The sequence below is a fragment of the Scyliorhinus torazame genome, chromosome 5 (genome assembly GCF_047496885.1).
Source record: "Scyliorhinus torazame isolate Kashiwa2021f chromosome 5, sScyTor2.1, whole genome shotgun sequence".
NCBI lineage: Eukaryota > Metazoa > Chordata > Chondrichthyes > Carcharhiniformes > Scyliorhinidae > Scyliorhinus > Scyliorhinus torazame.
The window spans coordinates 109,307,212-109,379,300 of NC_092711.1; the positions used below are offsets into that span (position 1 = coordinate 109,307,212).

At 45.0% G+C, this 72,089-nt stretch overlaps 1 gene segment (V, D, J or C); it reads right to left on the reverse strand.

The window, feature by feature from the left end:
* Positions 1–16,792: 16,792 nt before the first annotated feature.
* LOC140419392 (Ig heavy chain C region-like) lies at positions 16,793–35,861 on the reverse strand. The segment is given in 6 exon segments: positions 16,793–17,229; positions 19,161–19,469; positions 20,372–20,683; positions 20,897–21,196; positions 35,598–35,689; positions 35,800–35,861. Coding segments are annotated over 6 exon segments (1,407 nt in total).
* Between the last annotated feature and the right edge of the window lie 36,228 nt (positions 35,862–72,089).

Genomic DNA, 72,089 nt, shown 5'->3' on the forward strand with positions numbered 1-72,089 from the left:
TTATTGTCAAAGGGGGGCTTCAATGAAGTTACTGTGAAAAGCATCTAGTCGCCACATCCGGCGCCTGTTTGGGGAGGCTGGTACGGGAATTAAACCTGCGCTGTTGGCATTGTTCTGCATTGCAAGCCAGCAATTTAGCCCACTGTGCTAAATCAGCCCCAGTGCTAAACCAGCCCCAGTACTGCCAACATCAGTGATTCATTCATATATACACACAGGTCCCTCTGCCCCTCCATCCCCTTGAGAATTAGAACCTTTATTTTCTGTTGCCACTCTGCATCCGTCCTGCAAAACTAAATCACTTCACACTTTTCTGCTCTAAATTAAATCTACCTATTTTCCGCCCATTCCACCAATCTGTCTTTATCATTTTGAAGTTCCACATTATCCTACTGATGGTTCACAGTGCTTCAAAGGTCTAGGTCATTTAACGTGTCTGAGGAAGAGTAGGTGTTTTAATATCAATCCATGAAAACTTCACTATAAACATTCCTGCATTCTGAAAAACAGTTGATCACACTACTATTGTTTCCTGCCATTCAAACAATTTCGTATCCATATTTGTGAAAATATTTTTATTCAAGTTATTAGCATTTTACAAAGCAAAACCATTCCACCCCCACATACAATAACCCTGCCACAGCCCTCCACCCCCCCCCCCCACACACACACACACTACCTCCTCACAGTTGACGGTAACTAAGTCTTCGAAATGCAAAATAAACAAACCCCATCTCTTGTGAAACACTACATTTATAATCCTTAGGGAAAATTACACCTTCTCAAGATATAAGAACACCATTAGATCCTACTGCCACGCCGAGGCACAGGGTGGTGAAGCTGACCTCCACCCTGACAAAACCCGCCTCTCCGGCAGGTCCGACAACCTGAATATCGCTCCCAAGGGACCGGCTCCAACTCCACATGCAGGATCGCCGACAAGGTGCTGAAAAACGCACCCAAAATGTCTACAACTTGGGGCAGGACCAGAACGTGTGCACACGATTAGCTTGGCCCCTCACACACCGTGCGCAAGTATCCTCTACCCCTTCAAACAGCCATCTCATCCTTGACTTCGTCAGATTCGTCTTGTGCACCACCTTGAACTGTATCAATCCCAGCCTAGCGCACGAGGTTGAGGCATTCACCCTCCGCAGCACCTCACACCACAGTCTCTCCGCCAGCGCCATCCCCAACTCCTTCTCCCACTTGGCCTTAACCCCCTCCATACAGACCTTATCCTCCTCCAAAACCCTCCAACAAATCATCGAGACGGCCGCACCGTCCAACTCCATTACTGGAAGCCCGTCTTCCAGCAACGAGGAGGCGGGCACTATCAGAAAGGTGGGAAAAACCTTTCTAACAAAGTCTTGCACCTGCATATATCGAAAACACTCCTCATGCGAAACACAACCTTCCCCCTCAACTTCGCCAAGCTTGAGAACCGCCCTCCAAAAACAAATCCTTCATCTCCTTCGCCCCTCTCTCTTCCCATCCCCGAAACCTCGCATCCATCCTCCCTGTCTCAAACCCATCATTCCCCCAGATAGGCATCAGATTCGACCCCGCTCCCAACCTAAAGTGCTGCTGAAATTGCCTCCAAATCTTAAACGTCGCAATCACCACAGGACTTCCCGAATACTTCTCTCGGGCAAACAGTAGCGGCGCCATCGCCAGTGCCCGCAACTCCGATCCCCGACTAGAACCCGCCACCATCCTCACCCATAATGCTTCCACCTCCCTACTCCAAACCCGCACTTTCTCCGCGTTCGCTGCTCAGTAACAATACAAGTTTGGAATGCCCAATACCCCAACTGCCGGCCCCTCTGAATTTCTGCCTTCCTTATCCTGGCCACCTCCACTGCCCAAACAAACGGTGAAACCAACCCGTCAACGCCCTTAAAAAACCGACTTCGGCACAAAAGTCCGGCATGCACAGAATTAATAATAAAATTACGGCTGAATGTTCATCTTAACTGCCTGCACCCAACCTTCGTATCCATATTGTTATTGTCCATTTTATTCTGAGCTCCATATTTACTTACAAGGCTGCACTTTATCGAAATACTTTCAGAAGTCCATCAACAGCAATTCCTTCATCACCCAACTCTGCTGCTCAACATAAAATTCAACCATCTTTATCAAACACGAGTTGTCCTTAACAAATTCTTGCGAGCTTTATTTGTCAAGAAATAACTTCTACTAATGGACCAGCTTATCAACATTGTGCAGGACCCATAAACACGATGGCAGCTTAACATGGCGGATTTGTTCACCTTAACGTCAGCAAAGGAGCAAAGTGTCTCAATTGCTGCTAATTTATTTTTTGCTCATTTTCTTTGAAGGGGGAAATGTGTAACCATGGGAACTACATATCTAAACGCGCTGATTCGTGCAAGTGAAGGTACATAACTACCTAACTACCTAAATTTGACATGAAGTTGAAATTTGATTAATTGTTTCCATTGCTTGAAAATGAATGAAATATTTCCTGCTCTCCAGCGTGTTTCGCACTACTTTTGTTTCCACAATATCCCATGTTAACGTGTTACCTTCACCATTTCCTCCCCGATGTCTTCCAATTTCCTTGGTTATGATCTGGTGCAGGAATAATTTAGAACCGGTTTAGCACAATATAAAAGGCGCCAAGGGGCAACTGGACAGGGCCTCATCCATTGTCAAGGGACAGGAAGGCAGAGGAAGGCCACCGACAGTGTAAGTGGAAGTTAAGGTAACTAAGATGCAATTGGACTGTTCTATTCATTGCCAGAGAGACATGATTCCCTGTCGCTCTGCAATTTCCATTTCCTCTCCACATAACTCCTACCAAATCTTCAGCTGCCACTTCTCCGCCAGGCTTGATTTGCATGAAGTTCCCCAAACGACAAGCACCCGACCCTCTGACAATAGTGGTATTCGAACATCCGTCTCCAAAATATGCATCTGTACCCCATTCCCAGAGTGCAAAGCTCAGCTAACACCTTCACTGGAAAGCGCACGACATTAGAATATAATAATCTCGTCCATCTCCTCACGTTACAATATTCAGCAAGAGACCTCAGGCCTGAACTCCAGGATGTGAGATGAAAAACGGCTCCAGACCAGAAGGACGATGTTTGAAGATATTGGGGTCTGAACAGATATATCTGCTGATTCTCAACGAGTCCAGGGGGATAGTATCAGAGAAAATGGAGCTGGGAGAGAGGATCCCTGGGGTGATGTTCAGTGAGTTCAGGGGAATGGTATCAGAGGGAATGGAGCAGGGAGAGAGAGTCACTGGGGTGATGTTCAGTGAGTTCAGGGGGATGGTATCAGAGGGAATGGAGCAGGGAGAGAGGATCCCTGAAGTGATGCTCAGTGAGTTCAAGGGGATGGTATCAGAGGGAATGGAGCTGCGAAGGCAGAAATTCATCAGCGGAACATGAGACAGAGGGACAGAGTTAATGTCTTTAACAGGAAAGGTGGAATCAGACACTCACTGTGTGCAGAACAGAATGTTGAGCGTTTATGAATACAGGACAGGGGAAAAAGTGTATGTCTGTGTATTTAATGGAATAGGTAAAGCTGGGGTCTCTGTGCGAGATAGACCTCATTCCCTGGGAACATTCCCTATTGTTTATGCTCTTTTGTTCCGTCAGACAGTCTGCAGTGCCCGGGGCATTTCCACGATTTGTGCTCTCTGGTGTTCCTGGTTCACCCCAAATGGTGTAATAATTTGCAGGAGTACTGTTCGATGGTACGTCTGGTGGGTTCCATCCCAGCCTCGAAGAATTATCCCATGGGTTGCGTCAACTGTTCTGACGTTGTCACATATGCTTTGTTCCATCGTTCGTTCATGGAATGCAAGCATGTCCGGCTGGGCCATCGTTTATTGTCCATTCCTAATTGCCATCGTGAAGCTGGATAATGATGTCTCAGACTTCGGAGTGTTTAATTGGACAAGATAGAGATAGGCTAGGCTAATACTCTGTGGATACCAGAGTTGGCGTAATTTGAAATCAATTAACAAAATCTGGAATTGAAATCCGGGCTCTGTAATGTTGACCCTGACAACTATCATAGATTGTCGTAGAAACCATCGGCTTCACTCATGTCCTCTAGGGAAGGAAATCTGCCCTCCTTACCCGGCCTCGCTTACATGTAACTCCAGACCTCCAGATTTGGGTCTGGGCGACCCAAATGTGGTTGACAATTAACGCCTCTGAAATGGCCGAGAAAGACAGACAAATCAAAGGAAATTAGGGATGGTCCTTCTAGCCGTACCCGCCTCCAATGAAAGAATAAAGGGATTGTATATCTTTTCTCTGTATTTAACACCATCTGCAACGACTCCTGGAGCATGAGACAGGGAAGTGAAGAGGAAACCTTCGACCTTCATAAACTTCCTGTGGCGGCCAATGATGAAGCAGAATGCCTGCTGTTCCGGGTTACCTGACATGTGACTGTGACAAACCAGAGTATGTGTGAAATCACCGAGCTTTTCCGCGCTGTACACTCTTTCTGTCTCTGGTTTCTCATAAAAAGCCAGAGGTGAAGTTGCCTTTACCCGGATGGGCCGCTTGGTGGCGCAGTGGCTCTTTCACTGAGGGGCCTTGAGTTCAGTTACATACCAGACAGGACTGGTGAGAAATATCTGCTGGGAAAGGGGAGAAAACTGGATAATCGGGGAAATGGACCGCTGCCGATGGAACCCGGAGCAAGGAGTTCAGATAAATCTTATGTTCTTCATTTGTCATTCAATTTTTATTAAAATGTCAGAGAAAATATAACAGAAAAGTTGATTTTGAAGTTAGCAAAAGGGAACATAATGATTGAGGGTCACACTGAGAACAGAACACATGCCCTCTGAGCTGCCAAATGTATGTACAACTGTAACAGACACAAGAAAGAGAGAACGGGAGCTCAACATAAAGGGAAGGCAACTGTTGTAAATAAGGTACGAGATAAGTTACTTATTTAGACATAACATTGAGAGAAATTATTAGCCACAATTACATTAGAGCCAAAATTATTTATCACATTTCCAAAACAGAAATACTGCCCATGATTGTCTCAGTTACAGATGCAGAATAATAAACTGAGTGAATTTTACTGTTAGAATCAACAAGAGGAGATATTGTATTTGTGTCACACACAGATCATAATAAACAGCTGAGGAAAATCTACAGCATCCGAAAGTCAACCGATCACTTGATCTATAAAAGAGAGAGAAAATAATGAAACAGATGTTTATGAACAAAGAACAAACAACAATACAGCACAGGAACAGGCCCTTCGGCCCTCCAAGCCTGTACTCGCCATGACACCAACCTTGGCCAAAACCCTCAGCACTTCGTTGTGCCGTATCCCTTAGACCCATCCTATCCATGTGCTTGTCAAAATGCCTTTTGAACGCCGTTGCTGTATCTGCTTCCACAACCTCCCCTGGCAATGCTTTCCAGGCACTCACCACCATCTGTGTAAAAATACGGCCTCTCACATCTCCTCCAAACTTTGCCCCACAGACCTTAAACCTATTCCCCCTGGTGACTGACCCCTCCACCCTGGGAAAGACTACCTGCCCATCCACTCTATCCATGTCCCTCATCACCTTGTAGACTTCTATCAGATGACCCCTCCACCTCCGTCGTTCGAATGAAAACAGTCCGAATCTATTCAACCTCTCCGCAAAGCTAACACCCTCCAGACTAGGCAACATCCTGGTAAACCCCCTCTGCACCCTCTCCAAAGTCTCCACATCCTTCTGGTAGTGCAGCGACCAGAATTGTGCACAATATTTCAAGTGCGGCCTTACCAAGGTTCTATCCAACTGCAGCATGATTTGTCAGTTTTTATACACGAGGCACGTCAAATGAAGGCAAGCATTCCGTATGCTCTATTGACTACCTTTTCCACTTGCGTTGCCACTTTCAAAGATCTGTGGACCTGCACGCCCAGATCTCTCTGACTTTCTATATTCCTAACAGTTTTCCCATTTACGGTATATTTCCCCTCCCTGTTAGACCTACCAAAATGCATTACCTCACACTTGTCTGTATTTAATTCCATTTGTCATTTCTGTGCCCAAGTCTCCAACCTATCCATGCCCTGCTGTATCCTCTGACAATCTTCAACACAATCTGCCACTCCACAAATCTTGGTGTCATCCGAAAACTTACTAATCAGACCAGCTACATTTTTCTCCAAATCGTTTCTGTAGACTACAAACAACAGAAGCCCCAGCACAGATCCGTGTGGAACACCACTAGTCACAACCTTCCATTCAGAAAAAAACACCCTTCTATTGCAACCCTTTGACTTCTGTGCCCGAAACAGTTCTGTATCCATCTTGCCACCTTACCCCTGATCACGTGTGACTTCATCTTTTGTACCAGTCTGCATGAGGCACCTTGTCAAAGGCTTTACTGAAGTCCATGTAAACAAAATCCACTGCCCCCCCCCCCCTCCCCTCATCAATAATCTTCGTCACCTCTTAAAAAACTCGCTCAAGTTAGTGAGGCACCACCTTCCCTTCACAAAACCACGCTGTCTATCGCTAATGAGTCAATGTGTTTTCAAATGTGTATTAATCCTGTTCCTGAGAATTCTATCCTACTACTTAAGACTGACGTGAGCCTCACTGGCCTATAGGTTCCAGCATTATCCCTGCTACCTTTCTTAAGCAGCGGTACCACATTAGCTATTCTTCAGTCCTCTGGGATCTCCCCTGTCGCCACTGTGGATACAAAGATGTCAGTCAAGGCCCCAGCAATTTCCTCCCTTGCTTCCCTTAGTATTCTGGGGTAAATGCAATCTGGCCCAAGAGACATATCTACCTTAATATATTTTAAAAGACTCAACATCTCCTTATTTTCGATGTCAACATGACCTAGACTGTCCACACACCCTACCCAATAATCATCTTCCACAAAATCCCTTTCTTCAGTGAACACTGATGCAAAGTACTCATTTGAAATGAAAATGAAAATCGCTTATTGTCACAAGTAGGCTTCAAATGAAGTTACAGTGAAAAGCCCCTAGTCGCCACATTCCGGCGCCTGTTCGGGGAGGCTGGTACGGGGTTTAATCTTGCCCATTTCTTCTGGCTCAACACAGAGATCCCCCCCCACCCCCCGCTATCCTTAAGTGGTCCAATCCCTGGCCACCCTCTTGAGTTTTACATGTGAATAAAAAGCTTTGGGATTCACTTTAATCCGACATGCCAATGAATTTCCATGACCCCTTTCAGCCTTCCTAATTTCCCGCTTAAATACCTTCCTACTTTCGTTGTACTCCTCAAGGGTTACGATTGTCCCTACCCTACTGGACCGTACGAAAGCCTAATTTTCCTTTTTGACGAGGTTCACAATATCCCTCGTTATCCAAGGCTCCCTAAACTTCCCATACTTATCCTTATTCTCTCAGGAACATGACTTTCCTGAATCCTAATCAACTGGCGCTTGAAGGACTCCCACATGTCCAATGTTGATTTACCCTCCAGACTGTCCAATTCCTGTCGAAGGTTATCGTAATTTGCCTTCCCCCAATTTAGCACCTTAACGCTAAGGTTACCCTCATCCCTATCCAAAAGTACCCTAAAACATACGGAATTGTGCTCTCTACTCTTCCCCTGCTGAAACCTCAAGCAGAAGTCCAGGCTCATTCCCCAATACGAGGTCCAATACTGCCCCTTCCCCAGTTCGACTATCTACATATCGCATCAAGAAGCCTTCCTGGATACACCTTATAAACTCTGCCTCATCCAAGCCCCCAGCAGTAAGTGATTCCCAGTCAATATAGGGGAAATTAAAATCCCCTACCACAACTATTACTTTGTACCTATCCAAAATCTCTCTACCTATCTGCTCCTACATCAGCAGTCGGGGGCCTGTAACATGAGCCCACCATTGTGATTGCCCCCTTCCTTTTCCTGAGGTCTACCCAGATTGCCTCATTGTGTGAGCCCTCCGAGGTGTGCTACCGCAGTACATCTATAATATTCTCCTTAACCAGTAATGCTACACCCCACCCCTTTTACATCCCCCTATATATCTCCTGAAGTATCTATATCCTTCAACGTTTAGCTGCCAATCCCGCCCTTCCTTTAACCACGTTTCTGTGACAGCCACAATATCATAATTCCAAGTACTAGGTTCATCTCAAGGTTCATCTGCCTCCCTGCTATACTTCTGGCGTTGAAACAAATACAGTTTAAATTAATGCGCTTGACACACAGGGTGATGTTGTTTTTTTCTTTTGTTCTCTATGTCCCCTTCAGTTATTACACGTTCTCAGCTAACACTCTGGTTCCCACCCCCTGCCACACTAGTTTAAATCCTCCCGAATGACTCGAGCAATTCTCCCAGCCAGGGCACCAATACCTCCCCAGGATATTGGTGCTCCCCCGGTTTAGACGCAACCCGTCCTTCTTGTACTGGTCGCACTTGCCCTGGAAGAGATCCCAGTGGTCTAGAAATATGAAACCATCCCTCCTACATCACCAGTTTAGACGTATAATACGTAGTTTTACGTATTTAGACCCACTGTCCTCCTATTTCTAGCATCACTGGCACGTGGCACAGGGAGTATGATCTGGGCCATAGATGTCAGATTTTTTAATCAATCAATTATGTATAGCTATTTTAAACGGCTTCTGTCAGTTTGAAGTGTGAGTGGAATGAACCTTTTTACCTTCACCAGAGTGACTGCAGCGCTGTAGGACATGCTCAGGAAGAACAGGGTGATGAATGTGGAAGCGGTTGTCCAGATGTTCCGATTATCATCCTCATCGTCTTCAGTCCATGAGCGCTCTGTGGTATCTACGGGGATAGAACCAAATAAAATAATTAGATTGTTTATTAATCCGGGATATATTTTCATTCTCATTTCATTTTCTTAAGCTGATAATTCGTTCTATAATAAGTTTTTATTGCATATCTACTGCTGAGTTCGTGACACTCAGCACCCGATCTCTGTAACTATCCCAACAACTGTTCTTCCTTTCCATTCTTCATACAGTCCCGATCCGAAAGGATGGCAACTGTTCTTCAGAATCAGTTGATTTTGGAATAATTTCACACGATCTGTGATTCGAGAATATTGTGATGGATATTGAGGGAGGTTCACTGAGATCCTTATTTGTAAACTGCGAATTTATCTGTTTAAGAGCTCGGATGTGAGTTCCCATCTTGTTTGCTTACATATGGAGGAAACACTTGTGTCTGGGAGTGTGTCATTGTGTAAGTTGACGTCTATGTTTATACATTAATGTCTTTGTTAATATGTGTTCATGCTTTGCTGCCTAGTAACATATGTGTTAATGTGTCTTTTTGTATTCCACGCATGTGTCAGTGTCTTAATGTTTGTGCCTGTTGTGTTTGCGTGTGCGTTTGCAAATGTGTGTATTTATGCATTGATGGGTGTTTTAATAATAATCGTTATTGTCACAGGCAAGCTTGCATTAACACTCCAATGAAGTGAAAAGCTCCTGGTCGCCACATTCCGGCGCCTGATCGGGTATATGGTGGGAGAATTTAGAATGTTCAAATTGCCGAACAGCACGTCTATATCTATCTATTTATGTGTATTGATGTCCCCATCTGTACTAACGTATGTTCGTGTTAGCGTGTGTAGGAGTATGATAATGTTTCATCTAAGAACAAAGAATTGTACAGCATAGGAACAGGCCCTTCGGTCCTCCAAGCCTGCGCCCACCATGCTACCCGTCTAACATGAAACATTCTACACTTCCTCTAATCCCATCCTATTCGTTTTTTGTCAAAACACCCCTTAAACGTCACTAGTGTACCTGCTTCTACCACCTCCTCCAGCAGCGAGTTCCAGTCGCCCACTTCCCTCTGTGTTCCCTCGCACATCTCCTCTATTCTTTGCCCCTCGAACCGTAAACCTATGTCCCTTAGTAATTGACTCTTCCACCCTGGCAAAAAGCTTCTGACTATCCACTCTGTCCATGCCCCTCATAATTTTGTGGACTTCTATCAAGTCACCCCTCAACCTCAGTCGTTCGATTCTGAACAAGCTGAGTTTATCCAACCTCTCCTCATAGCTAGTTCCCTCCATACCAAACAGCATCCTGGTAAACCTCTTCTGTACCCTCTCCAAAGCCTTCACATCCATTGGGTAGTGTGACGACAAAAATTGAATACAATATTCCAAGAGTAGCCTAACTAAGTTTCTATACAGCTGCAGAATGATTTGCTAATTTTTATATTCAATGCCCTGGCCGATGACGGCAAGTATGCCGGTAACCTTATTGACTACCTTCGTCACTTGCATTGCCACTTTCAGTGATCTGATGACCTGTACACCCAGATCCTTTTGCCTGTCAATATTCTTAAGTATACTGCATTTTACTGTATATTTCCCACCTGTATTAGACCTTCCAAAATGCATGTCCTCACATTTGACCGGATTAAACTTCATCTGCCATTTATCCGCCGAAGTATTTAACAGATCTATATCCTGCTGCATCATCTGACAGTCCTCATGACTATCCGCAATTCCACCAACCTTTATGTCGTCCGCAAACTTTCAAATCAGATCTTTTACATTTTCCTCCTAATCATGATATATACTACAAACAGTAAAGGTTCCAGCTATGATCCCTGCGGAACACCACTAGTCACAGCCCTCCATTCAGAAAAGCACTCTTCCACTCCTACCCTCTCTTCTATGACCGACCCAGTTCTGTGTGTGCCTACTGATGTTTCTGCGAATGTGTTACTGTGATTTTATCCACGAGTTTGTGTGCAGTTGCTAATATGTATCTATGTGAATGACGGTGTGTGTCTTAATGCCTAAATTTCAGTCATCGTGAAAATATGCGAATGCCGATGTCATTTGTTCCATTGGTGTTGAATGTCGTGCTCTCAGTCTGCTGTTTGGATTTATCTGTTTGTATTTGAACCTTTGTGTATCTGTGTGTGAACATGTGGGTGTATATGCATGTTTGTGTATACTTGTGTGCTGCTTGTGTGTGCAGTTGTACGTGTCTGTATGTGTGTTTATGAGCGTACTTTCGCGTGTTTTTTTACGTGTTTCTCTGTGGTCATTTTTGAGTGTATTTGTGTGCTTTCTGTGTCATTATTTGTTTTAACGTGCCTGTGTGTTTCTCTATGTGTTCATCTTTGTGTGTGATTGTGTCTGCGTGTGCATGTTTGTGGATGAGTGTATGCGTCTGTTTATCTGTGTGTGTCTGTGCATTTGTATCACCTATCAGTAGCTTTATTGGTTTAGGTCATTTCTTTTACTTTCAATCAAACGTCACCGCGGGATAATGCCAAGTCAGAACCTGACAGTGGACATTATCTAGAATATGTTGTGCTTTCTGTGAGATGTAGGATGACATCAGGTGACCTAATGAAAAATACAACGAGGTGCCTCAGGAGAGAACCGTGAAACCCCAGGGAGAATTCAATCTCCAGTCTGGATTTGGACTGTGGGGAATCAGACTTGGCATGCCATAAAACCACAAGGCCATAAGATATTGGAGCAGAATTAGGCCATTCGGCCCATCGAGTCTGCTCCGCCATTCAATCATGGCTGATATTTTTCTCATCCCCATTCTTCTGCCTTCTCCCCATAACCTCTGATCCCCTTATTAATTAATAACTTATCTATCTCTGTCTTAAACACACTCAGTGATTTATCCCCCACTGCCTTCAGCGGCAGAGAGTTCCACAGATTCACCACCCTCTTGCTGAAGAAGTTCCTCCTCATCTCTGTTTTAAAGGATCGTCCCTTTAGTCTGAGATTGTGTCCTCTGGTTCTAGTTTTTCCTACAAGTGGAAACATCCTCTCCACATCCACTCTATCCAGGCCTCGCAGTATCCTATAAGTTTCAATGAAATCCCCCCTCATCCTTCTGAACAACGTGTACAGACCCAGAGTCCTCAACCATTCCTCATACGAAAAGCTCTTAATTTCAGGGTTCATTCTTGTGAACCTCCTCTGGACCCTTTCCAAGGCCAGCACATCCTTCCTGAGATACGGGGCCCAAAACTGCTCACAATACTCAAAATGGGGTATGAATAGTGCCTTGTATAGCCTCAGACGTACGTCCCTGGTTTTGTATTCTGGCCCACTCGATATGAATGCTAACATTGCATTTGCCTTCTTATCTGCCGACTGAACCTGCACATTAACCTTAAGAGAATCGTGAACAAGGACTCCCAAGTCCCTTTGTGCTTCTGAATTTCTAAGCATCTCCCCAGTTATAAAATAGTCTATGCCCCATTTTTCCTTCCAAAGTGCATAACCTCACACTGTTCCACATTGTATTTCATCTGCCAATTCTTTGCCCACACTCCTAGCCTGTCCAAGTTCTTCTGCAGCCCGCCTGCTTAGTCAATACTACCTGTTCCTCTACAGATCGTTGTATCATCTGCAAACATAGCAACACTTCCTTCTTCCAGATCATTAATGTATATTGTGAAAAGTTGTGCTCCCAGCACAGCCCCCTGAGGCACACCACTTGTCACCGGCTGCCATCCTGAAAAAGACCCGTTTATCCCCACTTACTGCATTCTGCCAGTCAGCCAATCCTCTATCCATGCCAGGATATAACCCTTAACACCATGGGCTCATATGGATAAAAGGTACAAGAGTACGAAAAATTAAATTCTGTCGCATCAATAAATATTTTGGGAAGATCTTTAGCATGATTGTCTTTTACAATTTTCAGTCAGTAAGCTCCAAACCGTCTTGTAATGTCAGTACCTGAGTCCTTACAGTAGAGACGTGCCCATTCCCAAACTCTCTGCTTGGGGAGTGGGAGAAGAGTGAGTTACTAGTCTCCCTCTCTCTTGTCAGCGAAACAAATTCCCTTTGGGTTCCCCCTGCAAAGGAGCTGGAGGTTGAGAAATTTCACTCATCACCTTCCTCTTCTTTTTGTTGTAAAAGTGGAGGTGAAATGGGTTAACACTCACAGTCCCTCTCTTGGTTAGGGAATTTGTCAAAAGCAGGTTTACTAATACCCCTCCCTCTCTATTTATTGGGGACATTGGGGCGCAATGGATTACCTAATACCCCTCCCTCTCTATTTGTTGGGGACATTGGGGCGCAATGGATTACCTAATACCCCTCCCTCTCTATTTGTTGGGGATATTGGGGTGTAATGAATTATCTAATACCCTTCCCCCTCTCTTTGTCGAGGAAGTCGGTGTACAGTGAATTAACTAATGCCTCGTCCTCTCTATTTGTTGGGGTATAGGGGGTTCGGCGGGTTTACTAATATCCCTCCACCTCTTCTTTGAGTAAATTGGGGTACAGTGGATCCCCCCCCCTCTTTGTTGGAGGAATGGGACACAGTGGGCGAACTAATCCCCCTCCCCTCTCTTTGTTGGAGAAGTGTGAGTACAGTGGATTAAATAAGTCCGATTGATGCCTGTCCCTCTCCCTTTGTTGGGGAAGTGAGGGTAGAGCGGGTTTACTAATACATTTCGCTCACTCTTTATTGGGAAAGTTGGAGTACAAAGAATCATCTAATGCTCCTCCCCTCTTTGTTGGGGGAATATGCGTATAGTGGATTAACGAATGCCCCTGCCACGCAATTTGATGGAGAAGTGGGGGTGCAGTGGATGAACTAATCCCCGTTCACCTCTGTTTAATTGGGAAGTGGGGGTACAATGAATAACTAATGCCCCTGCCCCTCTCCTTGATGGGAAATGGGGGGACAGTGGATTAACAATTGTCCTTCTGCCTCTCTTTCCCTGGGAAGTGGGGTACAGTGGATGAACTAATGCCCCTCTCGCTCTCTTTGATGGGCAAGTGGGGTAAAGTGGATTAACTATTTCCCATTCCTTGTCTTTGACAGGCGGTAATTGGTACATATTGCGATGTGATCCTCAATTCAGTTTCCAGTGGGTGTGATGCAGCACCTTAAAGCTGTCATCAATTTTAAAGGAATGGACAATGAGACAACCAAGAACATCGAGGTCTAAATGTGATGTGCTTGTTTGTATGAAATGGGAAATTTACTGATTTATCCGTTGCGGAATCCTGTATTGAATGCGTTTTCTACTGTCTATAACCCAGGGTCTATCTGAACTGAGAGCACTGTTTGCACAAGACTTAGATCAGAGACCTGTAGAAATCGGAACCCAATGAAAGAGGTCTAATATTAGATAAGTGGAAGCATCGTTGTGTTAAGCGGTTGTGTATTTAAATCACAATTGGAAGACAATAAGTTATTATTTTTAATGCAGTTCAAAGCATAACCCAGTAGATTCTCAATGACATTAATTAATGGTGTCCATCAGAGCAAGGGAAATGTTTGTGCGCGTATGTGTGCATGTGCGCGTGGATGCACCTGTGTGTGTCTATTTGTGAGTGTATATACATGTGCTTTTCTATGTACGATTATGCATTTTTGTGCGTGATTGCATGTGTTTTTTTGTCAATATATGTGTTTCGATGTGCCTGGGTGAATGTTCATGCATGTGTTTCTGTGAGTGTGTGCGTGTGTATGCTTGCGGATTTGATTCCTGATGCACGTTTGTGTAGTGCTTGTGTCTATTTATCTGTGTGCGTGTGTATACTTGTATCGGCTGTCTGTAGCTTTGCCAGTGTTTGGTGTTTTTGATGCCGATGTAGAAACGTTGGACATTCTGCGTAAAAATGAGTTTTCTGTGAGATATAAGGTGCCATCAAGTGACCTAATGCAAAAGTCCAAGGAGGTGCCTCAGGAGAGAATCGTGAAAACCCAGGGAGAATTCAATCACCAGCCTGGATTTGGATTATGGGGAATCGGTCTTAGCATCCGGATGAGTGGAACAAGAGTGTGAAAACATTTTAAATTATGCTGCATAAATAGATATTTTTAGAACATCTTTAGCATGGTGGTATATTAAGCTCTTTAACCAGAAAGCTGCAAGTCGACTTGGAACAGAATCCTTCGAGTAAAGACATGTCCATTCCCAAATTCTCCGCTTGGGGAGTGGGAAACAGTGAATTAATAGTCTCCCTCTCTCTCGTCGCCAAAGCAAATTGCCTTTCGGTTCTTTCTGCTGAGGAGGTGGACATACAGAGATCACTAATGATCTTTCTCTGCTTTCAGTCGGGTAGGAGGAGGTGAGTTGGGTAGATATTGCCCCTCGCTGTTGTGGAAGTGGGAGTACAGTGGATTAACTAATGCCCCTCCTTCTCTCTTTGTTAGGGTAGTGGGGGTACAGTGCATTAACTAATGCTCCTCCTCCTCTCTTTGTTGCGGGGTAGGGTCCATTTGCTCAACATTGCCATTCCCCCTCTTTTTGCTGGGGAGGTGCGTGTACAGTGTTTCTGTAATGCCCCTGGGTAAGTGGCGGTACAGTGGATTAACTAATGCCCCCCTCTCTTTGTTGGGGAAATGGGGATACAGTGAGTTAACTAATGCTCCTCCCACTCTGTTGGGGAAGGGGAGGTACAGTGCGTTAACTAATGCTCCTCCCACTCTCTTTTTGGGGGAATTGGGCGTACAGTGGATGAACTACTTCCCCTCCCTTTACTGGGGAAGTGCGGATACAGTTCATTAACTATCCTGTCCTCCCCTCCCTCTTGGGGGAGTGGGCGCAGAGTAGGTTTGCTATTGCCCCTCCCCACACTTTGTTGGGAATTTGGTAGCACAGTCGTTAACTAATGTCACTCCCCCTCTCTGTGTTTGGGCAGTGGGGAGTACAGTGGTTAAACTAATGTCCCTCCCTCACTTTGTTACGTAGTGGGAGTGCAGTGGGTAAACTATTGACCGTCCCCACTCTTTGTCGGGGAAATGATGTTACAAAGGATTAACTAATACCCTTCCTTCTCTCTCTGTTGGGGAAGTAGGAGTACATTGGATGAACTAATGCCCATCCCCTCACATTGTTGGGTGGCACGGTATCTGAGTGGTTAGCACTGTTGCTTCACAGCGCCAGGGTCCCAGGTTCGATTCATGGCTTCGGTCATCGTCTGTTTGGAGTCTGCACGTTCTCCCCGTGACTGCGTGGGTTTACTCCGGGTGCTCCGGTTTCCCAGCACAAGTCCCGAAAGAAATGCTGTTCGATAATTTGGACATTCTGAATTCTCCCTCCGTGTACCCGAATAGGCGCCGAAATGTGGCAACTAGGGTTTTTTCACAGTGACTTCATTGCAGTATTAATGTAAACCTACTAGTGACAATATAGATTATTATTATTAAGTGAGGGTGGAGTAGGCTAACTAATGCCCCTCCATCTCTCTCTGTTGGGGAAAGTGGGGGTATAGTGGATTAACAAATGCACCTGCCCCTCTCCTTGTTGAGGCAGTGGGGGTACAGTGGATCAAAGGGTTAACTAATGCCCCTCTCCTACTCTTTCTTGGGGAAGTGAGGGTGCAGTGCATTAACTAATGCCCCTCTACTCTCTTTTGGGCGGAAGTGGGGGAATAGTAGTTCAACTATTACCCTTGTCCGTCTCTTTGATGGGGGATTGTTGGTCCATGGTGCTGTGTGGCCCTCAATTCAGTTCCCAGTGGGTGTGATGCAGCAACTTGAAGCTGACATGAATTATAACGGAATGGACAATGAGAGAAGCAGAAACAGCGAGATCTAACTGTGATGTGTTTGTCTGAAATGGGAAAGTGTCCGATCTCTTCTGTTGATGAAATGATTTTGTGGAATCCTGCAATGAATGAGTTTTACTCTGTCTGTAACCCAGCGTGTTACTGAGCTGCGAGCACTGGTTTTATCAGACCTAGGTCCGAGACCTCCAGGAATCTGATTCTAATCAAACAGGTCTAACATTAGCAAAGTGGCAGCACGATTAATTAAGTGGTTGTATATTTAAATCAAGATGTGTGGAAAGTCTTTTATTATTTTTATTGAAGTTTGAAATGTAACCGATAGATTCTCATTCACATGAATAAATTGTGTCCATCAGCTCAAGGGGAATGTTCACAAACGCGGTTTACCACAGGATTTATCAGCCGTTCTGTTGATGATCTTCAAGGGGATGGCTTCATGTCCCACCACACAGGAGTAAGAAGCGCCGCTGGCCCACTCCTCCGTTGCTATGGATAACAGGCTGTACATGAAGAAGGAGCTATTGCCGTTCTCCGCCATCACCTCGGTGTTCTTGTAGTTCCCGGGATTCACCGGCTTGTCATTGACGGTCCACTTGACGAAGATCTCTCGGGGGGAGAAACCTCTCACTAAGCAGCTGAGGGAGGCGAATCTCTGAGCGGAGACGTCTTCAGCCGAGGGCAGGAGGACAGAGACGGACGGTTCCCGCGGATTGGGATCTGCAGAAAATGTACAATAAATGTCAATAAAATGGGGAATTCGGGAGACATTGGAACCGCGGGTTAGATGTGAGAGAAATGTGTTTTGTGTTGGATTTTAAAGGTTTCCATTTTCTAGTTGGTTGGACTAGAAAGTTTCAGAATGTGCACAGCAGGGAAAAGGTTGTTCCGCGCAAATTATGTGTTTGGTGTTAGAGCTCCACACCAGGCTTCCCCACCCACCCGCCCCTCGCCACATTATACTCCCAGAGTATGAGAAACTTCCAATGTAACACCCTTGGTCCAAAAGGGAGACAGAAACGAACAGGTAACCATAGGCCAGTTACTTTAACATCTGTCAGTGGAAATTATTTGGACTCCATTACTAAGGATATAATGGCAGAGTATTTAGACAAACATAATATAATCAAGCGGAGTCAGCACGGCTTGATGAAGGGGAAATCATGCCTGTGACATTTTTTGCCTGTATTTTAGCTGGTAACGAACATGCTAGATAAAGGGGAACAGTAAATGTGCTATACATAAATTACAAAACAGTATTTCATAAGGCACGGCGAAAAATGTACTGAATGAGAAAAGAGACCGTGGTGTTGGTAACATATTAGAATGGATAGAGGATTAGCTAAGAGAGCTGGGGTAAGAGGGACATTTTGTGGATGACAAATTGAGACTTTTGGAGTGTCAAAGCGGGCAGTGTTGGGGCCACAATTATTACAGCTTTATTTGAGGGAAGTGAATGTACTATTGCCACGTTTTCAGACGAAACAAAATTAGGTGGGAATGTAAGTGGTCAGGATGACACAGATAATCTATCTACAGAAGGATATAAACCGGTCAAGTGACTGAGCAAAAACTTGTCAGATGGAATATAACGTGGAAAAATGTGCGGTTATGAATCTTGGTGTGAAGAGTAAAGAAGCTGAATATTATTTAATTGGATAAAAGCTACAGAAACCTGCGGCAACGTGGGATTTGGGGTTCGTTGTGCAGAAATCACAATACGTTAGTATGCAAGTCCTGCAGGTAATAGGGAAGGCAAATGGAATGTTGGCTTTTATTTCAAACTGAATTGAAGGTGAAAAATAAGGAAGCATTGATAAAACTATGCCTGGCGCTATTTATCACACCTGATAGACTACGCACAGTTTGGTGCCCTTTATCTAAGGAAGTATATACAGGCACTAAAGACAGTCCAGAGAAGGTTCACTAGCTTGATCCCCGGAATGTAGGCTTTTTCTTGTTAGCAGAAGTTGAAAAGGTTTGGCCTCCACTCATTGGAGTTTAGAAGAATGAAGGCGACTTAATTAGGATATATGATGAACAGGCGGATTAAAAGTACAAATGTTGAGAGGTTGCATTCCATTTTGCGAAAGTCTTGGACCACAACGCTAAATCTCAGAGTAAGAGAGTAAGGGGTCGCACATTTAGGGCAGAGCTGGAAAAGTATTTCTTCTCTCAGAAGGTAGAATCTGTGGAATTCTTAAGCACAGAGAACTATCGGGACTGGGTCGTTAAATATGTTTAAGGACGAGATAGACAGATGTTTAATCAGTTTGTGAGTCAAGGGTTATGCGGATAACGTGAGAAAGTGGAGTTCAGGATCGTCATATCAGATCTGTCATCATCTTACAGAATTCTGGAACAGTTTCGGTGGGCCAAATGACCCAATGACCTACTTATGCTCTTACGTCTAATGATCTGGTGGTATATGGTTTTGGTCCATCTAAACCCAATGTCACCTACTTGAAATAATTGTTTATAAATCTCTTTATTATTGTTCCTCTTAAATTCTACAGACTCAGAGTGTTGTTAGTGGAATTACTGATATACTAGAAAAGGACCAAAAATATACTTACCAAGAAACTGCACAGTTGCACTGACACTAGAAATAGACAGAGTAACTCACGTATTCCTCTAATCTCTGCGCTCACCTATTTTTTTGTGGATGGCATTTTTTAAAGGGGTTGGCAGGTCCTGATGGCTCGCCACACAGTTAAACACAGCCCCACTCAGCCAGGCTTGTGTCGAGATGTTTAATTTGCTGACCACACTGGCAGTATCTGCCCCAGGCTGGTCGGCAATCTCTGATTTCAGCGGCTTCTTCGCTTCACTCCAGGACACAGTGACTCCATAAGGTGCATTCGAAATGACGCAGGTTAAGGTTACAGTCGCCTCCAGTAAGACCTGTTCTATTGGAGGTGGCAGTATTGTTACTGATGCATCGGTGCAAAGGGAAGGATCTGTGAATGAAAACATGAAAATCAATCCACATTTCATCTTCCCATCCAATCTTCTGAATCAGGACAGCAGGATTCAGCCTTCACTCTCGAAATGGGAATAAATCAACTTCGAAATATCACCCCGAACTATCGCCATTAATCTTCCTTTCAAAATGGAAAACTAGCTCTGTCTGTGCAAACTGCTCTCATTGTTAAAGTCGTTCAGTCCCGGTATTATTTTCACAAATCAGCATTGCAGCATTCCCTATACAAATATTCCATCCCTGTTCTCAAAACCTTCGTAACGACGGCTGTTTTTTAAATAGTTCGATGTATTTTTCAACACTTTGCCAATGAGTTGTTATCAGTAAAAGTTTCCAGACACCCACTGCCTCCCAAATGTAATCATCTGTCTCAATATAAAGCTAATATCAAGTCTACCTCACTCACAAAATGGGCGGCACGGTGGCACAGTGGTTAGCACTGCTGCCTCACTGTGTGGAATTTGCACTTTTCCCGTTGGTTTCTTCGAGGTGCACTGGTTTCCTCCCGTAGTCCAAAGATGTGCAGGTTAGGTGGAATGCCCATGGTAAATTACCCCTTAGTGTCCAAAAGGCTGGGTGGGGTTACTGGGTTACAGGGATAGGGTGGAGGCGTGGGTTTAAGTCGGGTGCTCTTTCCAAGGGCTGGGTCAGACTCGATGGGCCGAATGGCCTCCTTCTGCACTGTAAATTCTACGATTGTAAGTCAAGTGACACATTCTTTGCTGTTCTGATAAAATCCTGAATGGTGAGCAATCCTAATGCAGCTCTTACATCAGAATGACCGCACATTGTCATAAATTAGAAGTTGTTCTTTGCATTGAACTAACTTTATTAGATTCCTCATTTTGATTTATTGTTTCCTCTGTTTGTGTCACTTACCAGACGCGGTGATGCTTTGACTTTGGGTGACTCCTTGATGAGTGACTTGGCAGGTATAGACCGCTTTGCTGAACCATTCCCCAGCGGAGACTGTCAGCCGACTGCTCGCCGAGAAGTTCCCGTTCACTTCACAGGCGGGAGAGGTGACAAATCCTGAACCCATGGGTTGTCCATTCTTCAGCCACTTCACCGTCATTGACTTCGGACGGAAATCGTTGATTGAACAGACGATGGTTGCATATTTCTTTCTTGCGATTTCTTCATTGGAACTCACGGTGAGGAGAATATTTGGATGGATGTCAGGTAGAGGACCTTCAAGAAACACAAGTTAGACATTTCTTGCAGAATAAACTGAGAATACATAAAACGACCTCTTATACTTTAACAGTTCTTTTGCGGTCAACAGATACGACCCTGGATTTTCAGCGATCAGGACTATGCAGAGTATTACAAATGAGTTCTATCCAAGATCCTATTCGAGATAATCAAATGTTTTCTATTTTTCACAGATTCCACAACACTTACATTTCATTCCAATGCTCTTGTCTGAGCCGCTGTGTCGAACCTCGCAGCTGATTTCGCTGCATCCCCCCTCTGACTCGGTGATGGTTAACTGGCTGCTCAGGGTGTAGGTTCCCTTCTTGTTTCTCACTGACGGGTATTTCTTAACTCCAGTGGTGATCGGCTGCCCATTTTTCTTCCAGGTAAGGCTGGTGATTTCTGGGGAGTAGTCCATCGCTAAACAGCCGTAGGTCACGGAGCTGTCGTTGTTGTGTTGCTGACAGGAGGAGACCAGGCTGTAGAGAGTGGGCGGAGACGGTGTCGCTGGGAGAATTGAACAAATTATTTGTGTTTATTAATTAACCAAACAACTCAGAGTTTGACTAAAACCATGAACTTGTCCTAACATATTCTAAGTAAAACCTATATCCACATTTAAGCTTATATTAATTCCACAATTTGGGAATTACCAGAGCTTTACCCCCTCATTAGAAGCTCACATCTTCCTCCATTTTTATCACATTACAGAAAAATAACAGGTTAATGTCATCTGAATGATGTCTAATTCATTGCGATAAAAGAGCAGAGGGTGTTTCTCATTATTTCTACCATCATTTATTTCTCAATCAACAGCACCTTATGATAAAAAAGTTGTCTCTTCATTTATATCATTGCAGTTTTGAAATTGCCGTGTTCAAACTGACTGTTGCCTCCTCCTCTCTCCGCCTCACTACGCCCACTCTCTAAAACAAAGAATGGTGACCAAAAGAGAAAATGCTGGAAAGTCTCAGCAGGTCTGGCAGCATCTGTAAGGAAAGAAGGGAACTAACGTTTGGAGACAAGGTGGTCCTTTGTCAAAGCTTTGACCTGCTGAGATTTCCCAGAATTTTCTCTTTTGGTTTCAGATTCCAGCATCCGCAGAATTTGCTTTTATGACAAAGAATGGTGACTTCGCTTCAAAAATACTTTTGTAATGAATACTTACGTAGTGAGATCATGGCTACACAGATTGTGGTATTAACTCCACATTCCACCTACTCCCGCTAACCAGCACTCTACTTTTCACCCCGGCTCCCGCACTTTCCCCCGCTCTCTGTTCTTTCCCTGGCTCTCCAATCTTCTCCCCGGTCTCTGCCCTTTCCCCCGTTTCGGAACTTTCCAACAGCCCTCTGTACCACCTTTCCCGACGGCTCTCTGTATTTTCCCTCAACTCTCTGCCGTTTCTCCGACTCCCTGCACTCCATCAGCACTCTCCGATCTCCCCCATTCTCTGCGCTTTCATGCGGCACTCGGTGATTTTCCCTCAGATCCTTGTCCTTTCCTCTGACTCTCTGTGTTTTGCCCGTGTGCTCTGATATTTTCTCGGTGGTTGTGTGCGAGTGAATGTGTTTCGCTAAGAGAGGGTGAGTGACTGAATGATAGTGAGTGAGGGTGAGTGAGCGTGGGTGAGTGGTTGAGGGTGTGTGGCTGTAGGTGAATGAGTGTGTTGCACTGATCCCGAGCGATGGAGCGTGACTCAGAAACAGTGAGTTAGGTGGAATGGGTTATTGAAGGTGAGCGAGGGTTTATCAGTGACTGTGTCAGGGTGGACGGATGAGGGCGAGTAAATTAGGGTGGGCGAGTGACGGTTGTTGAATGACAGTTGGCGAGTGAGGGCGGCTGGTGAGGGTGGATGAGAATGTGCGTGACTGACGGACTGGGCTTCAGTAGGGTGGGTTGGTGAATTATCTTGGTTCCGTGAGTGTGGGTTACTGGCGCTGGGTGAGTGAACGTCAGTGGATGGGTGACTGAGGGTAAATGGGTGAGTTTGGATGAGTGAGGATGAGTGAGGAAGTGAGAGTGAGTGAGAATGGTGAGTGATTAAGGATGAGTGAGTATGGGTGAGTGTGTGAGATAGGGTGATTGAGTGAGGATGTGTGAGTGAGGGTGACTGAGAGAGTGATGGTGGGTGAGTGAGTGAGGGTACGTAGGTGAGTGAAGGTCAGTGAGTGAGCTTTTAAACAAATCATTTACGGGATGTTGGTGTTGCTGGTTAGGCCAGCATTTATTGGCTATCCCTAGTTGTGCTTCAGAAACTCGTGGTGAATTGCCTTCCTGAACCGATGCAGTCTATGATCTGTAGGTACACCCATGGTGCTATTAGGGAGGGAGTTCCAGGATTTTGCCACAGCGACAGAGAAGGAACGGTGACTTATTTCCAGTTGAAGGTTGTGAGTGACTTGGACGGGAACCTCCAGGCGGTGGTGTTCCCAGGTATCTGCTGCTCTTGCCCTTCTGGATGGTGCTGGCCGTGGGTTGGGAAGGTGCTGTCGAAGGAACGTTGGCGAGTTAGTGCAGTGCATCCTGTAGATGGTAAACACGGCTGACAGTGTTCGTCGGTGCAGAAGGGTTTGAATGTTTGTGGAAGAGGGAGCAATCAAGCGGGCTGCTTTATCCTAGATGGTGTCCGGTGTGTGTGAATGAGGATGGGTGATTGAGGGTGCATGCGTGAGGATTGGCAAATGAAGGTAAGTGAGTAGGAGTGGATAAGTGAACGAGGGAGAATGAGGGAGAGTTAGTGAGATTGGACATTGAGGGTGAGTGAGGATGGTTGAGTGAGTATGGGTGACTGAATGAGGGTGGGTAAGTGAATGGGGTAGGTGAGGATGAGTAAAGGTGAGTGAGTGAGAGTGGGCGTGTGAGGGTGGGTGCGTGAGTGAGGATGGGTAGTTGAGTGAGTAAGTATGGGCAGGTGCGTGAGTATGAGTGAGTTAGGGTGAGTTAATTATGGTGGATGAGTGAGGGTGTTTGGATGAGTGAGGGTGTGTGGATGAATGAGGGTGTGTGGATGAGTGATGGTGAGTGAAGGTAAATGAGTGAGTGATTGTGGGTGGGTGAGTGTCGGTTGGGGAGGATGAGTGAGGGTGGTTAGGTAAGTAATTGGGGGCTCAGGTTAGTGAGTGAGGGTGGGCGAGTGAGTGAGGGTGGGTAGGTGAGTGAGGGGTGTAGGTTCGTGAGGATGGTTAGGTGAGTGAGTGAGTGTGTGTGTGAGTGAGCTGCAGAGTGAATGAGGGTGTGTGCAACTGAGTGAGGTGAGTGAGGGTGGATGAGTAAAGATTGGTGTGTCAGGATGAGTGAAAAATAATAATCTTTATTGTCACCATTAGGCTTACATTAACACTGCAATGAAGTAACTGTGAAAATCCCCGAGTCGCCACACTCCTGAGCCTAGTCGGCTGCACTGAGGGAGAGTTCTGAATGTCCAATTCACTGAACAAGCACAATGAGGGTGGGCGACTGACGAAAATTAAACACCCACAAACGACAGTTGAAGCTAGATAAGTTGTTAATTATAGATCTGAGATAAATAGATTTTTGTTCAGCAATGATATTCAGGGATATCGGCCAAAGGCAGATATATGGAGTTCGACCACAGATCACCCATGATCTCATTAAATGGTGGGACAAGCTCGTTGGACTGAATGACAACTCCTGTTCTTATGTTCCGATGAGTGAGGGTTAATGGCTGAGGGTGAGTCAGTGTGGATGAATGAGGATGGGAGAGTGAATGAGTGCGGGTGAGTTAATGATCGTACACGACAAGGCGATGTTTCACCAGATGATTTTCCGCTCAGGCTCAGCTTCCTGTTGCATGCTGTCCACAGCCGAGCTGGCGGCTCCTCCATTCGGCTCCCCCACCTCCACCTCCTCCTCTTCCTCTCCATCGATCCTGTCCTGAGTGATCTCCACAGTGATCAGCTTTCAGCAACACCGGCTGTGTACAGTCAGACAGCAGTGTAGGTCACTGGACAGCTGCTTTAATACTTTCAGTAACACCGGCTGAGTGAAGTCAGACAGCAGTGTAGGTCACTGGACAGCTGCTTTAATACTTTCAGTAACACCGGCTGAGTGAAGTCAGACAGCAGTGTAGATCACTGGGCAGCTGCTTTAGTACTTTCAGTAACACCGGCTGTGTACAGTCAGACAGCAGTGTAGATCACTGGGCAGCTGCTTTAATACTTTCAGTAACACCGGCTGTGTACAGTCAGACAGCAGTGTGGATCACTGGGCAGCTGCTTTAATACTTTCAGTAACACGGGCTGTGCACAGTCAGACAGCAGTGTAGATCACTGGGCAGCTACTTTAATACTTTCAGTAACACCGGCTGTGTACAGTCAGACAGCAGTGTAGATCACTGGGCAGCTGCTTTAATACTTTCAGTAACACCGGCTGTGTACAGTCAGACAGCAGTGTGGATCACTGGGCAGCTGCTTTAATACTTTCAGTAACACGGGCTGTGTACAGTCAGACAGCAGTGTAGATCACTGGGCAGCTGCTTTAATACTTTCAGTAACACCGGCTGTGTACAGTCAGACATCAGTATAGATCACTGGGCAGCTGCTTTAATACTTTCAGAAACACTGGCTATGTACAGCCAGACAGCAGTGTAGATCACTGGACAGCTGCTTTAATACTTTCAGTAACACCGGCTGTGTACAGTCAGACAGCAGTGTGGATCACTGGACAGCTGCTTTAATACTTTCAGTAACATCGGCTGTGTACAGTCAGACAGCAGTGTAGATCACTGGACAGCTGCTTTAATACTTTCAGTAACACCGGCTGTGTAAAGTCAGACAGCAGTGTGGATCACTGGACAGCTGCTTTAATACTTTCAGTAACACCGGCTGTGTACAGTCAGACAGCAGTGTAGATCACTGGGCAGCTGCTTTAATACTTTCAGTAACACCGGCTGTGTAAAGTCAGACAGCAGTGTGGATCACTGGACAGCTGCTTTAATACTTTCAGTAACACCGGCTGTGTAAAGTCAGACAGCAGTGTGGATCACTGGACAGCTGCTTTAATACTTTCAGTAACACCGGCTGTGTACAGTCAGACAGCAGTGTAGATCACTGAGCAGCTGCTTTAATACTTTCAGTAACACCGGCTGTGTAAAGTCAGACAGCAGTGTGGATCACTAGACAGCTGCTTTAATACTTTCAGTAACACCGGCTGTGTACAGTCAGACAGCAGTGTAGATCACTGGGCAGCTGCTTTAATACTTTCAGAAACACCAGCTGTGTACAGTCAGACAGCAGTGTAGATCACTGGACAGCTACTTTAATACTTTCAGTAACACCGGCTGTGTACAGTCAGACAGCAGTGTAGATCACTGGGCAGCTGCTTTAATACTTTCAGTAACACGGGCTGTGTACTGTCAGACAGCAGTGTAGATCACTGGGCAGCTGCTTTAATACTTTCAGTGACACCGGCTGTGTAAAGTCAGACAGCAGTGTAGATCACTGGGCAGCTGCTTTAATACTTACAGTAACACCGGCTGTGTACAGTCAGACAGCAGTGTAGATAACTGGACAGCTGCTTTAATACTTTCAGTAACACCGGCTGTGTAAAGTCAGACAGCAGTGTAGATCACTGGACAGCTGCTTTAATACTTTCAGTAACACCGGCTGTGTACAGTCAGACAGCAGTGTAGATCACTGGGCAGCTGCTTTAATACCGGTGCCTTTATTTAAGAAACCGGGTTCGGTGCACAAATAGGATGTCTGATGGGGGTGGAAGGGACGGATACAACAAAACGATGGGGGGCCTCACAAACATTTTTCACCAAGTTTACACCAATATGGGGGACCCATGCGGCCATGGTTTCAGCTAGTTCCCTGCTCATGTTTTGTGCCTTTGTGTTCGGTGCGACACATGGAGTTTTTATCTATATTTAATGATGTCACCAGTGTAATTTAATTTTGCACAGAACCATTAACAACTGGAAAAATGAATATTCCTGCAACTTCATGGATTTCCACATTGCAAATGTGTATTGTCAGCGCATAAAATAATTGTAATATTGTGTCAGAGAGAATATGTTTTTTTTAAGTCGTTCTTGTGCCACACAAAAGTTTGCTGCCTAAACTAAAGATGCATGGCATTGAGGGTAAAGTGGTAGCATGGGTAGAGGATTGGTTAACTAACAGAAAGCAGAGAGTGGGGATGAATGGGTGTTTCTCTGGTTGGCAACCTGTAACTAGTGGGGTCCCTCAAGGATCAGTGTTGGGCCCGCAGTTGTTCACAATTTACATAGACGATTTGGAGTTGGGGACCAAGTGCAATGTTTGCAGACGACACTAAGATGAGTGGTAAAGCAAAAAGGGCAGAGGATACCGGAAGTCTGCAGAAGGATTTGGATAGGTTAGGTGAATGGGCTAGGGTCTGGCAGAATTAATTCAATGTTGCCAAGTGTGAGGCTATCCATTTTGGGAGGAATAACAGCAGAATGGATTATTATTTAAACGGTAAGATGTTAAAACATGCTGCTGTGCAGAGGGACCTGGGTGTGCTGGTGCACGAGTCGCAAAAAGTTGATGTGTAGGTGCAACAGGTGATCAAGAAGGCTAATCGAGTTTTGTCTTTCATTGCTAGAGGGATGGAGTTCAAGACTAGTGAGGTTATGCTGCAATTGTATAGGGTGTTGGTGAGGCCGCATCTGGAGTATTGTGTTCAGTTTTGGTCTCCTTACCTGAGAAAGGACATATTGGCACTGGAGGGAGTGCAGAGGAGTTTCACTAGGTTGATCCCAGAGTTGAGGGGATTCGATTATGACGAGAGGTTGAGTAGACTGGGACTGTACTCATTGGAGTTTAGAAGGATACGGGGGGATCTTATTGAGACATATAAAATTATGAAGGGAATAGATAGGATAGTTGCGGGCAGGTTGTTTCCACTGGTCGGGGAAAGCAGAACTAGGGGGCATAGCCTCAGAATAAGGGGAGGTAGATTTAGGACGGAGTGTAGGAGGAACTTCTTCACCCAAAGGGCTGTGAATCTCTGGAATTCCTTGCCCAGTGAAGCAGTTGAGGCTCCTTCTTTAAACGTTTTTAAGAAAAAGATAGATGCCTTTCTAAAGAATAAAGGGATTCGGGGATATGGTGTACGGGCCGGAGAGTGGAGCTGAGTCCACAAAGATCAGTCATGATCTCATTAAATGGCGGAGTAGGCTCGAGGGGCCAGATGGCCTACTCCTGTTCCTAGTTCTTATGTTCTTATGTGATGTCAGTCTCTCTGGCTAGGCCAGGATATATTTCCCACCCGCAATTGCCCCTAAGAAGTCTGTCATTAACTGCCTTCTTCAACCACTGCAGCACCTGTGATGTCATCATACCAAACAACGTGTTCGCGAGGCAGTTCCAGGAGGTTGAACCAGCGACAGCGAGGAACGGTGATTTATATCTAAGTCAGGATGCTGGTTGGCTTGGAGGTGAATTTTCGGGTGGTGGTGTTGTTATGTGTTTGCTGCCCTTGTTCAGATGGCAGATGTCGTGGGTTGGGAATATGTTGCCCAAGGAGGCGGAATGAGTTTCTGCAGTGCATGTTGTAGATGGTACAGACTGTTGCCACTGTTCGTCAGACGTGGCGTGAGTGAATACTTGTTGATGGCATGCGAATCAAACAGGCAATTCTGTCCCGGATGGTCTCGAGGTTCCAGATTGCGATTAGAATTGCACTCCTCCAGGTATTCCACCGCGCTCCTGAATAATAACTTACCGATGGTGGACAGGCTTTAGGGTATCATAAGCTGAGTTCCTCTCCGCAGGAGTCCTAGCCTCTCACCTGTTCAATTTCTAGTCAATATTAACTCTCAGGATGTTGTTAGTGGGATATTCAGCGATGATAATCATATTAAATGTCAACGGGCGATGGTTAGATGCTCTCTTGTTTGAAGTGACCAATACCTCGCAGTTGTGTCGCGCGAATGTTACTTGCCACTCGTCAGCTCAACCCTTGATATCGTTCATATCTTGTTGCCTTTGGTCAAGGACTGCTTCAATGGTGCTGAACATCGTACAGTCATCAATGAACATCCCCACTTCTGATCTTATGACGAAGGAAGATCATTGGTGAAACGGTAGAAGATGGTAGGGCCTTGGATACTGCCCGAAGGAACTGCTGCAGTGATGTTTTGCAATTGAGATGGTTGACCTCCAACAACAAAACACATCTTCCTTTGCGCGAGGTATTACTCCAACCAGTGCAATGAGTCCGATTGACTGCGGTTTTGTTTGTGCTCGTTGATGCAACACTTGGTTAACGGGTGCCTTGAGGTTACGGGCAGCCCTCTCACCTGAAAGAGAGCATAGTTGTTTCTCTCACTGTGTGCGCATGCTTCTGTGTGTGTGTCTGTTTGAGCCTGTGTGAAGGGGAGAGAGAGAAAAGAGAGTGCACATGAGAGAGTGTGCGTGAATGTGTATGTGTGAGAGAGTATGTCTGTGAGTATGTGTGAAATGTCTGTGTGAGAGTGGAAGAGTGTGCATGAGAAAGAGTTTCTGCATGAGAGTGTGTGCGAAAGGATGTCTGTACGTGACAGATTTTCTGTGTGAATGAGGCAATGTGTTTGTGTGAGACAGTGTATAAAAGGAAGTGTATACGTGATATAGAGGTGCCATGTTTGGGAGAATGTGTGTGAGTAGAGAGACTATAAGAGTATGTGTCTGTCAGAGAGAGTCCATTTGTGTTAATGAGAGAGATAGAATGTGTGTATGTTTCTGAGAGTACGTGTGAAAGAGTATTCTGAAGAGCATGCGGTTTGAATGCAAGAATGTGTTTGAGAGATACATTGCGTATGTGAGAGTATTTATTTTTCTGAGAGTGTGTGTTTGAGAGGGGGTGTGCGTATCAAGGAGAGTGTGCGCATGAGAGAGATATAGGTTGTGTGAGTGCGAGAAATTATGAGAGCGAGTGTGTATGTGTATGTGTGATTATGAGGTAATGTGTGCCTGCGAGTGTGAGACAAAGAATGAGTGTCTAAAAGACTGTGTAAAAGCGCGTATGAAAGATCGTGGGTGCGATTCTCCACTCCCACGCCGGTTGGGAGAATCGCCCTCCCGCGATTCTCCCAAGCGGCGGGAACGGCCCGGTCGAGTTTCGCGGGCCGCAGGCCGGAGAATCGCCAGAGACACCGAAAATGGCGATTCTCCGGCACCCCCGCGATTCTGAGGCCCGGATGGGCCGAGCGGCCAGGCCAAAACGGCGGGTTCCCCCCTGGCGCCGTCCACACCTGGTCGCTACAGTCGTGGGTGGTGCGTGAACGCTGGGGGGGGGGGCGGCCTGTGGGGGGGGGGGGGGGGAGGCGAGGGGTGATCCTGCACCGGGGGGTACCTTAAATGTGGGGTGGCCTGCGATCGGTGCCCACCGATCGTCGGGCCATCCTCTCTGAAGGAGGACCTCCTTCCTTCCGCCGCCCCACAAGATCCGTCGCCCATCTTCTTGCGGGGCGGATTTGGACAGAACGGCAACCACGCATGCGCGGGTTGGCGCGGGTAGATGACGCAGCCCCGATACTGGCCATTGTCAGGGCCTGTATCGGTCGGGACCGGGGCCGTTCGGTGCCATCGTGAATCTCGACGGCGTTCACGATGGCGCGGCCACTTCGGCGTGGGGGTGGAGAATCGCGCCCCATGTGTGCGACAGAGATGGAGGGAAAACATGTGACAGTGTTCATGAGAGTGGCAGAGAGCATGTTAGAGCATGCATATGTGAGACAGGATCCGTGTGTGTGGGGGAATCTGTGTGAGAGAGAGAGATCATGGTATGTGTACGCGTATGAGAGGAACAGAGATAGACATCTCGGTAGAGACAGAAAATGAGAACGATGTGCTTGCGAGAGTCTGTGTGCGTGTGTCACAAAGTGTGTGTGTAAGAAAGATTGTGTGTGTGAGAGGATGTCTGTATTTGAAAAGCAATAGTATGTGTGTGTGTGTGTGTGTGTGTGTGAAAGAGGACGGGGGATCATGTGAGAGGGAGAGGGAGAAAGAATGCACGCATGACAGTGTTTGCATGAAAGATCCTGCATGGGTGAAAGAGAGTGCGGGTGTTTGAGAGGGAGGCAATATGTGAGAGATTTTGTAAAAGAGGGAATGCGTGTGAGAGTGAGATAGCGTGTGTGTGTCTGAGCGAGAAGGGAGGAGAGAGAGAGAGATAGCGTGTGAGAGAATGTATATGAAAAATATGGAGAGACCGTGTGTGCCAGAGTGAGATATATGTGTGGGTGAGTATGTGTGTCAGAGAGTGTGAGGCAGTGGGCGTATGTTTCAGAGAAATCGAACCTGTGTATTTGAGAGAGATCATGTCTGTGAGGGTGTTTTTGTGTGCGACAGGGAGTATGTGCTTGAATGTGAGTGTTTCTGTGTGTGAGTGAGAGACTTGTAAGCGAATCTATGTGTGTTTGGGCAGCACGGTAGCCCAAGTGGATCGCACCGTGGCTTCACAGCGCCAGGGTCCCAGGTTCGATTCCCCGCTGGGTCACTGTCTGTGCGGAGTCTGCACGTTCTCCCTGCATGGATTTCCTCCGGGTACTACGATTTCCTCCCACAGTCCAAAGACGTGCAGGTTACGTGGGCTGGCCATGATAAATTGCCCTTCGTGACCAAAAAAGAGGTTAGGAGGGGTTATTGGGTTACGGGGATAGGGTGGAAGTGAGGGCCTAAGTGGGTCGGTGCATACTCAATGGGCCGAATGGCCTCCTTCTGCACTCTATGCCCTATGTTGTTCTATGTGAGAGATAGCGGTAGTCACAGTGTGTGTCTGTGTGAGAGTGAGACACCGCATGAGTGTGCGTATGAGTGAGTATGTGCGAGAGACGTGTGAGAAAGAGTGTGTGTTTGTGAGAGCGTATGAGAGAGAGAGTTAATGTCTGAAAGGCAGAGAGAAATAGTGTGCATGCGTGAGAAAGAGAATGCAGAGAATATTATTGTTAGAGAGAGACGGTGCATGTGAGAATGAATATATAGAACATAGAACGATACAGCGCAGTACAGGCCCTTCGGCCCACGATGTTGCACCGAAACAAAAGCCATCTAACCTACACTATGCCATTATCATAGTATCATTCCGTGTGTGTCACTTTGTGTGTGTGTGACTGAGAGTGCACATATGTGAGAGATTATCCACTGATATGATCTAAATTTATAATTAAATGAATTCAGCAAAATAATCTGTGAAACACATTGTGCTGAACACGGTTGATTAAATACATTTATTGTTTCCTAACTTAAGTTCAGATACGATTAAAATTCCCTAAAATCTTTGATATGTTGCACGTCAGAATACAACTCAATTGTAGATAATTTATGCTGAAGCAATTCGCATCAATATTGCATTGTAAGTTATTGTTAATCGCCAGTTAGTTCTCCTGTCGGCTGATTTGTACTCTATAATAAATACATAAAAATCAATAATCCAAACGTTATTTTTACCTAGAAACTTGTGAAATAATTGAGGTTTAACTCAAACAACCCGTAAATTTAGAGTACCCAATTCACGTATTCCAACTAAGGGGCAATTGAGCGTGGCCAATCCACCTACCCGGCACATCTTTGGATTGTGGGGGCGAAACCCACGCAAACATGGGAAGAATGTGCAAACTGCACGCAGACAGTGACCGAACCTGGGACCTCGGCACCATGAGGCAGCAGTGCTAACAATAAATTTGAAATCACTAGATGGAAATATTCAGACATGTATATTACTTTTACTTAAATCGAATCACGTTTTAATATTTTACTTTTTTACTTTTACTCCCACTTCCCACTTCCCTGTTGTAATTCACTAAAGTATAAACTATGCATATTGTGAACGTATTGATAAATCTGAAACTCCATATATATATTATAAAGTCCCTGGAAGTTTGTGATCAACAAACTTGCTCCTAGATTTAACAGCTCAGACAATCCCTGTGACTAAATTATTAAACCTATTGTTTAATTAAAGAAAAGCCCAATTAATCGGTGTACAACTTAATGAGAACAATTCAATTAGATCCTCTGCAACACTGAAACATGAAGATGAAATGGAGTCGGGATTTTGTTCAATTTAGCATTTAATAAGAATTAAGCATTAAGTTAAGATATAATCAGTCATTCTAATCTGTCATCTGTTCTTCCAATAACTCTATCCTGTGTACAGCACAGCTATGAGAGACAGGATGCTATTGTTAAATTTAAAGCTAAAGATAACCTTCTGTAATTAAATTAATCTGTCTGACAGTCAAGCTTTTACTTTCCAATGTCTAGTTATTTGCAGCCTGAACCTTCCTACCATACAAATAAAATCATATGAACAATTCATTGACTGACTGCGATCACCCTCTGAGAAAACTGTTTAAGACTAGATTAGTGACAGTTATCTCGCTACCCAAGTACAAATTGAATTGAAAGAATTGTCTTGTTGAAGCTGCACAGAAGGAATGTAATAACTGGAAACTCATATCGCCAAACTGCAATGGAGAACTCTTATTTAAGTTAATGCAAACGTAATTAATGATATAAACATTAATTTAAATGATCTTTTACAATCGAGCACTGCTGTGGAATCAGAATCTTATTATTGAAATAGTTTCAGACAAAATCAAAAATGCTCCCAGCCTATAAACATTTCGGGTCATACTGATTGTGTGCATAGTACAACAGAATGACGAAAGGTGATTAATTATATTAATATAAAAAATATCTTTACTTGATATGGAATTATATTACCGGGGTTATTATTTGAATTATATAAATTTTACTTTCCAATTTGCAAACTTATTAATTAGTAGTTTGTTATTGCAGTAACGAATCATGCTCTGAATGAGCCTTGTAAACCATGATTTAGTTTAATCTGTAAGTGTCAGTTAATTTAAAAAAATGCTCTGAGATGTCTTGAGTTCCTTTCTTCACTTCCGAAATCTGCCAGTTTTCTGCCTATAGTCCTGCTTCAGAATTTTCCAACAATTTTAGATTCAACCAGGAAGCGTGTAACCGCTCAGTGTCACCGAGTTTAAAAAATGCAGAATCGCCAAACAATTTCACATTCAATGTCGCTCAGACACACAATCTACTGAAGAGAAAAACACCAAATCACATCCCTGAGGGACCGAAGCCCGTTAAATGGAGAAACAGCTCAATACTACATTGAACAGAATCAAACTTAACATTGTAAGAAATTTCCAATGTCGAATCCAGCAAACCACCTCGTCACCAAATGCACGAATTATTCAACAAAATATAAATCTGCAATAATAGCAATAGGATTACGTGGAGGTAGAATATGTACAATATATTAATATTGAAACATTACCACATATTATTCATATTGGGCTATATTTCAAAAATATTGGAGTGTTTGTCGTCGATGATAAAAACGGCAGCTATTATGCCACTGAGATTAAACGTTGCACAAACGGCAAGCTGTGATTGCAGTAACAATTTATGTTTGGAAAGGGCGGCGGAAACCGTGGGTTATTTTCATCTGCAATTATCAGTTAAAATGAACTAACAGCCTCCCTATTTTCTGCCTATAATCGTACTTCATGCATTTTCAAACGTGTAGACAGTAGACACTTTGCATTCAATCACGAAACGTGCTGCAATTCAATATCGCTGCGTTTAAACAATACAGAGATGATAAGCCGATTCACAAATTTTACTTATTCAAAGTTACCCAGACGCAATCTCCTCATCAGGAAAGCATTAAAACTCACCATTAAGGGATTGAAACATGTTTCATGGAGAAGCAGCTCAATTATGCATTCAACAGAATCAAACGTAACATTTCAAAAACATCTTAATATCGAATCGAGCAAGCCAGCTCGCCACCAAATGTATGAATTATTGAGATAAACAAAAATCTGGATAAATAGCAACGGCGTTGTGAGGAGGTGGAACATGATGAACAAATTATCAATGAGACTTTCCCACACTATTACATTAGGTCATATTTAAACACTTAATGTTTGCAGTGGATGGTAAAAACTGCAGCCACTGAGATTAAGCACTGCAAAAACGCCACATTGTGATGGCAGGAACAAACAAACTTCTGAACGAGCGTCAAAAACCGTGGTTTAGCTAATTTGCAATAATAACTTACAATTTTAAAAATGCACTAACAACCGCCCTGCTTTCTGCCTGCAATCGTGCGTCAAGCAGTTTCAAACGCGTAGACTGTTTGTATTCAATCACATTCAGTGTGACTGCTTGTACTCAATCACAATAAGCTCAATACAGACACAATGCAAAAATGCCAAACGGTTTCACAGAGTTTACTTATTCAAAGTTTCCCTGACGCACACTTGACACAGCGGAAAAATACCAAATCACATTACTGAGGGACTGAACCCCGATTAATGGAGAAGCAGTTGAATTAAAAAAAACTTTCAGCAGAATCAAATGTAACATTGCAAGAACATCTGAATTTAGGAAAATCAAATGCGCCTTTCATCCAGTCAGTAAATAGTTAAACTAAACAGAATATAGAATAATATCATCAGCATTGTGATGAGGCGGAATATGTTCAGTAAATTAATTTAGAAACGTTGGTATATTTTGTCAATATTGGGTTAGATTTCAAACACTTGTTCAGGAGGTGGTACAATCTGCAGCCGTTAGATACCATCGAGTTTAAAAATCATAAAAACACCAAATTGCCGAACAGACGTTCAGTATTTAAAGTAACCCGGCCACACAGTATCCTCAGCAAATAAACACCAAATCACCACAACCAGGTCAGCGGCATCTTTTTGTCAAGAAACCGAGTAATTATATAAACCCCTTTCAGCACAATCAAATGTATGTAATATTGCAAAAAATCTCAAGACAGCACCGGTCAAACCCACGATTCAGTAAACGATTGAATTGTTAAAATAGAGAAAATATAAAACCAAGACTCGAATAAAAAAGTTATGAAATAATTGAATGGTTCTTACCTGCAGTCACCGTCATCATGGTGCCTTGTCCCCAGTCCTGGAAGATAGTCACAGTGTCACATTGCCTAGGCTGCATCATACAATAACCGGACCTGCATAAAATAGACAGAAATCCACCATTATTTTAAATATTCACAAACCAGAGACAAAGAAAATCACAATGAATTGAATGAATTAGAATTGTATTAATGGATACCGATACCTCTTCAGAAATGACCGTAATGTTTTATATTTCACAGAGTAACACATGAAAATGTTACTGAATTCGCCAACTGATCACAGATTTTCCATATTAAGTCTTGCCATTTGGGCAGTGATAGTCATAAATAATACTGAATTTTAGTCAAAGTTTGATTGTAAAAGCGAGCACTGACCCAGTCTCAGTCAGTTAATGCTGAGGGGCTTTTTGTGTTGACAGTAACTGCGGTGCCACCCCCAGACCCGAATAGTATTACAAAACTTGCACAGTAATAGGTGGCGGAGTCTTCTGTCCTCAGGTTCGTGATGGCCAAAGAGAAAATGTTGTTTGAAGTGTCTTTCGACGGTGTAAATCTATTTTGAATTCCTGGGGCATAGTGGTTGCCTGATGAACCATAATACTGAAGCAGCCACTCCAGCCTCTGTCCGGGAAACTGGCGGACCCACCACATGGAATGAGAGCCAATGTCGAACCCGCTGGTTTTACAGGTCAGCCTCAGGGAGCCTCCGGGACGCCCGGTCTCTGCCTCCGGCTGAGTCAACACAATATCCGACTGGACACCTGTAAAAATATATCAAAAAGCCCGAGGATTAATTCTGGTGAAATGATTGGTGACTCTGGAACATTCCAGAGAGAGACTAACACTGAGACAGTAACAGTGAGAGACTTGGACAATAAAAACTACTCACGGGATAAGAAAGTCAGCAACAAACTGAGAGAAATGGCCCACCTCATCCTTCTGGTCATTTGGGGGAAATGGTTGTGTCAGGAACTCAGTGAACAAACCAGCTCCCGGACTGTTGGATTCGGGTCCCAGTGAGCGGCATTTAAATACCCGGCAGAAGGGGGCGGGTTTCCAGGCGCCGCCTGTTGATTCCCTGGTGGAGGCGGCGACTGGATCCACGTCCCACCTTCCACACCCCCAACAGAATGGACTCAGAGATTTAATATAGGAGATTATTTTTTTAAAAGACATTACACCGGTATATTTGTTTGGCTGAATGGATATCCTCATCCGAATGGAAAATTATATTTGAGCATCTCTAAGTTAAATCTAATTCCATTATATATTAAGTCTCTTTATTTCTACAGTCCAATATAAATGGATGAACATAAACAGATTAAATTACATTATCAGGGAATAAATCGTCTGTCAGTCAGATTTGCAACACTCCGGGACTCTATCCCATTACAACAATAAAGTACAATTTATCAGACGAAATGTAACTAAATGAGGGAATGAATGACGTGATTACATTTGCAGTGCGGATGGCTGTCATTGTTCAATGTGGGTCTGTCGACAAGAAGAAACGCTAACATTACACAATGTCTCTCTTTACATTTCTCGAACTGTCCCTGAGCCTCAGACAGTCCCGTGAACATCAGGGGTAAAATAAGCCGCTTGCCTGATAATTCAGCAGTGAGTTGACAGAGAAACATAAAATTAACATCAGCTTTTGACAGAGATGTTAATGAATTAGAACGGACTCGGCGATTCGCAAAGTTATCCTTCAGCATCCAAATCATTGCCGCTAATTTTACTGACCACCGGCTGCGTAACATTCACTGGTGTTGGGAACACAGGATATCCGGACTTTGTGGCATAATACACAATATCACAAGAATAAATGTTTTATCTTCCACTGAAACACGGTGCTGATCAGGTATAAGAGACGTCTCCGTTTAAATGAAGTGAACAACTCCGAGAATATTCCAGGAATTCCGCCGGGTTTTAGGCAGTTTTATTCCTTTCAATTCATTTTATTTTATTTTTTGCAATTCCCCTCACCTTATTGGGCTTGTGGATTGGGTCCATCAACACCACTCACTCTCACTTCATTAGGTTCTTAATAAACCAATAACTAATAACTAGAGTGACCTTTACTCGGAACTAATATAAATTAAATAGCATCTGGTCAATTTACTATATTCCGATGATATTTAATCTCAGAGTGAACAAAGCATTTACTGAATATATTTATTTGCATGGAACACCATTTAAAAAGTTTAGTTCATGTGAGACTGAAACATTTATTGTTTGAATGGATAAATCTCATTTTGTCCATTCATATTCGGGTTAATCTGCCCCACACAGTATTTGGCAGCAATCCAGCCACCTGCAGCAGGCAGGCTCGAATGTTCAATGTTGTTTACAGGAAACATCTGGATTTATTTTTTCAAAGATCTGTTTGCTCAATACTGACCGCTTGGCTGCAATCCAACTTCAAACTCTTAACATTGTCAATGAGGACAAATAATTATAAACAAATCTACCCAGCAACAGTACTGGAGATCATTTTCTGTTTTAAACTGTGAGTCTATTTGAACTGTTCCCATCTCTATGGAAAGGAGAGTTATCCAGCTTCTCTGACCCCTCTTAGCAGCAATATCCCGCTGGAGGATCTCTCCCACATCTCATAACATTGTGATAATGGATAGAAATACAAGGAGACAATCGGACAGAGGGTACATTTTCTAATTGATCAACATGCACATTTATGTGTTTTCCCCTTTATTCTTCCATGGAATGTGGAACCCACTTTCTAGATCGCCGTGTGATCCCTGTCCCTAAATGCTCTTGAACTGAGTGGTTTGCTGGACCAGCTCAGAAGGAACTGAAGAATCAGCCATGTTGCTCTCCGACTGGATCCACGTGTAGATGAGACCAGGGAGAGATATCAGATTTCCTTCATTGGTGAAGCAGAGGGGATTTCATGGTCACCATTAATATGTATTCCATATTTATTAATTGAACTCAAATTCCACCACCGGCCATGGTGGAATTTTTACCCAAGTCCCCATAGAATTAGCTTGGGCCTTTGGATTATTGGCTCAATAACATTAACACTCCCCACCATCCACCCAAAAGATAAAGGGGTAACTGCATTGATGTGGGGATAGATGTTCGTTGGATGCCTGAACATTTTGATTGTGGAATCAGTGAATGGGGATGAAGGGTGGATTGATAGATGGTCCTGAAAGATGCTGTTCTACATTCTCAGTTTTGCACTTGATGACTTCACAAATTAAAGCAGGTCCGTTATAATTTGTGTCAGTCTAATACATTCGGTGGCTCAAGCTTTCCTGCGTGAATTCCATCCCGAGGCTATCGGGAAGTGACGAGCTGGACGTCACTAAGAGGAAACTGGAGATATTTCTGTCGTGTTAGTGATTCTTCTCCGCTGATGGCGAATCTTCATCTGAAAGATAGAAAGCAGGATCATGATTACGTTGAGGAGGGACGGTTGTAATATTTGGAGCATGAGGTCATTTCATGTACAATAAGTCACTCAAGATGTCCCGACCCAAATTAATGAAGACACCAGACTAAAAACATATTAATGTGTAAAGAGAAATACTGTGAAACACAGTGGACAGCCGCAGACGATGAATTACTTCCCAAAACAGTGTAATACAAACTGGGATTTTAAAGATTCATTGACGTCACATTAGGTACAGGTATTTTAATTTCTACCGACACTTTAAAAAATCATCTCACACTCCAGTCTGGAGTTTCTGTATGATGAGGAGGAGATTACTGACCAATACAGCGCAGAGGCTGCCGGGGAGCTGCACATTATCCTCGGTGTGGTTTAATCCCATTTTACATTGAATTCTGGGATAGATGTGACATCTTGGTGACAGAATGGTCAATGCTATCTGAACTAAATTTTTGTCTCAATAAAGTATGTTAACTATAGGAACATAGGAATTAGGAGCAGAAGTTGGCAATTCAGCCATTCGAGCCCACGCCGCCATTTAATCATCATGGCTGATCTCTTCCTGGTCTCAAATACCTCCCTTGAATGAATTGCATTTACAGTTGTAAAAAAACAAATGCCGATTATAGCTGGTGAATATAACTATTTATGTTGTGAATTGATGACAATTTGTGAACATAATTATTTATTTTTGTGAGTTGATGACAATTGAGTTATATAATTATTTAAATTTGTGAATTGTGAAATTGGGAATATTCGGCATGGAAGTGCTAAACAATGACCATCTCTAGCAAAATAGAATCTAACCATCACTTGAAATCTACTAATATTGCCATCGCCGAATCCCGCATGATCAATACATTGGGGTTACCATTGACCAGAAATTGTACTGGACTGGCCATATCAATGCTGATGCTACAAGATCCGGTCAGGGGCTAGGAAACCTGTGGAGAGTATCTCACCTCGTGAATCCCAAAGCCTGTTCACCGTCTACAAGACACTAGTCAGGAGTGAGATGAAATAGTCTGCAGTTGCCTGGCTGGTACAGCTCCAACAACATTTAGGAATCTCGACACGATTCAAACCAAAGCAACCCGCTTGATTGTCACATTATTTGTGAACGCGCATTCCATCCACCAGCGACGAACAATGGCAATGATGTACCATCCACAAGATGCACTGCAGGAATGCAGCAAGTCTCCTTTGAAACACCTTCTGTACCCAGAAGGACAAGGCAGCTGGCACATGGGAAGATCACCACCTGGAAATTCCCCTCCAAATCACTCGCTATCCTAACTTGGAAATATATCGCCGAATCTTCGCTGTCGCTGGTTCAAAAGCCTGGAACTCCCTCCCTAACAGCATCGTCGATGTACCTACACCAGAGTAACTGCAGAGGTTCAAACGGGCAGTTCACCGCCACTTTGTGAAGGGCAATTAGCGATGCACAATATATCATGGCCTAGCCGGCGACGCCCACACCATATAACTTAATTTAACACTGAACTAATCTTTGTGAAACGATGGTAATTGTTGACTATAATTATTTATATTCATAAATGAATGAAAATTGGCGAATATAATTGCTATGTTTCTGAACATTTGTGGCCTGCTCCTTCTCTGCTGAAAGATATAAGCCATCCCACAGGAGATTCATGATGCAAAATCATAACCAATATCGGAAAACAAAGTGGACAGTGGAAACTGCAGCAATTATTGACATATCTCACTCATAGCAGCACTGGGAAAGCCATTGCTGGCTTCACACTATAAACACTTCAGCTGCTTGCAGGCCAAATGTAGCTGGAAGCAAGGTGCGATGTTTGTGTCGCTAGATTTACTCTGGACATGCACTGCTCCCTCTGCCACATGTCTACCTCATCACCTTCCTTTCATCAATCTCAATAAACATTCGGCACCATCAGCAGAGCAGAGACGATAAGATTTGGGGATAATTGGCTGCCTGCTAAAGCTCCCCTGTCTCATTCACTCCTTCCATGGCAAAATGCACTGCGTTGTACAAATTGATGATTCCACTTCTGACAGATTCTAAGTGAATAATTGAATGAAACAGGACCGTGTCCCACACCCAACTCTATTCGGCAGCTTCCTCTCCATGCTGCTGATCTTCGCCTTCCCTGAAGATATGGATGAAGTCGACTTGCCCACTCGGTCAGGCTGCAAACTGCTTCCTTCCAGCCATCAAAACGGAGACATAATCACAATACATCCTCATTAGAGAATGTACGCTGATCATCCAAACAAAACATCATCTACAGAGACTCATGGACTCTGTCCCCAGTGCCTGTAACGTGTTCTTCCTTATCATAAGCATGAGGAAAACCGTGGCCGTGGGACAAGGTGTTGCACTTTCGCTAATGGTCACACTAAATAAGAGCCGGTCAGCAAATTCTGCTCCCGAGTTTCCACGGTGAGAGACTGCCTTGATGTAGAATGTGATGCTGACATGGGGAACAGCAGATACGGCCTTTGTTTGACTCATTATATGTCCATGGAATAACATAAAGCTGACCCTTTGGAACAAGCTGATGGTTTATTAGGCCCGAATTCTCAGAACCTTGTTGTATGTCTGTGAAACAAGGAACACTTACAGCTGTCAAGAAACATAGCTCAGCCAATGCCATCTTTGTTGTCCGCAATGCATTTTGGATATTTACTAGCCGGACAAAATCAGAAATGCAGCAGTTTTCTCAAAGACAGAACTTCCAAGTCTCTTGAAAATAATCAAAAATAGATTGTTTCCACAGTTCTAGTATGGTCCCTAAATGGAAGATGGTCACATGCCCAAGGAACCTCCACATCCCAATGGAAAGCCCGATATTCCGCTTCAAGGATTCTTCTAAGTGTGACGTGAAGGTCTTAAACCTTCATCATCATTGATCATCGCAATTGGGGGTTACCAGCAGCAAATTCAAAAAATGGCGACACTTCCGGTGGGCTGGTGTGAACTACTAGGACCAGTGGATTTAGCAGCTTTGAAATAGACACAAACCGATAAAATGACAACCCAGAATGACAATTGCGAACTTCATGTGCAACACATCTTCAAACCCAGTGGATGTATTTGCTGTTTATCTATTGGAAATAGAAGGATGCCTGTGACCTTTGTGAAATTCAGTTGTACACAACACGATGTGTTTCACACAAACACACGCACAAATTCGCTTACACACGTACACGAGGAACCTCAATAAACACACATGTACATAGATGCACACACACACAGTTTTTCACACACGCATTCTCTCTGTCTTACACGCACACCCACATTTTCCCTTTCAACTTAAGATGCCATTTTAACTTCCTGGGAGGCTTTGGAGAAAACGACAAAAAACATCTTTCAGGTGGTATAATGAACCAATAAACCCTGCCCAACACCATGTTTGTCAAGGTGAATATTAAATTTCCCATGGACTCATTACAGGTAAACGTTCCTCCATTTAACAAAGGTGAACAAAAACGCGTGACCAGGAATTGAGCCGCTTTGCTCTGGTGCTGATCTCAATGTGAGAGAATCAGTCAGCGACACCTGCAATTAGTTACACCTTAAATTTTGGAACCTCCCGCAGAAGGCGATGTGATATTACATTTGTGGAAATGGATTATGGATACATCAACATCATGGATCATACCTGACAACAACATTTTCGCAGTAACTGCAACTGCAAAGTTTGGCCAGCAGATGGAACTTAAATCGAGATGCCTCACATTACATGAAGCAGACATTAACTCAATAATTACTGCATTGATCCCCGACTCTGTTAATTTTTAAATAATAACCTTCATTATTGTCAATAATCTTTATTATTGTAACAAGTAGGCTGACATTAACACTGCAATGAAGTTACTGTGAAAATCCCCTAATTGGTACACTCGGGCGTCTGTTCGGGTACACAGAGGGAGAATTCAGAATCTCCAATTCACCTAACAGCACGTGTTTCGGGGCTCCATCTGTATTTTCGTTAGACTAGACTCTGTCTTTGTTTATATTAAGCGACACTCTGTTTCAATTAATACTGCACCAGTACATGTCAATGTTTATATCACAAAGTCACTGTGATCCCATTTTCAAATGGTAGGATCTAGCTTTGCAGTTCTGCCACATCCAGTCCTGAATAGTGGAGTTGTGCTCGGACAAGTAGCCGGAGCAGGAACGTCAATACAATTCCCCTCCTCAATGATGGGGGAGACTAATACGTCAGTGTAAAAAAAAGACTGAAACTTTGGTACCATCTTCTGCCGGACGTGCCAAGAGCATGGTCCACCTCGGCCTCCTCTGGTGGTCTTTATGATCAGAGATGTCAGTCATCAGGCAATTTGATTCAGTCCACCCGACATCAAGAAACGTCTGCAGGCTCTGAAAATGTGATTATCCTGGCAACATTCTCGCAACATACTAAAGATTTGTGCTCTAAAACTGGCTGCGCCTCAGGCAAGTTGCTCCAGTACAAGTATAGCACTAGCATGTACCCAATAATGTGTAACGTTGCCAAACATGCCTCGTCCACAAAAGGCATTATCAATCCAATCCGGCTAATTATTGACCCATCAGTCCGCACGCGATCTCAGTAACTTGATGGAAAGTGTCACCCTGTCACGTACAATGTCTTAGTCCCAAACTTCACCATTCACCGTAAGGTCAGAAGTGAGGATTTTGCTGATGTAGACGCAACGTTCTGCACCATATTCGACTCCTCTAATACTGAAGCAGTCTGTCTTCGTGTGCAGCAAGACTGGTACAACATTCAGGCTTGGGCTGACAAGTGTCACACAATGACCATCTCAAAACGTAAGCTTCTAACCATCACCCCTTGATTTTAAATGACACTACCGTGATTGAATCCCCCACTATCAACATCCTCGGGATTATCATTGATGACAGACTGAACTGGAAGCACCATTTAAATAATGTGACTACATGAGCAGGTCAGTGGCTGTAAATTCTGCGGTGAGTAACTCACCTCCTGACTTCCCAAACCCTGTCCATCATCTAGAGGGCAGAAGTCAGTAGTGTGACTGAATATTCCACATTTGTCTCACGTGTGCCCCTCAAGCAACACTTGAGAATCTCGACGCTATCCAGGACAAAGCAGCTGGCTCGAGGAACACCCCATCCACCAGCTGAAACATTCACTCCCTGAATCACGGGTGTACAATTCTAGCAGCGTGAACGATATACAAGGATCTACTGCAGCCGACTTCTGTAGCACCTTCCACATCCATGAACACTGCTACTAAAAGGAGAAAGGCAGCAGGTGCATTGTATACGCAGGACCTGCAAATTCCCCGCCAAGCCACGCTCCATCCTGCTGGGAACTATGTTTCTGTTCCTTCACTGTCACTGGTCAAAATCCTGGAACTCCCTTCCTATCAGCTCTGTGGGTGCACTTGCTCATGATGGGATGCAATGGTTCAATTAGAGGGCTCAACATCACATTCTCAAGAGCAATTAGGAATTCACATCAAATACTGACGTTACTGGGGACGCCAAGATCCCACTAAATACTTTTAAACATATCATGTCTATGTTTATATTCACCTCGTCCCCGCCTCTGCCCATATTACACTCGGCCATGTCTCCATCACATTACAGCAGGCCCTCTCTCAGTTTTCCTACACTCGGCTGAATATCAGTTGTTAATATACGGGGCCCACATCCTGTTTATATTACAAATCCTCAATTATGACGGCACTGAACCATGTCTCGGTGAGTCTGGCAAGAAACACGTCACAATGGTTACTGCATCAGAATGTTTATCTGTGCATCGCAAACTGGAACAACATTCTGTTTGCATCACATGTGGTTCTGTCTCAGTTATTACTCTACTATATTATTATATTCTAATAAAGTCAATCCTACCTTAGGTAATTCTGTACCTGTCCATGCCCCTGTTTTATAACACTCGGCCCTGCCTCTGTTATTCTTGTACTGTACGATATCCCTCTTATTGCTGCACGGTTCATGTCTCAATTTATATCAGTCGACACTCCCCTCAACCAGAACTCAGATTATATTGCACTAGACCCAGCCTCTGCATATGCGATCGGCGGCACGGTGGCCCAGTGGTTAGCACAGCTGCCTCCTCGCTCCAGGGTTCAATACTTGACTGTCTGTCTGGAGTTTGTACTTTCTCCCTGTGTCTGCGTGGCATTCCTCCGGGTGCTCCGGTTTCCTCCCATAGTTCAAAGATGTGCAGATTAGGTGGATTGGACATTTTAAATTGCCCCTTAGTGTCCAGAGATGCACAGGTCATGGCACAACGGCGGGGAATTGGGGAGGGTGACCTTTCAGAGGTCGGGCAGATGCTGTGGTCCGAGTGGCCTTCTGCCCTATAGGGATTCTATATTTGATCCTGAATCTGCCTATATTTTCTAAGACCTGCTCACTTTTATTAATACACCAGACGATGCCTCTGTTTGAATTGTGGGCGCATTATTCCACATGTCTTTGAGATGGAAAGGTAATATAATAAATACATCTTTTGGACAAAAATCGACACCTGGCGACAGCCTGAAACGGGTGTATAGTGTATACAGTGTATGCTATGCAGCATTTGATATCCATTTTCAGTGCAGTCAGCAGAATTAGATTTCAGTTATCACTTCTTGTGTGTCATTGCTAAAGAACAACATCTACCCCATAGAGCTGTAGGAGTAGGAGGATGCAGAGTGTTAAGACCATAAGGCATAGGAGCCGAATTAGGCCACTCGGCCCATCGAGTCTGCCCCGTCATTCAATCATGGCTGACATGCTTCTCATCCCCATTCTCCTGCCTTCTCACCATAACCCTTGGTCCCCTTAGTAATCAAGAACCTATCCATCTCTGACTTAAAGACACTCAGGGATTTGACCTCCACAACCTTCTGCGGCAATGAGTTCCACAGATTCACCATCCTCTGGCTGAAGAAATTCCTCCTCATCTCTGTTTTAAAGGACTGTCCCTTTAGTCTGAGATTGTGTCCTCGGAAATCTCCGGTCTGGAAGATGCTCTTGAAGAAGTCTTGGCGAGTTGCTGCAGTGCATCCCGTCAATGTGACACAATGCAGTTACGGTGTGCCCGTTGTGCACGGAATGAATGTTGCTGTAACATTAGGTTCTGTCTCAGTTATTTATCTAATGCTCCTCTGTTTATATTACACAATTCCAACTATTCCATTCCCTTAGTCTATTGCACTAGGCCCAGGCAATAGAAGTTCAGTTGTACAATTTGAAATGGCTGCAAGAAGATCAGGGAGATCTCCGGTTGTATGTACACACAGCTCGGGTGCTGACAGGACAGATTCTGACGTTTATCTGGGCATAGATCAGCTTTGCTCGCTGAAGAATTTTACATTATCACTGTTCCTTCAGGTTTTTTTTATCTTCACAATTTCCACCCCAACCACTTTCCATATTATTGTGCATGGTCTACCGCAGCAATTACTGAGGCCGGGTCCAATGTAATATGACCAGAGATATGGCCCAGTGCAGAACTGACGCAGTATCTAATGTAATACAAACAGAGGCATGTCTAAATTAATATCAAAAGAGTCAGGTTCTAGGTTAATGTAAACAGAGACAAACAGGGTCCATCAGACCATCAGGAAAGGAGCAGAATTAGACCATTCGACCCATCTTGACTGCTCCGCCGTTCAATTATGGTGATATTTTCCTAATCCCCATTCTCCTGCCTTCTCCCAATAACCCCTGATCCCCTTATTGATCAAGACATACCCTCCAGCTGGTGGCCTTCATTAATATGAACAGAGATTGGGACGAGTGTAATATAAACAGAAACAGGCCCTTATTTAATATAAAACGACACAGGTACGAGGTAGTGTAACATAAACAGAGACCGGGTCACGGCCTGGTGCAACACAAAGGCAGGACCTACTGTCCCTTCAAACACTCGCAGGACAGGTGCACCACGGGTTGGAGACAAAGGGAAACGTCCTCTACACTGTCCGCATCAAACATTCCCAGAGCAGCTGCAGATTGTTTGGATACAGAATGGAATTCCTTCCACATATCTCGCTCAATCACATTAAAGGCCTGGAAACAAGGGCTCTATACCAGATAAACCCTCTTCTGCACTCACCCTTCAGAGATTCCGAAGACAGATTGACTGTGATGTTAGTTACAGGGTAAGGTAAGGCTCAGCACTGTCCCATCTGACTCACCCAGGTCAGGTACAGCACAGTTCAGATACGGAGTAAATCTCCCGATGCACAGTCATATCAAACACTCGCAGGGCAGGTTCAGTGCAGGTTAGATGCAAGTAAAGCTTTCTCTACACTGTCCAATCAAGTGCTCCAAGAGCACGGCAGCTTGGTTAGATACAAGGAAAGATCGGCCCGGCCACATCAAATGCTCGCCACCATGTGCAGCCCAGATCAGCTAGAGAGTAAAATTGTCTCTGCAGTTCTCATTAAACACTCCAAGGTCATTGAATGCTCCAACCACATTTTAGAGTAAAACTCCCTTTACGTATTCCAATTCATTGGATTCAATCTATGTACTTGGAAGTCAACGGCGTGAGATCGGGCTGGCAGTATATATTGGACACATGTTGACTTCATGTTGTCGATTAAAGAAAATGACCCATCGTGGAGAGACATGGGACAGAACCAGTTAGGGGAAAGACAGAGAGGGAGATGGGGTACAGACACACTCTACGGGCACATTTGGCCTGTCATTGTATTTTGAGATTAGAGGGAATCTTTCCTAATTCAGAACATGGATATCATGATGAAATTTTTCTCAGATAACTGATGAATAAAAAATGTCCAAAAACAAACACTACCTAAATCCGTTGTTCTATTTGTATCTTTGTCTCTATTTCTGTGCAGTGTTGGTGGGGAAATAGTTGTTGTGTTTATGTCAGTCCACAATCTAATCTGGGACTTATCTTTCTGTACTTATTTACATAAACACCTCACTGGTCACAATGAAGTTTCAGGTCAGCAAAAAGAGATAAACACAGTCACTTATTGATCAGTTTCAACTCAAAATAGCGGGTTATTTTAAGAATATTGTCAGTTGGTTAAAATGAATAGAAACTTTCATGAGAACAGATGTTACTTAATTGAAATAAAGAATACAGTTGAATTAAGTATTCATTCTGAAAGTTCTGATGCCTCAATTAATAAATCATCTTTAACCAGGCTGTTATTCCACTGAATGTTAATTTGATTGAAATATTAACCGATTTAAACTAGATAAATTAAAACATCAGACAGACGAGTGACCGACAGTCACATTAATCTCAGATCTTTCAACTTGCATTTAAAAATGTTAGCATTTGGAAAGAGCTTGCGTTTGTAAAACGCTTTACTCGACCTCAGGTCATCCCAACGACCTGAAAACTCACTGATATATTTTAGCTGAATTTAGTCACTGCTGTAATGTTGGAAACAGACCAGAGAATTTGTGCACAGCAAGCTCCCACAAACTGAGATGTGATAAATGACCAACTAATCTGTGATTTTAGTTGAACAACGGACATTGGTCTAGTATACTGGGAAATACAGCTCTACTCTTTAGAATTATGTCAATGAGGTAGTCCACCTGAAATGTGAATCTGTTTCTCTCTCTGCTGATGCTCACTGACCTGCTGAGCAGCCTTTTTTTTGTTTGTTTTAGATTTCCGGAATCTGCAGCACTTTGCACAGTTTATAACATTCATTCTCGGCCTATGACCCTCACTGGCAAAGTCAGCATTAACTGAGCATCCTGAGAAGCCGGATGTGAACCACCTTTTAGATTAAGGTTCACTTCGGGCGGCTTTATTCACATCACTGTTGAACTAGAGTCACATATAGGCCAGAAAGGGTCAGGGGGGAATATTTCTTCTTCTGAAGGATGTTAGTGAACCTGCTGAGCTTTGCGCAATTTTGATAGCTTCATGAGTATTATGAATGACACGACGATTTTTATTTCTGATTTATTAATTAATTCAATTGAATGTCCCCCAACTGCCATAAAACGTGGGAGCACATGTTGGCCATTCGGCCCATGGAATATGATCTGCCATTCAATGAGATCGTGGCTGATCTGATAAAATCCTCAACTCCACTTTTCCGCCTCATCCGCATAACCCATGACTCCCTTACTGATGAAAAATCTGTCTGTCTGAGTCTTGAACATATTTATTGACCAAGCCTCTCCCACTCTCTTCGGCAACGAATTCCATACAATCGCTACCCTCTGAGAGAAGAAATCACTCCTCATCCTCGTCTGAAATAAGCGACACCTCACTCTCAGATTGTGCCCCATGGTCCTCGACTTTCCCACAAGCAGAAACAACCTCTGACATCTGCACTGTCAAGCGCCCAGAGAATACTATATAGCTCAGTAAGTTCGCCTCTCATTCTTCTCAACTCCAATGCATGTAAGCCTAACCTACTTAACCTCTCCTCATGTCAGTTTCTGTGGTGTGGGTGGTCAGCGTGTTTGGCTGTTAACCGAAATGTCTGTGATTTTTGGCCGGATTCTTCTTTATTTGCTGACAGGTCGAGTAACGATGGGCTGAAAGGTCTCGTTCTGTGCTGTGAAATTCGACCTACCTTTGAAAATCCCTCCATGCCCGGGATTAACCTGAAGAACCTTCTCTGGACTGCCTTCAAAATATCTATCCTTATATAAGGAGACTAAAATTATTCACAGCAATGCAATATGCCCTGGTGGAGTTTGCACACCTGTCTCTGGAGTAATAGCTCAGGCCTCCAGATATCCAGTCTAGTAATAACATTGCGCAACTACCCCGAAGACTGAAATCATCACATCTAAAAGACGGAACAACTGAGCATAAAACACTCCTTCTCCATTGTATCACAGGTCTGGACCACGGGCTCAGGTATCTGTTGTGGGAGGTGATATGGATTCCACTGAGACAAACTGTTAACCTATCCTGGGTTGCATGTTGACATTCTTTTTTCAAAAAAGATATATTTATTAAAGTTTTTTAACACAATTTTTCTCCCTTACAAACAATAACCGCCCCCACCCCCCGTCGTAACAAAAAGACAAGAAATCGCGCAGAGCAAGATATATACATGGCAAAATGATATATTTACACAGCTTTGTACACTGGCCCTCACCCGTATGTGCCAGTTTCCCCAACCCTTCATGCTATCTCTTGCTCATCCACCCTCCCAGGCAGTCCCCCCTTCCCCCGCCCCTCCCCCCCTCCCAGGACGTCCCCTCCAGCCCCCCCCCCCCCCACAAAGGTTGCTGCTGCTGCTGGCCGACCTTCCTTTAATGCTCCGCGAGATAGTCTAGGAATGGTTGCCACCACCTGTAGAACCCCTGCGCAGACCCTTTCAAGGCGAACTTAATCCTCTCCAACTCTATGAACCCAGCCATATCATTTATCCAGGCCTCCAGGCTGGGGGGCTTCGCCTCCTTCCACATTAGCAAGATCCTTCGCCGGGCTACTAGGGACGCAAAGGCCAGAATGCCAGCCTCTTTCGCCTCCTGCACTCCCGGTTCGTCCACTACTCCAAATATAGCTAGCCCCCAGCTTGGCTTGACCCGGATTTTCACCACCTGAGATATTGCTCCCGCCACTCCTCTCCAGAACCCCTCCAGTGCCGGGCATGACCAAAACATATGGACATGGTTCGCCGGGCTCCCTGAGCACCTTCCACATCTGTCCTCTACCCCAAAGAACCTACTCAACCTCGCCCCCGTCAAGTTCGCTCTGTGGACCACCTTAAATTGTATCAGGCTGAGCCTGGCACACGAAGAGGAGGAATTAACCCTACCTAGGGCATCAGCCCACAGACCTTCCTCGATCTCCTCCCCCAGCTACTCCTCCCATTTACCCTTCAACTCTTCTACCAGCGCTTCCCCCTCTTCTTTCACCTCCTGGTGTATTTCCGACACCTTGCCCTCCCCGACCCATACACCCGAGATCACTCTATCTTGAACTTATTGTGCCGGGAGCAACGGGAATTCCCTCACCTGTCACCTCACAAAAGCCCTCACCTGCATATATCTAAAGGCATTTCCCGGGGGTAACTCGAACTTCTCCTCCAGTGCCACTAGGCTCGCAAAAGTCCCGTCGATGAACAGGTCCCTCATTCTCCCAATCCCCGCCAGATGCCAGCTCTGGAACCCCCCGTCCATCTTCCCTGGACAAACCGGTGGTTACACCTGATCGGGGACCACACCGATGCTCCCATTGCACCCCGGTGCCGTCTCCACTGGCCCCAGATCCTTAGTGTTGCCGCCACCACCGGGCCCGTGGTATACCTTGTCGGCGGGAGCGACAGCAGTGCCGTCACCAATGCCCCCAGGCTCGTTCCTTTACAGGACGCCGTATCCATCCTCTTCCATGCCGCCCCCTCTCCCTCCATAACCCACTTGCGGATCATCGCCACATTTGCTGCCCAGTAGTAGCTCCCCAGGTTTGGCAGCGCCAACCCTCCTCGGTCCCTACTGCGTTCCAGGAACCCTCTCCTTACTCTCGGGGTCTTATTCACCCACACAAACCCCATAATACTCCTGCCTACTCTCTTAAAAAAGGCCTTATTGATCACGATGGGAAGGCACTGAAACACAAACAGAAACCTCGGAAGGACCACCATTTTGACCGACTGCACTCTACCCGCCAGCGAAAGCGGTAACATGTCCCATCTTTTGAAATCCTCCTCCATTTGCTCCACCAAACTCGTCAGATTCAGTTTATGTAGGGTTCCCCAACTCCTGGCCATCTGGATCCCCAGATACCGAAAGCTCCCCTCCGCCCTCCTCAGCGGTAGGTCCCCTATCCCTCTTTCTTGGTCCCCCGCCTGTAATACAAAGAGCTCACTCTTCCCTACATTGAGCTTATAGCCCGAAAACTCCCCAAACTCCCTTAGAGTCTGCATGACCTCACCATCCCCTCCATTGGATCCGCCACTTACAGCAACAGGTCATCCGCATATAGCGACACCCGATGCTCTTCTCCCCCTCGGACCACCCCCCTCCATTTATTAGACTCCCTAAATGACATGGCCAATGGTTCGATCGCCAATGCGAACAACAGGGGGGACAGGGGGCACCCCTGCCTCATCCCTCGGTACAATCGAAAGTACTCCGACCTCCGCCGGTTCGTCACTTCACTCGCTATCGGGGCTCTGTAAAGGAGTTTAACCCAACTGATAAACCCTCCCCCGAACCCAAACCTACGCAGCACCTCCCAGAGGTACTCCCACTCTACTCTGTCAAAGGCCTTCTTCGAGTCCATAGCTGCCACTATCTCCGCCTCTCCCTCCTCTGATGGCATCGTTATCACGTTTAAGAGCCACCGCACATTGGTGTTTAGTTGCCTGTCCTTTACAAATCCCATCTGGTCCTCGTGGATTACCCCCGGGACACAGTCCTCGATCCTCGTGGCCAGCACTTTTGCCAGCAACTTTGCATCCACATTGAGGAGCGAGATCGGCCTGTACGATCCACATTGCAGTGGGTCCTTGTCCCGCTTTAGGTTCAAATAAATTGTCGCTTCCGACATTGTCGGGGGCAGGGTCCCCTCCTCTCTTGCCTCATTAAAGGTCCTCAACAGTAGCGGGGCCAACAGGTCTGCGTACTTCCTGTAGAACTCCACCGGGAACCCATCCGGTCCCGGGGCCTTCCCTGCCTGCATGCTCCCCAAACCCTTGCTCAGCTCCTCCAACCCAATTGGTGCCCCCAAACCAGCCACCTCTTGCTCATCCACCCTCGGGAATCTCAGCTGATCTAGGAATCGTCTCATCCCCTCTTCTCCCGCTGGGGGCTGGGATCTGTACAGCTCTTCATAAAAGGCCTTGAATACCTCGTTTATTTTTGTCGCACTCCGAACCGTGGCTCCCCTTCCATCTTTGACTCCCCCTATTTCCCTCGTTGCCATCCTCTTACGGAGCTGGTGTGCCAGCATCCGACTAGCCTTTTCCCCATACTCGTAGGTCGCCCCCTGCGCTTTTCTCCACTGTGCCTCCGCCTTCCCTGTGGTCAACAGGTCAAACTCCGTCTGGAGCCGTTGTCTTTCCCCAAGTAATCTTTCCCTCGGACCACCCCCCTCCATTTATTAGACTCCCTCAATGACATGGCCAATGGTTCGATCGTGTATCTCCTGTCCACTCTCAAAATCTCCCCCACTAACCTCTCCTTTTCCATACCCTCTGTCTTCTCCCTATGAGCCCTAATGGAAATTAGCTCTCCCCTGATCACCGCCTTCAACGCCTCCCATACCACCCCCACCCGCACCTCCCCGTTGTCGTTGGCCTCCAAGTACCTTTCGATACACCCCCTCACCTTCCCACACACCACCTCGTCCGCCAGCAGTCCCACATCCAGCCGCCACAACGGGCGTTGGTCCCTCTCCTCTCCCAGCTCCAGTTCCACCAAGTGCGGGGCATGGTCCAAAACGGCTATAGCCGAATACTCCATCCCCTCCACCCTCGGGATGAGCGCCCTACCCAGAACAAAGAAATCTATCCGGGAGTAGGCTTTGTGTACATGGGAGAAGAAAGAAAATTCCCTGGCCTGCGGCCTTGCAAACCGCCATGGGTCCACTCCCCCCATCTGATCCATAAACCCCCTATGTACCTTGGCATCCGCTGGCCTCTTTCCAGTCCTTGATTTGGAGCGGTCCAGTGCTGGATCTAACACTGTATTGAAGTCCCCTCCCATTATCAGGCTTCCTATCTCCAGGTCCAGAATGCTCCCCAACATGCGCTTCATGAATCCTGCATCATCCCAGTTCGGGGCGTATACGTTTACCAACACCACCCACATCCCTTGCAGCCTACCGCTCACGATGACATATCGCCCTCCATTGTCCACTACAATAGCCTTGGCCTCGAATGAGGGGCAGCACGGTAGCCTTGTGGATAGCACAATTGCTTCACAATTGCTCCCAGGTTCGATTCCGGCTTGGGTCACTGTCTGTGCGGAGTCTGTGCATCCTCCCCGTGTGTGCGTGGGTTTCCTCCGGGTGCTCCGGTTTCCTCCCACAGTCCAAAGATGTGCAGGTTAGGTGGATTGGCCATGATAAATTGCCCTTAGTGTCCAAAATTGCCCTTAGTGTTGGGTGGGGTTACTGGGTCACGGGGATAGGGTGGCGGTGTTGACCTTGGGTAGGGTGCTCTTTCCAAGAGCCGGTGCAGACTCGATGGGCTGAATGGCCTCCTCCTGCACTGTAAATTCTATGATTCTATGATCTATGACACCCGCTTTCCCACCAATATTGCCACCCCTCTATTCTTCGCACCCAGTCCCGAGTGGAATACCTGTCCTACCCATCCCTTTCTTAGCCTGACCTGGTCCGCCACCTTCAGGTGTGTCTCTTGGAGCATGGCCACGTCCGCCTTCAGTCCCTTTAAGTGCGCGAACACTTGAGCCCTCTTCACCGGCCCATTCAGGCCCCTCACGTTGCACATTAACAGCTGGATTGGAGGGGCTCTCACCCCCCCTTCACCCCGCCGACTAGCCATCTCCTTTTCTGGGCCAGTCCCGCGTCCACGCCTCCCTCACCCTCCAGTCCCCCAGAGGGGCGACCCCCGTCCCGACCACCTCTTCTGTGTCCCATTCCCTTTTGGCCAGTGCAGCAGAAACCTTTCCAACCCACCCCTTCCCCCCCCCCCCCCGCTAGACCCCTGTCTAGCTTTTTTGCTCCCCCCATGTCACTCCCGTAAGTCAGCTGATTCCTGCTGACCCCGGCTTCCCCCGCCGTCCCATTGACCTCCCCGCGTGGGAGTCTCCCAATCCATATGCAGTCCTTTGTTCCCCTTCCCGCCATTTCAAAGCCCGCTCCGCCCCCTCCTGCGCAGCTCCTGTCGCGGCCTTGTCTCTCTCCCCCAGCCCATGTAACATTTCCTGCGCGCGTTGACCCCCTATATACAACAACCATCACACATCAAACCCCAAAACATCCCCCCTACCCTCACAAATCCTCAGTTAGAGTCCAACTTTTCGGCTTGTACAAAGGTCCACGCCTCTTCAGGCGTTTCAAAGTAATAGTGTTGGCCCTTGTATGTGACCCACAGTCGCGCTGGCTGCAGCATTCCGAATTTCACTTCTTTTCGGTACAACGCCGCTTTGGCCCGGTTGAAACCCGCTCTCCGCTTTGCAACCTCCGTTCTCCAGTCCGGGTATATTCGGATCTCTGCATTGTCCCACTTACTGCTCCGCTCCTTCTTGGCCCATCTCAGGACCCACTCTCTGTCCATGAACCGGTGGAACCTCACCACCATCGCCCTTGGCAGCTCATTTGCCTGGGGCTTCTTCGCCAGCACCCGATGTGCCCCGTCTAACTCCAGCGGGCTCGAAGGGACCTTCGTGCTCAGCATCGCCTCAAGCATCGTGCTCGCGTATGCCCCGGCATCAGCCCCCTCCACTCCCTCAGGGAGACCCAGGATTTGCAGATTCTTTCTCCTCGACCTGTTCTCCAGGTCTTCGAGTCTTCCCACCCACCTCTTGTGTAGCGCCTCGTTCTGCTCCACTCTCACCGCCAGGCCCACGAGCTCGTTGTCGTTCTGACTGACTCTTTTCTGTACCTCCTGGATCTTAGCTTCGTGGGCCTTCTGGGTGATCCTGAGTCCTTCAATTGCCGAAACCATAGGCGGCAACATCTCCTTGCGCATTTCCTTGCGCTGCTCCTCGAAGCAGCGCTTGATGAACTCCTGCAGCTCCCCTTTGTCCCTGGCCGCCGCCATTTTGTTTTCTTTCCCTCGCTTCTCCCGTTGCTCCAGTGCTGCTCCTTTGGCCGTTACACTTCTGATCTGTTTCATAGAAGTTGGAGGGGGACCTCTCACTTCCCTTCCCCACGGGCTGCGTCACAAAAAAGATCCGTTGGGGCTCCTCTAACAAGCCCGAAAGTCCGTGGTAGCGGGAACTGCCGAATCGTGCGGCTTAGCTCCGCATAGCCGCAAACGGAAGTCGAGAGGGAATCCTTTTGGCAGTGTTCGCTTCACCAGTCTGCCCCAAAAAGTCTATGGAAACTCCTGAAAAAGGTCTGAGAGTCAGTTCCAGACGGGAGCTGCCGAATGTGCGACCTACTCCTCCATGGCCGCCACCGGAAGCCTCATCCCTGCTTCTTCAATGGCCTTGGTAGATCTTTTCACCGTTGTTCCCTCTGCTGCTAGAATTCACCTTTGATAGAGTCAAGTCAGATTGCAGCTTTAAGCTTGCCCTTCCCCCGCCTGCATGCTGGAAGAGGCCTTTGTCTATTGCTGCAGCTCAAGCCAAATCTTTTACTGTTTCTGCCGGGTCTGGTAGCCAAAAGACATAACATTCCTGGGGGACACTGTCAGGGGAATGCTGCAGTCTCCTTCCCACACCGGGAAATGTCAAACAAATGCCGTGGGGGCCCTGTAAAAGAGCCCAAAAGTCCGTTCCAAGCGGGACCTACCGAATATGCGACCTAGCTCTGCATAGCCGCACCCGGAAGTCGCATTTTGACATTCTGAAATATTTTTCAGTGTACTTAAAGTTCAAACACTGGTCCAGTCTTACATGGGTCAATTTAATTTTCAGAGACTGGTCTTTTATTAGTCTTGGTCTTATTCTGACACAAAGGTAATGGTGAATGGGAATTCCACTGGCTCCATATAAAATATCAATAATTCCAAAAATAGCATCTGAACACAAGCAAGGGAGAAACATATGTACAACTTGATCTTCCCACTGCAAGACCTGCACGGTCAGAACGGTTGGAAGCTGGGATTGTTTTCCTTAGAACCGAGCAGGTTACGGGCAGGCGTGGTAAAAATGGTCAAAATTATGAATGGTTTTGTTTGATTAATTAGGAAGAAACTTGATTCACTGGCAGGAGGGTCAGAAAACAGAGGGCATTGATTAATTAGATATTACTTCTCCCCTCTAATTATAAACCTATCAAATTGCAACAGGATGTGACAGGGCAGATGCAGAAAGGATGTGCCCAATGGCGGGCGATGATAGAACCAGGGGTCACAATCTAAGGATACGGGGTAAACCATTTAGGACTGAGATGAGGAACAATGTCTTCACCCTGAGATTTGTGAATCTGTGGAATTCTATACCACAGAACGAAGTTGAGTCTAAAGTATCCTATGTTTTCAAGAAGGAGTTTGAGAAAACTCTTAGGGATCAAAGCTCTAAAGGGACCAAATGATACGGGGGAAAGTGGGAACAGCTTACTGAGGTGGATGATCAGCCATGATCAGAATGAATAGCGGAGCAGGCTCGAAGGACATAATGGTGTCCTCCTCCTCTATTTTTTATGTGACTGTATTACGTCACATCTATTTCTTCTCAGGTTGAATGAGACCCTGTATTTGTATTAAAGTAGACCCTGTCCCTGTCTATACTACACTGTTCTGTTTGTGCCACACTCAATTAATGTTACACTCGACCATGCATATGATTATATTACGTTAAGTCCGCCTCTTCTATATTCCACAGGAATGTGTCTCTTTACATCACACCAGGGCCCGTCTCTGTTAATATTATACCGGACCATGTTCCTGTTGTCTGACTCGATATTATAAATTATTTTATATATTTGCTTGTTTGTGACTAGTGGTGTTCATCAGGGATCAGTGCTGGGACCTTTGCTGTTCGTAGTATAAATGATTTGGAGGAAAATGTAACTGGTCTGATTAGTAACTTTGCAGATGACACAAAGGTTGGTGGGACGGAAGAGATAATGCTGGAAAAATCTCAGCAGGTCTGACAGCATTTGTAGGGAGAGAAAAATGCTAACGTTTCGAGTCTAATGACTCTCTCTCACAAAGGTTGGTGGAATTGCGGATAGCGATGAGGACTGTCAGAGGATACAGCAGCATTTAGATCGTTTGGAGGCATGGGTGGATAGATGGCAGATGGAGTTTAATCCGGACAAATGTGAGGTAATGCATTTTGGAAGGTCTAATACTGGTAGGGAATATACAGTGAATGGTAGAACCCTCAAAAGTATTGACAGTCAGAGAGACCCAGGTGTACAGGTCTACAGGTCACTGAAAGGGGCAATACAGGTGGAGAAGATAGTCTAGAAGGCATATGGCATGCTTGCCTTCATTGGCCGGGGCATTGAGTATAAGAATTGGCAAGTCATGTTGCAGCTGTATAGAACCTTAGTTAGGCCACACTTGGAGTATAGTGTTTAATTATGGTCGCCACACTACCAGAAGGATGTGGAGGCTTTTGAGAGGGTGCAGAAGAGGTTTACGAGGATGTTGCCTGGTATGGAGGGCATTAGCTATGAGTAGAGGTTGAATAAACTTGGTTTGTTCTCACTGGAACGACGGAGGTTGAGGGGCGACCTGATAGAGGTCTACAAAATTATGAGGGGCAGAGACAGAGTGGATAGTCAGAACCTGATGCACTGGCAGTGTTAGACAGAACCGTGTCTCACAGTATCGCCAGATTGGCACCCACAGGATAAATGTCCACCCAATCATAGAATTCTCATCTGGTTAAGGAGAACAATTGAAATCTCTGCAGAAACGTATTGATCGTTCGTGTAGGTGTATATACATTGTTCTAAATGTTTGCAATATAATCCATCAAGATGTAATGCTACCTTCAGAATTAATTGTTTCACTTTGTGATGTCTTCATGCGTCTTCAAGCTCTGGTATGCATTCCATACTCCTCTTTTCCTCAATTCCCTTAATAAAATCATCCCACATAACCTGCCTCGTCGACCAAGTGTTTAATCATCTGACCTACTAAGTCTTTACACATATATTAATCCAGACCCTGCAGCAGGAATGACTGTAATAGACCCTACCTCCGTTTATAATATTCCAGACCCTGAATCAACAATCACTGCTCTATATCCAATATCATTTAAGGTTAATCAAACTTTGTATGAGCAATCGCTGCACTAGAACCTGTCTCGGTTTATTTTAATGTAGACCCTGTATTAGTAAGCACTGCACTAGATCCAATCTGAGTAGCACTATTGCTTCACAGCGCCGTGGTCCCAGGTTCGATTCCCGACTTGTGTCAATGTTTGTGCAGAGTCTACACGTTCTCCCTGTGTTCTGTGCAGACTGTCTCCTGGTAGTGTGGCGACCAGAATTGAACACTGTACTCCAAGTGTGGCCTAACTAAGGTTCTATGCAGCTGCAACATTACTTGCTAATTTTTAAACTCAATTCTCCGACCAATGAAGGGAAGCATGCCGTATACCTATTTGGCTACCTTCTCCACCTATATTGCCCCTTTCAGTGGCATGTGGACCTGTACACCTATGTCTCTCTGACTGTCAATGCTCTTGAGGGTTCTACCATTCACTGTATATTCCCTACCTGCTTTTGACCTTCCAAAATGCATTACCTCACATTTGTCCGGATCAAACTCCATCTCTCCACCCAAGTCTCCAAATGATCTAAATCCTGCTTTATCCTCTGACAGTCCTCCGGCTGCTCCGGTTTCCTCCCACATGCCCCGAAAAGACGTGCTGTTAGGTAATTTGGACTTTCTGAATTCTCCTTCTGTGTACCCGAACAGGCGCCTGAATGTTGCGACTAGTAGCTTTTGACAGTAACTTCATTGCAGTGTTAATGTAAGCCTACTTGTGGCAAAAAAGATTATTGGATTAGTTTAGGTTAATCTCCACCCTTGTGAGTGATAATCGTTTTAGATCTTGTCAGAGAGTCATGGAGAGTTAGAGGTTTACAATACTGACAGACGCCCTTCCACCCATCGTATCTGCGATGGCAATCAGGTACCTGTCTATTCTAAGATCGTCCACAGATGGTCTTCGTACCATAAACCCATAAGACACAGGAGCAGAGCTAGATCATTAGGCCAATCGAGTGTGCTCCTCATTCAATCATTTTTTAAAATAACTTTAGAGTCAGCAATTCAGTTTTTACAATTAAGGGGCAATTTAGCCTGGCCAATCCACCTATCCTGCATACCATTTGGGTTGTGGGGGCGAAACCCGCGTAAACACGGGGAGAATGTGCAACCTCCACATGGACAGTGACCCAAGGCCGGGATTGATCTCGGCGCCGTCAGGCAGCTGTGCTAACCACTGCGCCACCGTGCTGCCGCTCCTCATTCAATCATGACTGTTATGTTTCTAATCGCCTATCTCCTGCCTTCTCCCCATAACCCCTGATCCCCTTATTAATCAAGAAACTATCTATCTCTGTCAGCCGGGTTGGATATAGGGAAAGATCCTTCGGCACTGCCACATCAAATCCTCACCACTCTGCGCAGCTCAGGTGAGAAACAGAGTAAATTTTTCTCTACTGTTCTCATTAAACACTACAAGGTAATTGAATGCTCCAACCGCATTTTAGAGTAAACCCCCCTCTACGTATTCCAATTCAATGGATTAGATCCATTTAGTTGGATGCCAACGGGGTGAGATCGGGCTGAGAGAATATACTGGACACATGTTGACTTCATGTTATCGATTAAAGACAATGACCCATTGTGGAGAGACATAAGACAGAACCAATTGGGAGAAAGGCACAGAAATTGGATACAGAAAATCTCAACGAGCACATTCCGCATGTCATTATATTTCGAGATTAAAGGAAAACTTTCCTCATTCTGAACATGGATCTCATGATGGCATTTTTCTCATGTAACTGATGAAGAAACAAATGTCCAAAAACAATCACTACTGGAATCCGTTGATCTATTTACATCTTTATCTCTATTTCTGTGCTGTGTCGGTGGGGAAATAGTTGTTTTGCTCTTGTCAGTCCACAATCTAATCTGAGACTTCTATTTCTGTGTTTATTTAAATAAACACCTCACTGGCACAATGAAATGTTCATGTCAGCAAAACGAGATAAACACCGTCACTCATTGATTAGTTTCTACTCAAAATAGGGGTTTATTTTAAGAATATTGACAGTTGGTTAAAATGTATAGAAACCTCCATTAGAACAGATGTTACTTAATTGAAATAAAGAATACAGTTGAATTAAGTATTCATTCTGAAAGTTCTGATGCCTCAATTAATAAAGCATCTTCAAGGCTGTTATTCCACTGAATGTTAATTTGATTGAAATTTTAACCGATTTAAACTAGATAAATTAAAACATCAGGCAGAGGAGTGATCTATAGTCACATTAATCCCAGATCTTTCGACATATCACAACCTGCATTTTAAAATGTTAACATTTGGAAAGAGCTTGCTTTTGCAAAACGCTTTACCCGACCTCAGGTCATCCCAACGCCCTTAAATCTCACTGATAACTTTCTGCTGAATTCAGTCACTGCTGATATGTTGGAAACAGAGCAGGGAATTTGTGCACAGCAAGCTCCTGCAAACTGAGATGTGATAAGTGACCAGCTAATCTCTAAATTTAGATGAAGAACGGATATTGGTCGAGGATACTGGGAAAGGCAGCTCTGCTCGTTAGAATTATGTCAATGAGGTAATCCACCTGAAATGTGAATCTGTTTCTCTCTCTGCTGATGCTCACTGACCTGCTGAGCAGCCTATTTTTTGTTTTTGTTTTAGATTTCCGGAACCTGCAGCACTTTGCACAGTTTTTAACATTCATTCTGGACATCTGACGCTCACTGGCAAAGTCAGAGTTAACTGTCCATCCTGAGCAGCCGGATGTGAACCACCTTTGTGATAAGGTGCACTTCGGACGATTTAATTCACATTTGACTTTCTGTAGCAGCTTCCCTTGAACTAACTTGTTTGTTCAGCAATACCAGACGTAGTTAAGAGTCAACTACATCACTGTTGAACTAGAGTCACACATAGGCCAGACAGGGTAAGGAGGGAAGATTTCTTCTCCTGAAGGATGTTGGTGAACCTGCTGAGCTTTTGGAATTTCGATAACTTCAGGAGTATTATGAATGAAACGACGATTTTTATTTCTGATTTATTAATTCATTCAATTGTAAGTCCCCCAGCTGCCATAAAACCATAAGATGTCGGAGCAGACGTTGGCCATTCGGCCCATGGAATATGATCTGCCATTCAATGAGATCGTGGCTGATCTGATAAAATCCTCAACTCCACTTTTCCGCCTTATCCCCATAACCCTTGATTCCCTTACTGATGAAAATTCTGTCCTCCTCAGCCTTGAACATATTTATTGACCCGGTCTCTCCAATTCTCAGCAGGAAAGAATTCCATAGAATCACTCCCCTCTGGGAGAAGAAATTCCTCTTCACCCTCGTCTGAAATGAGCCACACCACACTCTGAGATTGTGCCCTGTGGTCCGAGACTCTCTCACAAGCAGAAACAACCTCTAGCATCCACACTGTCAAGCTTCCTTGAAAATACTACATATTTCAGTAAGTTTGCCTCTCATTCTTCAAAATTCCAATGCGTGTAGGCCTAACCTACTTAACCTCTCCTCCTGTCAGTCTCTGGTGCAATTGGGCAACGTGTTTGGCTGTAAACCGAAAAGTCTGGTTCAAGACCATCTGGGGTTGGATTCTTCTCTATTTGATGACAGGCTTAGTAACGATGGGCCGAAGGGCTTCTTTCTGTGCTGTGAAATTCCAGCTACCTATGAAAATCCATACAAACTCGAGATTAGCCTAATGAGCCTGTACTGCCTCCAAAATATCTATCTTTAGGTAAGGAGTTCAAAACTGCTCACATCATTTCAATATGAGCTGGTGGAATTTGTACTCCTGCCTCTGGAGTAATAGTTCAGGTCTCCGGGTTACCAGTCTAGTAATAATGTTGCGAAACACCACTAAGATTGTGATATCATCACATCCAAAAGGTGGAGCGACTGAACATAAAACGTTCCTTCTGCATTGGATCACAGGACTGGATCATGGGCTCAGGTATCTGTTGTGGGAGGTGATATCGATTCTACTAAAACAACATTGTTAACCTATAATGGTTTGCATTTTGACATTACATTCTGAAATATTGCTCAGTGTATCTACAGTTCAAACTCTTTAATTTAATTTTCAGAGGCTGGTCTTTTATTCGTCTTATTCTGACACGATGGTAATAGTGAATGGGAATTCCACTGGCTCCATATAAAATGTCAGTAATTCTAAAAATAGCATCTGAACACAAGCAAGGCAGAAACATATATACAACTGGGCCTTCCCACTGCATGAGCTGCACGGTCAGAGCGGTTGGAAGCTGGGATTGTTTTCCTAAGAACTGAGCAGGTTATGGGAGGCGTGGTAACAATGTTCAAAGTTATGAAGGGTTTTGTTTGATTAATTCGGAAGAAACTTCATTCACTGGCAGGAGGGGCAGAAATCAGAAGACACTAATTTATGAAATATTAATTTCCCCCTCTGATTATAACCCTATCAAATTGTAACAGGATGAGACAGAGCAGATGCAGAATGGATGTTCCCGATGGTGGGTGAAGCTAGAACCCGAGGTCACAGTCTGAGGATACGGGGTTAACCATTTAGGACTGAGGTGAGGAGCAATATCTTCACCTGTGACCTCGTGAACCTGTGGAATTCTCCAACACAGAACGAAGTTATGTCCAAAGTATTGTATGTTTTCAAGAAGGAGTTAGATAAAGCACTGGGGGATCAAAATTCTGAAGGGACCAAATGATATGGGGGAAAGTGGGAACAGGTTACTGAGGTGGATGATCAGCCCTGATCAGAATGAATAGCAGAGCAGGCTCGAAGGGCAGAATGGTCCACTCCTGCTCTATTTTCTATGTCACTGAATTACATCAAATCTGTTTCTTCTCATGTTGAATGAGACCCTGCCTTTATTTATATTTAAGTAAACCCTGTCCCTAACTATGCTACACTGTTCTGTTTGTGCTGCACTCAATTGCTACTACACTAAGACCATACATAGGATTATATTACATTAAGTTCCGCCTCTTTTATATTCCACAGGAATTTGTCTCTTTGCATCACACCAGGGCCTGTCTCTGTTTATATTACACCGGACCATGTTCCTGTTGCCGGTCTCGATATTATAAATGATTATATATATTTGCTGGTTTGTACAAGGACAATCATTGTTGATTTGGAGATTATGTTAATTCTTGTTAATCAGTTGTATGACATTTGTATTTGCTCTGCTATCATGTGGACAATATTGAGTTGAGTATTTTACCAACGTCCCAGTAATGAACTGGGCTTGAGGGACATGTCTCCATGGGAACACCGGTGCACAGCAATTTCCAAACGTCAATGGAAATCTCTGTTTTGTTCAAAATTACGAATTTACTCTTATGTTATACACTATCAATTGGAAAGTTTTTTTCACGGTAAAGATTTGTTCCTGCCTCGTTTTATGTTAACCAGTCACCTGATGCACTGGTAGTGTTAGACAGAACAGTGCTCTCACATTATCGCCAGATGGGCACCCATAGGATATATGTCCGCCCAACTATAAAACACTCATCTGGTTAAGAAGAGCAACTAAAATCACTGCAAAAACGCATTGACCATTCGTGTAGGTGTCTATACAAAACATTGTTCTAAATGTTTGCAACTGTAATTGATCAAGGCGTAATGTTATGTTCAGAATTATTTGTTTCACTTTGCGATGTCTTCATATGTCTCAGTCCTAAGCTCTAGTATTCTTTCCCTACTCCTCTTTCGCTCAATTCCCTTATTAAAATTATTCTTTAACCTGCCTCGTCGACTACGTTTTTAATCATCTGTTCTAATAACTCTTTACACATATATAAATCGAGACTCTGCAGCAGGAATGACTGTAATAGACCCTGCCTCAGTTTATAATATTCTAGACCCTGCATCAATAATCGCTGCACTGGAACCTGTCTCAGTTTATGTTAATAGAGACCACGTATCAGTAATCACTGCACTAGATCCAATCTTAGTTTAGGTTAATCTACACCCTGCATCAGTTATCATTGCTTTAGACCCTGTCATAGAGTCATTGATTCTTAGAGTTTTACAGTACAGAAAGATGCCCTTCCACCCACCGTATCTGCAATGGCAATCAAGCATCTATCTGTTCTAAGATCATCCATATATGGTATTCCTACCATAAAACCATAAGACATTGGAGCTGAACTAGGCCATTCGGCCCGTCGGGTCTGATCAGCAGTCAATCATGAGTGTTACCTTTTTAATCCCCATTCTCCTGCCTTCTTCCCAGAGCCCCTGATCCCCTTACTGATCAAGAACCTATCAATCTTTGTCTTAAAGACACTCAGTGATTTGGCCTCCCCGGCCTTCTGCGGGAATGAGTTTCACAGATTCTGGCTGCAGAAATGTATCCCCATCTCTGTTAAATCTGAGGCCGTGCCCTAGGGTTCTCGTTTCTCCTACTAGGCCTTTTGGTATTCTCTAAGTTTCAATCAGATCCCTGCCCGCCCCCCACCCCCGCCCCAACCTCATCCTTCGAAACTCCATCCAGTACAGACCCAGAGTTCTCAGCCGTTCCTCATATAACAAGTCCTTCTTTTGGGGATCATTCTTGTGAATCTCCTCTGGAGCGTCTCAAAGGCCATCACATCCTTCCTTAGATACGGGGACCAAAACTGCACACAATATTCCAAATGGGATGTGCCCCGAGCCTTTTCCATCAGAAGTGCATCCCTGCCCTTGTTTTCTAGCCCACTCAACATCAATTGGGGTTACTGGGTTAAGGGGATAGGGTGGAAGTGTGGGCTTGGGTAGGGCGCTCTTTCCAAGGGCCGGTGCAGACTCGATGGGCCGAATGGCACTGTAAATTCTATGAATCTATGAATGCTAACATGTATTTTCCTTTAAAACTGCCAATTGAACCTCCATGTTAACCTTAAGAATTTAAAAGCAAATTACTGCGGAGGCTGGAATCTGAAACTAAAGAGAAAATGCTGGAAAATCTCAGCAGATCTGGCAGCATCTGTAGGGAGAGAAACGAGCTAACGTTTCGAGTCCAATGCCTCTTTGGCAAACCTTAGAGAATCCTGAACTAGAACTCCTAAGTCCCTGTGTGCTTCTGATTTGCTGAGCCTTTTCCCAATTGAAAAATAGTCTATGCTCCTATTTTTCCAACCAAAGTGCACAACCGCAATCTCACACTTTTCTACGTTGCATTCCATCTGCCAGTTCTTTGCCCACTTTCCTAGCCCGTCCAGGTCCTTCTGCAGCCTCCCTGCTTCCTCAACACAGCCTGTCCCTCTACATACCTCAGTTCAATAATAATAAAAATCTTTATTAGTGTCACAAGTAGGCTTCCATTAACACATGAAGTTATGGTGAAAATCTTCTAGTCGCCATAGTACGGCGCCTGTTCGGGTAAACTGAGGGATAATTGAGAATGTCCAATTCACCTAACAGGACATCTTTTGGAACTTGCGGGCGGAAACCGGAGCACCCGGAGGAAACCCACGCAGACAAGCGGGGAACGTGCAGACTCCGCTCAGACAGTGACTCAAGCCGGGAATTGAAACTGGTTCCCTGGCGCTGTGAAGCAACAGTGCTAACCACTGTGCTACCATGTCGCCCTGTTCATTTATCCAGATCATTAATGCATACTATGAATAGCTATGGTTCGAACACTGACCCTCCTTGAAAAAGACCCCTGTATCCACACTCTCTACCTTCTGTCATCATCCAACCCTCTCTCCATGCCAGTATCTTTCCCAGAAATCTATGGGCTCTTATCTTATTTAACAGCCTCCTGCATCATATTGTCAAAGGCCCTTTGGAAATCCCAATTGATCACGTCCACTGGTTCTCCTTTGTCGAACTTCCTTGTTACCTATCAAAGAATTCTAATTGATTTGTGAGGCATGAGCTCCCATTGAAGAATCCATGCTGACTCAATCCTATTTTATCATGCATTTCTCAATGCTCCGAAATCACATCCCTAATTTTTGAAAATAATAAATTTAGAGTATCAATTCTTTCTTTCCAATTGAGCGGCAATTTAGCTTGGCCAATTCACCTACCATGCAGATCTCTTTGGTTTATAGGGGTGAGACCCATACAGAAATGGGGAGAATGTGCAAACTCCACACGGACTGTAACCCGGGGCCAGGATCGAACACGGGTCCTTGGTGCCGTGATACAGCAGTGCTAACCACTGCGCCACAGTGGTTCCCTCACTCTCATCCTTAATAATAGATTCTAAAATCTTACCAACACCCGAACTCAAGCTAACCAGCCTATAATATCCTGTCTCCTGCCTCCCTCCCTTCTTAAACAGGGGTGTTACATTACCATTTTCCAAACCTCTGGGACCGTCCCTACCGCCAGTTAATCCTGAAAGTTTACCACCAATGCCTCCACGATATCCTCAGCGATCTATTTTAGAACCCTGGGCAGTAGTCCATCCGGTGGGTGTGAATTATCCACTTTCAGACCTTTCAGTTTCCCCAGCACCTTCTCTTTAGTGATGGCCCCTTCATTCACCCCTGTCCCCTGACTGCTGAAGATCTGGTATCCCACTGGTGTCTTCCACTGTAAAGAAAAATGCAAAGTACCTATTCAGTTCCCCTGACATTTCTTTTTTTCCCTGTTACTACATCTGCAGCCTCAGTGGTCCATTCTTGCCTCGCTTCTAGATTTTATGTATCGGAAAAAATCGCTCAGCAATATTATTATATATTATTAGCTATCTCACACTCATATTTAATCTCCGCCCCCCACCTTATTGATTTTTACTTGTCCTCTGCTTGCTTTGAAAAGCTTCCCAATCCTCTGGCTTCCCAATAATTTTCGCCACATTGCATACATTTTCCTTTGCTTTCATGCTGTCATTGACCTCCCTCGTCAGCCATGGATGCCTTGTCCTCCCCTTTGCATGTTCCCTCCGCTTTAGGATTAATTTATGTTGTCCTTGCTAATAATCCCCCCAAACTCCTCTCATTGCTGTTCAACTGTCTTCCCTGCTCGGCTCATTTTCCAATCAACTCTGGTCAGCTCCTCCCTCATAACTTCGTAGTTACCTTTAATCATCTGATTCCAACTTCTCCCTCTCAAACCGGAGGGTAGATTCTATCATATGGTGGGCACTGTCCCGAAAGGTTCCTTCACCTGAAGTTCCCTAATCAAGTCCGCCTCATTGCATAATGCCAAATCCAGAATTCCTTGTTCCCTAGTAGGCTCTGTCACAAGCTACTCCAAAAAAACATCTATTTCGCATTCCAAAAATTCCTTTCCTTGGGATCCGCTACCAACCTGATTTTCCCCAATCTAACTGCATATTGAAGTCCCCCATGATTCTTGTAATATTGCCTTTCTTACATGCATTTTCTGTCTCCTGATTTATTTTCTGCCCCACATTCTGATTACTGCTCGGGGACCTGTACATAACACACAACAGAGTATTTTTTACTTTGTGATTCCTCAACGCCACCCACAGAGATTCTATACCTTCTGACCCTATGTTTTTTCTTGCTATTGAGTTAATTTCATTCCATACTAAAAATGCAACCTGCTCCTTCTGCCCGTCTCCCTATCCTTTCGTTTGGACACCTATCCTTGTATATTTAGATCCCAGCCCTGATCCCCTCGCAGCCACGTCTCTGTGATGTCCACAACACCGTACCAGCTAATTTCAATGTGCGCAATGAGTTCATTTACCTTCTTCCATATGATGCACACATTTAGGTACAACACCGTCTGTCCTGCGTTGACCACCCCCTTCTCACCTTGTCCTCTTTTCTGCTGTGCCCGAAGTTGGATACCTGCCACTTTTGTACATATTCTTCCACTGCCCATTTAATCGCATGAACATCAATTTTGCTCACTTTTCAAATATGACACGGACATTAAGACAGTGGTTCCAGATCTCTCCAATTCCTGCGTCCATCAAAATTCCAAGGGCAGATTTAGTAATGCTCTGCTTGTCTAAAATATCGCGTCAAATTCTCCCAGGCCAGGTACAGCACGCGGTTGTAAACAGAGCAAAGCTTCCTGCACACTGAACCAGCAAACACTCTCAGGCCAGATACATCACAGGATTCGATAAAAAATAACGCTTCCTGAAACCTGTCCCATTATACACTACCAGGGCACTAACAGTAAAGATTTAGTTACCGAGCAAACTGTCCTTGACAATCTCCCCTCAAATACGCGAAGGACAGGTACAGTACAGAGATTATCATCATAGATTATCATCATAGAATTTACAGTGCAGAAGGAGGCCATTTGGCCCATCGAGTCTGCACCGGCTCTTGGAAAGAGCACCCTACCCAAGGTCACCACTTCCATCCTATCCCCATAACCCAGTAACCCCACCCAACACTAAGGGCAATTTTGGACACTAAGGGTAATTTATCAGGCCCAATCCACCTAACCTGCATATCTTTGGACTGTGGGAGGAAACCGGAGCACCCGGAGGAAACCCACGCACACACGGGGAGGATGTGCAGACTCTGCACAGACAGTGACCGAAGCCGGAATCGAACCTGGGACCCTGGAACTGTGAAGCAATTGTGCTATCCACAATGCTACCGTGCTGCCCGCAACATCCGCTATCTAACATGTGAAGGGCTGGTAAAGCACATGTAAGAAACATAGTAAAGCTTCCTCTTTGCCGCACCATCAGATACTTGCAGGGTAGGAAAAACGCGGGGTTATGTAGAGAGTTAAGTTCCCCATACTCCGTCCCATTAATTGGTGTATAAAACACAGGAATTATTTGTGTGTTTGTACAGGATTCTGGTGTGAAAATGTCCACACACACAGAAACCACACAAAAAAAGACAACATATGTCTTCATATATATAATCTCAACCCTGTCAGGCTGAGCATAACACTCAGCCCTATATTGATTAACATTAATCTTGGGCCGACCCTTCAATCGACCATGTCTCGTATTGTGCGAATCTATACCGGGAATCAGTAATCACTGCATTAGACCTTATCTCGGTTTTCGGTAATCTAGACCCTGTAGCATTAATTACCACATAGAATATGACTCACTTTGTATTAATCTCGACCCTGCATTAGCAATTAGTGCATTAGACCCCTGTCTAAATTTACATTAATCTAGACCCCCCGCGCCCCCCCCCCCTCTCCCCGCCATCAGTAATCACTGAACCCGGTTCTGACTCAGTTTACATTAATCAGCAATTAATGCATTATACTCCTGTCCAAATCTACCTTAATGTAGACCCCTTACCCCATCAGCAATCACTGACCTCGGCCCTGTCTCAGTTCAAATTAATGTCGACCCTGTATGAGCAATTACTGCACTAGTCCCTGTTTCAGTTTAGATATATTTTAGGATTTGTGGCATTACATAGAAACATAATCAATGGGTGCGAGAGTAGGCCATTCGGCCTCCTCTTCTATTCATTATGATCACATGGCTGATCATCCAACTCAACATACTGTTCTCGCTTTCCCTCCATATCCTATGATCCATATAGCTGCAAGAGCTATATATAATTCCTTCTTGTAACCATACAATGTTTTGGACTCAACTGCTTCCTGCGATCGAGAATTTCTTCCCATCTCAGTCCTAAATGGCATGCCCGATATCCTTAGACTGTGCCCCTTATTCTGGACTTCCCTCCATTAATCATTGCTGCACACCCTGTCTCAGTTATTATGAATATACACCCTGCAATCGTAACCACTGCATTAGAACACTTTCCCAGTTGTAATGAATCCCGGTTTGTCGGTATACACTGCACTACACTGTCTCCACTTGTATGAATCAACCCCCAGTTTTAGTAATTCCTGTACACCTCCGGCTCTGTTTATTTAATGCCAGTTCTGTGCCTGTAAATGTTGCACTACAGATTGTTTTAGTTATTACTGTGCGAGACAATGCCATTATTAAGAGTGCAATGGGTTGCATTTCATTTATTACCGCACTCCCCCATATCTCGGTTTGAAATAAAATAGACCCTTTCTCACTTCTCTCTAAATTATACCCTCTCAGAGTTTATATCTTTTGATATTATAACAGTTATTAAGACACTAGATCATGTGCCCCCTGCTCTACTTGAGTTTTTGCTGTAGTTAAACTACGTCTTTATTTATATTTTATGACACATTGTGTTCTGCAGTATTACACTGAGCCCTGCTTCAATTATCATTGTACTTAACCGTGTAACATCATTTGTTACCCTAGGTCTTGTCTTTGTAATGATTGTACTGGCCATGTTTTGTTTTACCTTTGTATCTGTGTATGTAATGCTATCTGCAGTTAAACCTTTGAATAAGAAGGACCATGTTTCTATACAAACTACAATTCATCCTGTCTCAGTTATGACTGCAAGAGATTGTGTTTACTACTTGTTAAAAATAAATTTAGAGTATCCAATTATTATTATTTTTTCAATTAAGGGGCAAGTTAGTGTGGCCAATCCACATACCCTGCACACCTTTGGATTGTGGGGATGAAACCCACTCAGACATGGGGAGAATGTGCAAATTCCACATGGACAGTGACCCAGGGTCAGGATTCGAACCCGAGTCCTCAGTGCCGTAGGCAGCAGTGCTAACCACTGTGCCACATGCCGCCTGTGTTTTCTACTTTAACCAATAGGTGCAGTCACGTTCAGAAATGCACTGAGCGACTTCCGGTTGCGGCTATGCCGAGGTAGGTCGCACATTCAGCAACTCCCGCCAGGAACGGACTTTCGGGCTCTTTAGAGGGGCCCCAACGGCAATTGTTCGACGGCTCCCAGTGTGGGAACGTGACAGTAAGGTTCCCCCGGCACTGTATGGATTGGACCAGGAGTGGAGCGGTTAAGAAACTGATTTTGGTGCAGCAGAAAGTGCGAGGGAGTAGAAGCAAAATGGCGGCGGGTGGAGACCAAGCAGCGTGGGCGCAATGGTCGCAGGAGCAGCAGGAGTTCCTCAAACGCTGCTTTGCGGAGTTGAGGGCAGAAATGCTGGCGCCAATGAAGGCGTTGATTGAGAAGCTGGTGGAGACCCAGAAGGTCCAAGGGGCGTCAATACTGGAGGTGCGGCAAAAAGTCTCAGAGAACGAGGACGAGATCTTGGGCCTGGCGGTGAATGTGGAGGCGCACGAGGCACTGCACAAGAGGTGGCAGGAAACATTTGAGGACCTGGAAAATAGGTCGAGGAGGCAGAATCTTCGGATTCTGGGTCTCCCTGAAAGAGTGGAGGGGTCGGATGTCGGAGTATATGTGAGCACGATGCTCAATTCGCTTATGGGCGTGGGAGCTTTGCCGAGGCCCCTGGAGCTGGATGGGGCTCATCGGGTCCTGGCAAGGAGACCCAAAGCCAACGAGTCG